A 70,600-nucleotide genomic window follows, 5' to 3' on the forward strand; every position below is an offset into this window, starting at 1 on the left:
TACACTAAGTGCCAGCATATATCATCATGCCCTTTAGCAATTGAGTGAACAAAAAAGTGAACAAAGGAGGGAAAACCTCAGGGTGCTAGGCAAGCACCGTGAGGTTTCCCTCACTTGTTCACGTTGTGATTATCAAGAATTATCTGATCAACCTCTCTGTACCATGGACTCCTTTAGCAGATAGTTACCCTTTCTGTTTTCTTTGCCCCCCTTTTCTTTTTCAGTCGAAGCCACGAACGAAACGGAGACTGTGCATGGGCTCACCGTCGAAATATCGGAGAAGATGGCCTCCTCAAGGAAACACCGCCGAAGCATTTGACAGACATTTTGGAAGGCGGCATATCGTCTTCCGAATTTTTTATAAGAGCAAAACTATATGTTTGGTCGCATGATATGTGCATTCATTCCTATAGTAACGTCCAATCAGGGGGCTGTGCAAATGTTAGTAAAAGGACAGTATCGTCCCAGGCGTCGCTCATGGATGTTCGACGACGGGAAGCTCGCAGCGAACACTGCAGCTCATCGCAGGTGCTTCCAATCAGTGTACGAGTGAATCGGCCGGTCGGTTGGTCGGTCGGTAAAAGTTATAAAATTGAAAGGGAAGGCACAAGGCAGTTGGGCGCGGAAGGGAGGAGGGAACCGGGGCTCTCATCTATGCCGAAAAATTATGGCAATGTGGTGTGATAATGCGAATACATCGGGATAATCTCCACTTAAGACCATGTTTGAATATACCTATAATATTTTATACTAGCAACTATACCTGCTTTCTGAATGGCGCAACATATTTTGAGGTTGCTCTTCTCACGACAGCGTCGGCAGTAGTAGATGCCTTGGTGTGTGCGATGAAACTATCGTTATTCTTTCTGCATGTAGAAAGTGGTTCCCTCACAACGCTTCCGCTTTACGCTGTCAGTGGTAGCGTGCGAAAGGCTTCGTGGTAATGGTTTCGACAGTCCTGCGTCCTCATGACTTCTCATATCTCTCTCTCTCTCTCTCTCTCTCTGGCAACAAGGCGGCTTTGCCGCATGGTTTTGTGCTGCTGCGACAAAGCCAGCTTGCTGCACTTGGGGATGAACACACTGGCCGTGTTTTATGCAGCATAAACGGTGTTTTAAAAATGCTCTGTTTCATTTGCTACTGCAGGGGAAAGGAGGAGCATTTCTCGCTCTTCATCTTCATACCCCTTCTACACTCGGTGGCAGGTGGCGCGACGCCCTTCTTCCATTGGCTACAGCCGATGCGACGCTCCTCCGAAGTTCCCCGAGCTTCCTCCCATTGGCTGCAGCTTGCGTGACGCTCTTCCGAACTAACCCGAGCCTACCCGAGATATTCAGAGGCTTCACACAAGATTCTTGGTTGGGTTTGACTTGGTTAAGCAGTGCATAACCTTTCTTTTAAGCCAACTTTTCACACATGGGACAGATTTTTTCTGGAGGATAAAGGTGGGCGAACGGGGTGGACCCTCTGGAGGGTTGACTTGTGGTGGGAAGGTGGCTGGTGTGTAAAGGCTTTACCACGTGAGGCTACAGACAGGCAGACGTTGCCCTTATCGCACTGTGACCATGGTACTGCATTCGCAGCGAAAGACGAAGTAATTAGACCACCGCTTCTTCCGAAAGTAAGATAGCCCTGGCGGTTTCTTGCGGGGGAAGGCCATAGTACTGGTGAAGCATGAAGAAAATGACTGCAAGACGACGAGAAGAGGTGTGCGAGGTATTAATTACATCGCGCTAAACATTCTCATCACCACCAAACCAGTCAGTCCAACCAGAACCACCACCACGACATCTCCGCCGGTCCTGTGAGGCGTTCCTGGCCATCCAGAACCCTGACCTTGAGCAGCTTGTGGTGGACCGGTCTTTAAGAAGCTTCACTGGGGCCCTGCAATTAGGGCTTCACCCTCAAAGACGTTAACGGACGGAGGGGGAAATGTGCTCTATGCCTGCACCTCGCACCTCTGGACGGGTGCTCCTCCGGAACTCCATGAACTCATGAACGTGTAGTGCAGTAGGGTTGTGCGGGGACCAAGGAACTTGCGTGCCCCAAATACCTCAGTAAAATATTGATTTCTCTGTCTCTCTCTCTTCGGCGTCTTTTCTTTTGACCAATACAGTTGTAACAAGAACTATTGATTTGTTGTTGTTTCTTTTCTTCTTCTTTTCTTACATGACACATACCACGGGAGGGAAGTGGTCTGTGCTTGGCGATCAGTGCTAAACAAACGATAGTGGAGATTTGGATGTACGGGAGGATTTTACGCATATGAGCTTGAGGACAAAGTAGAACTGAAAAAAAAAAATGAGCACGAAAGAGAAGCGAGCCGTTACTTTGGAACGACTACTTTTGTGCTTTTTTTTCTGTTCGGTACTTCGCCATTGGTCAACTACGCCTTTGATACGGCGTTCGACCTTGCCTGCAATTTATCAGCTTTGCCGGCACCAGCACATAAAACTAATAATGAGGGGAAAAGAATTAATCCCAGGAAAAACCTATAAGATTGACGTATGAAAGCTTTTAATGGAACCGTCGTTGCTTTGGTAGACGATTAAACAAATCCGCCACTATCAGCATCATCATCATCATTAGTGATTCGCCGCACGAGCCGGCGTTCGAACCGCGTGAAATCCATTGCACGCGCAGAGGCGTCCGCGCTCTTGCCTTTGGGCTGCGTCTCAGTTGTCCTCCGTCAACCCGTCTCCACAAACTGCCATGAGTTGCGTCCCGCCCGGCTTGCTTTCAGGTGCCCGACCCAGCCTCCGGGAAGACCCCGACTGCCGAGCTCAGCGGGCTCAGCATGGCGATGCGAGACTACACCAGATAAAGGAGCCCGGGGCCGGCGTTCAGGGGCGGCTCTTCGCCACCCGCACACACACCCGACAGAATCCAGGGGCCGGCGACTCCGCACCAGGTTCGTGAACAGAGCTGTGCCACTTGTTCGTTCGGTACACTAGAATAAGAAGCGCTTTTCTTCGCCTTTACAGCATATGAGCTATGTGTTTTCACTGCGACGACTTGAGTTACATATTCACGTTTCAATCAAACTGCTGTCGTGTACAGTCATGTAGTTCTTGCAGTTTCCTGGAAACTGAAAAAAGGCAGTGGTTCACCTCTGCTGAACCGAGTTCTCAAGCAGCGATAGCACAGCGCTCAGCTCCGATTCATTCACCCCGATATCGTGACTGTGAATTGAATCACGTCACACCACGTGATTACCACGTGGTTTCTTACCGCCCTCTACCGACAACTTGAAAGGTCAAAGGTTAAGTGGTGCAGCACCAAGGTGGCCCACACATGTTAAGGCAGATGTGCAACCATTACTTATCTCAATGTCATTTCAAGGTCATTCGGAGGCTCACGGCGTAATGTGTGTTAGCGATCCTAGTGTAGCTTTCGCTACAGAAAAAAAACTGTCACTGCAGGCTGCCCGCCCGGCATGATCGGAAGCTCAGGGAACCGTGTGCCGGTTCCCGACTGAGCAGAAAATCCAAAGCTGCAGTACATTTTTCCTACAAGGCTCTTTCACGCGCTCAGAGAGGAACGAACCCTTCAGAAACTGCGAGAATCGGGAATTAATGCTAGGGGGATGCGTGTGCGCCGCCGTCCGCAGAATTGACACGCATGCTCGAGGGCATGGCTTTGACTTTTCGTGCCGCTTAGCGCTGGCAACTGGTCCGAATGAACGTCCTCAGCATGTCTGAAACGTCTCTAGTACGCCCAAGCACTTTCTATGTCCATTGGGAGGCCATGCTCGGTGTGTTTGTGGGGGCTGGTCATCCACCCTGAAATGGTCTCACTCCTAGCGACCAAAGCTCAATGGCACCAAAGTCAGTCCAAGCCACACGCTCGTGCATTCGTGTTAAGTCTGCTCGCGGCGGTACGTCTATACGTCATTCTCCTTCGACCTTGTCAGGCGATTTCTTTTCCCTCCAGATCGCATCTGGCGTTCACGGGTGGAAAGCCTCGACGTTTGTTGCCCGATAGCTTACTGCGATTTCCACCTCATCTCTCGCGGCTAAGTGCGTTGACTAAGCATCCTGAATCTGCTCGGGGTGTTTTTCTGCATGTAATTAAGAGGCGCCAATAGCCTTGTCCTGTCTTGATCGATCAACTGTTTCCACGTGCTATATTTGGACTAGTTTCGACAGTTACACATTGAGTTTTTTTTTTGTTCTTATGCCCTGAGTCAAAGCTTTGTTGATTTAAATTCCGACCAGATCTGCCAGTTTCAGCAAATCATACCGTCTTCTGCCCTTTCTTCCGCTCTTCCATTCGCTGTCCTCCTGACCTCCTCCATCTTTGTAGGAAGGGAGGGAGAGCGCCCCCGTAACTAGCGACATACCACGGGAAATGAGCGAACAATTTGATTTTTATCTTCGCAAGGCGGTGCAACGTTTGGTGCATAGCGCGTTCCCCAGACATGACAGCAGCTCCCATGAGCTCCTGCTCCCGCTGCGACGTAAGTTACAGTTCCCCGTAAGTGGCGCCATCCCGGGACGAGTATACGAAGCGAGAGCTCCCCCACAGTGGGGCGAGCGACGTCACAGGCTATGAAATAAAGGAGGTTTTGCCTGAACAGAGCTCATGACCCGGGGATCTTTATAGACTGCGGCGAGCCCGCTTAGGTAGAACACCATCTGAACACGGACCTCGATATCGAGCTCTGCTAGAAATAAGGAAATGAACCGGTACTTATGTGTCATTTGTTTATACCAAACGGTGGATTTGCGCAACAAAAAAAATTATTAGACCGACGGTTAAGGTATATCCAGAATATCGATAGCGATAAGCGCATAAACGCCGAGGTGAAATTTATGTCCAAAGAGCATCAAGAACTTTCCAAAATGTAGTGGACACGAAGAGGATGGGCTCCCTCATGTGCCACAATGTGTGAAACTGAAAAACCTAGGCATTTACATCCGTTTATTAAAACTGATTCACCGCACCGGAATATTAGCGGCAATTCTGAATGATCTTCGCATGGAACAGCTTTTTTCAGCTGACAGTTCACCTTGATGCTGAATTGCAGTGCACGCGTGTGGTCACGTGGCTGCTTGACTGTCATGTACCTCATGGACTTCAACGACCTTCATAACTACATCATGCGATAGTTCTTTCCTTTCTTGTTTTAGCTTGTAACCCTGATTATCGAAAGCTTCACGCGCCTACAGGCTCGTGTATTCTTAGGGTGAACACGCGAGCGCGCAGCAGCGCCATATAGTATGTTTCTCTTTGGCAGCGCTCCGTAGAGCGCCAGTGCAACCGGTGCGGCCACACAACGAAGCAAACTGACGCATGCGTAGTGGGGCATGGATGTGACCCTTGCTGTCGTCTGCGTTGTTCGCTCACGCGCTGAGGCTAGTGCCGTCGAGTTCTAAAGCAGACAGTCACTGGATAAGTTTCCACAGTAACGCGTTCCTTTACCCCGCCCCGCCAGGTTTAGAAGAAATACGGCGGCCAATAACATCAAACACTATGCTTTGCAAGAAAATCCCGTAGAGCGGCGGGCTTCCAAAGCCTGTGGGCTTTCCTCTGAGGCCCGCGTACATGCGCGAGATGATGCTGCAACGAGTTACAAAAATAGTTGTTTCCGTTTGTTCTGAGTGTCCGTTCACGTTACTTCCGAAGTTAGCGGGGCCAACTACTCAAAAGTTTGTTTTGTCACTTATAATAACGTTGTGGCGGATATGCAGGCCACACGGATGCGATTTCAGTGCTGAGAACGTCAGTCAGGGCCAGCCATGAAGCTTCCAAATCTGATGGCAGGGAGAGGAGGTTAGCGGTGCTCTGGAAACTTATCGATAGCAGACGATGCGAGACACCAACTGGAGGTTGCTCTGCGCATGCGCTGCTTTGCTTCAATGGGCGGATTTACTGGCAGTCTGCGGAGCGCTGCCACGCGCTCGCGTGTTCACATTAAGAATGTACGAGCCTGTCCGTGCACATTTCGATACAAAACGACGTATATTAGAAAGGGCGAGAAAAATAAATAAGTGCGGGGGGACCAACATTGGTCAAACTGGCCGTTGCCTTAATGTACGTTTGCAAGAGCAATTTTTGTCCTTGAAAAGGCCGCCTTTTTCCAGTCTTGCTAAACACTGTTCCAAATGTAGTGGTTGCAAGCCTTTGCTTGATAAAACCACACTCTTGTTCCGGCACCCAAATCAACCGACTAGATGTCTCCGAGGCCTATCATGTCCGTAAGAACGAGCACAGAGGTGTTGCTGACCCAATGGTGGTCGTGCATGAAAAGTAGTTTTCTTATCTTGACTCGCCTGCATTACTCTCATCCTGTGCACCTGCGCGGTGGCCTTTGTTTCTGTTTGTGGTTTTTTCTTTTCGGCGCTTTTGGAACAAACGCCCAGTAAGCGCCTGTGTTGTTCAGTGTTCCTTGTCTGTTATCTTGAGTGCGCTATGTTTTTTTTCCGTGAATAATATTGTCCAACCCGCACCACTTAATATACGAAACGACAGCCAGAAGCGGTTCACGCCCCCCTTGTATTGCTCCTATGTCGTCTGTTAGGCGCATCGCGGTTCGTAAAGGTGTTGACGGCTGCAGCACCGCGGCGCTGCCTGCGCCTTATGTGGGGCATATCAACCTTGCAGGTACCCTTCGTCGACTGCAGAAGATGGGTACGAGCTCAAGCAAGCTCCCTTACTTGCCGCCGTGCCGTCACTCACGGCCGTTTCCTCCACTGGAGGAATACGCTGCCTTCAAGAAGCGGCACGAACGTTACTATAAGCGCCTTCGCCGCACAGTGAGTATTCACGACGTGTGACGTGTGCTTTCGAGAAGAATTTCGGCATAGCTTTGCATATTTTCCCCACCTACTCGCTTACTTTACTCTTACTCTCAAGTAAGGAAATATTCGTTACTTTGTGAGTTATGACCGTGGAATCTAAGAGAAAAGCGTAGAGATACTAGAGCTCTGTGGTGTCTCAACTACCGCGCTTCAAAACGGTCATTAATTATCGGCGATATCTTTTGTCATCCATCCATTCATGCGCTGTCATCAGTGAGGCGCCTACTGCCTAACTTTCAATTTGACGAAATTGTATTTCTCGCACTCGACATCCGAATTGCGATTTGTTCCCCGCTGCTTTTTTAATCCAATATGTACTCATTGTGTCGGAAATGTGTAACTTGTGCTGAAGCACGACATTAATTAGAAAGTATCTCTGTTCATAAAAAAGATAAATGGGACATGCTTCCGCTACTCACCCATTGGGCAGAATTGCGGTGGCTGACGAAATGGGTTCATCTTCAATTGAGGACAACGCAGCGAGCTATGGAAAGGAGAATGATTGGTGAAACGTTAAGGAACACGAAGAGAGTAGAGTGGATGAAGCAACAAAAGCGAGTTAATGACATCCTAGCCGAAGTCGAGAAGAAATTGGCTTGGGCAGGGTATTTAGTGCGAAGGCAAGATGATCGATGGTCGTTGAAGGTAACGGTCTAGGTTCCAAGAGAAGGCAAGCGTAACAGGGGGCGGCAGAAAGTTAGGTGTGCGGATTATAGGAAGTTTGCGGGCATAGTGTGGCCGCTGATGGCACAGGACAGGGTTAATCGAAAAGAAAAGAGGCGTTTTTCCTGCAGTGGGCGTAGGCTGATGATGACGTCAACACAACAGTCTGTATGATACGCTGACTGCAAGCATGTTTGGAATAACGACGTTCTTGGAAGGGCTGAAAAAGTGAGCCGCTTAGCAGCGTTGAACTAGTGGGTATACATGCCGGAGCCGTTGCGTATTCGCGGCCAAGAAGCCCCAAAAAGAAAAATTCACCGAGATGACACAAGCGCTTTTTTTGGCCAGGTCCGGTATTAGGGCAATTTATTTATTGGGTTTTCTGAATTGCCTACAAGTGAAGCATTACACGAGTAGTGAAGTACATTCATAAAAAATAAAAAAAAAATGCATAGAACATAGCGAGCACCTTCTATAAAAGGACGATTGGTAATTACAGAATATTTTTGACCCTTCGTGAGGGTCATTGGTAGAATTTAGCACTTGTATCAGGTGAAGTGACGCAAGAAATGTAATGGCACAAAAGCTAACGGGACAGAAATCACGAGGACTTTCACGATACTATCCTCCTAGAGCGGCGCAGCTAGTTAGTGTGTGGTAGACCTTTTCTGGTAAAACAATGGGCGAAATATGTTACAGCTATCGGCACACGGACGTCCCATGGGGAGGTAATGGTGACATCTCGTTAACTCAAGACAACCACGGCTCGGACGAAGCTGGCAATGGTGACGAAGTAATGAGTGTGTGTTGTGCGGGGGAATGAAGCTTGAAATAGCAGTTTTACCACATGTTACTCCTGTTATTTGGGCGAAGTGTGGCGTTTCTTCTTTTTTTCGGCCGTAAAATGAGTACTTATCACGGCCCCTTTGCGTAATGATAGCACGGTGTCTTTCGGTGCTACTGAAATATTTGTCGTGAAAACAGCAGTCAAAACAGTGCGACAGAAATTATTGCGTGTTTGGCCAGAACATGTCGTCATAACTACAATTCTACAGCACCACGCATAATATCGACAGTGTCAACACGATCAACGCAGCGCGGGACGCAGGACGATAGAGCGCTGTAAAAGGACGCTGAAATATCTTTCTGATCATGGCTACGAGACATCTGTACAATATAAACGAGCGCAGGCTCGGAAATGTTTCAGCCACGGAAAGAATTTCATGCATCGAAAAACTCCTTTATCAGAGACACATCTGATACCTGCAGTGGCATTTAGCAAGGATGCTCGAAGTCAAATCGTTTCAAGGTCTGATAAGGTGAAGGTCAGAGTGAACACGTTTCACAGAGGTGGTAAAAAAAAAGGCGAGCTTTTTTACGCGAATTTTAAGCGGCAGTAAACAGCCCTGTATCGGTGACACGATTACGCATAAACGCACACTTCTGCGTAGAGCGGGATCTCGTTTTCCTATGCGCTTCTAAAATTTCATACTTATCTTCATATTGGTCTCTCCGAGGCCACAGTAAAAATTAGAAATGAAGCAAGACATCTTTCCATCCAAGAAGTATCATTTGCTAAGCGCTTAAAAAAAAATCAGCGACACAATTAGCATTCCTGCTGTGAGGAGGACATATGGTCAGCTGTTGGGTATTTTTGTGCAGTTTAACACCGGCATACCAACGACTGGGGCCGCTCATGGATCAGGTAACAGAAAGAGATCTGTTACGCAGCGCCGTTCCACAATGCCGATCTGCTCCGCAACCTCCCCATCGCGATCGGTGCTTCATGGGCGGGTGCGCTCAATCAAGAGCCGCGTGGCTACGTCGCCGATCGGCAGGTAAGTGAGCACTGAGTAATTTGTACACGAACTCTGCATAGAACTCGCGTAAAGTCGCTGCAAGCGTTCGTTAGTCCCCTGAGCGCAAGTGCGTATGAAGGCTGCAGAGTACCGAGGCAAGTTGCGGATTATAAACCATGGTTATACGTACGTGAGCAGAGCTGTGGCAACTCGGGAGTGCGAGTAAATAGTGACGTCAGCCATGACGTCACCTTCGTGAAGCCTTTATCTCTCCAGCCTATGGCAGCGCTGAGGACTACCCTACCCAAAACGACGCATAGGAAAAAGTTCGCTGCATGAAAGCAGACGAAAGCCATAACGTCACCTTCGTGTAGCCTTTATCTCTCCAGCCTACGCCAGCGCTTAGGACTACCCTATGCAAAACGACGCTTAGGGAAAAATTGGCGGCACGAAAGCCATGACGTCACCTTCGTGTAGCCTTTATCTCTCCAGCCTACGCCAGCGCTTAGGACTACCCTATGCAAAACGACGCTTAGGAAAAAATTGGCGGCACGAAAGCAGACGAAAGCCATGATGTCACCTTCGTGTAGCCTTTACCTCTCCAGCTTACGCGAGCGCTTAGGACTACCCTATGCAAAACGACGCATAGGAAACGATTGGCAGCACGATAGCAGACGGCACTTGAGTTGCGCGTATTGGGTGTTGTTGGGAAAATCTTAACAAAGGTTGGAGAAATCGCAACTTATCAGCGAGAGTTAAGCCAAAAGCGTATTCGCACCGACGTGCTGGTAAGGAAATGGCTTGCGCATAAAGCGTAAGGTCAAAATAAAGGAAAAACATGGTGCAGAATCCAAAACAAAACAGTTTGTGCAAGAAACTGATCATGTCGAAAAAAAGTTACGTTGAAAGTGAAATACATAAAAGCTCGTCATAACGTAAAAATGCATAGTTATCGGCGCTTCTATTGCTTTTTTTCAAGCAGGACTCTCAAAGCCTAGGCAACATTTTTGCATGGAGCACTAACTTGCGTGAGCGTTTACATACCCAAGAATTCTGGACAAAAGCATTTTTAAGCGGGAAACCTGTGATAAATGCGATTTTTTCATATAATGGTTGGTTATCAATATGTCCGCAGATCACGCGATGGAGGTCTTTCATTTTTTTTCCTATTTTTTGCTGCCTTAAAAAGCGTTCCCTATTGCTTTTCTATGGCAGTCTTAACTGTTCGATGCGATCGATTCAAACACTTAACAGAAAGATTTTGCTGCACGTCAGAAGAATGGACCACTACCTTCAATATTTCCATAACAGTACCTTACAATTTTTCAATTTTAAAATTCTTGTGCTAGAATATTAGGCATGTAACTCTTAGAATATTTGAAGGAGCAGCGTAGGAATCAAGCGATTTACAAGCTGGCCATTTGTGGGTGTGTGCCAAGCAGCCATCGCTCTGCTGAGTGACTGCGTTTGTATTGCGCCCCACTTTTTTTTTTCTGCACATTTACTTCTTCAGATGCTGTAGTGTAGCTTATCGCACGCTGAAAGTTTTACGCCCTATTTGTGCGCATATTTCTCTTTTTATTTTAATCTAATGCCAGTTGCGAATTCAACCCAAGCGGCATGCATTTGGTGTAAGATCGTCGTTCTCTCTGCGTTCATTATCCATGCAGCAGCATTAGAGCTGACGTTCGGCAGAAAAGCCGCGCTCGTAGTCACACTAATCCAGGATTGTTCGAGAGGTTTGTGACGTCAGATGTTGAAGTGTGCAATGAAAACGATTAAAACGAGTTAAATTTTGACTGTAAGGTGGTAGCACGACCTAAATGTCACGGTTACATGAGGCTGTAGAGTAAATTGTGAAATTAATTATGCTGAAAAGAGTAACAGGTCAGGAGCGGAGCAGCAAGCTAAGGTCACCTTACCGCCAGGTGACCTCTCCACCCTTCCTTTCAAGCAGCCGCGGTGGCTCACTGGTTACGGCGTTCGGCTGCTGAACCGTAAGACGCGGGTTCGATCCCGGCCGCGGCGGTCGAATTTCGATGGAGGCGAAATTCTAGAGGCCCGTGTGCTGTGCGATGTCAGCGCAGGTTAAAGAACTCCAGGTGGTCGAAATTTCAGAGCCCTTCACTACAGCGGCTCTCACAGCCTGAGTCGCTTTGGGACGTTAAACGCCACAAACCAAACCAAATCAAACCATCTTTTTTTTCCCTTAAATTACTTTCTCTCATTATCAGTGCGAGATCTCGTGGCATATCACGCGGCCTAGTATACCCTACTGACGTATGCTAATGAGTGTGCATAATTAGAAAGAGGCACTCATTAAGAAAGAATGTAGTTAATGAACGTTAACGCTGTGTTACTTAAAGCTAAGTGTTGTCCTCTTTCTCCCAACGCCAAGCAGCCTATAACCATTCGTTTAACTCCAGGAAACAAAGCGCACAAAATACCGTCTTTGTGAATTCCTTTGGCTCTCAGAAAGAGAATCAGAGAGACAGAAGCGTTCTTTCAGTGGAAAAAATAAAGTGGAATGTAAAAAAAAAAATGGGTTAAGAATTCTGTGGCCTGTACGACGCATCAAAAAGTTCAGGTTAGGTATATATTTAGAGCTTTTAATGCATGGAATGCGTTTAAAGTCCACATTCTATGATTTCCGTGTCTATTGTCTCCCATGCATTAATAGCACCAAGATTGATATTGTACAATTATAGAAAAAAATGTGATGGGAAGTACCCAGAGTGAATGTGTGTGTAGTGTACTTTGTTAGCGGACACTGTGTGTGTTGTTGCCTTTGCCGCCCGTGATCTTCATACTGTTCATAATATATATATATATTAGCATAGGCCGATGTTAGTGGGACCCCGGCTTCAAGTTTCTATAGTTTCTTCGGTCTCTTGCAGTTTCTCCCGGGGCACGGCGGCCAAGAGGCGAGAGACGTCCGAGGCAGCTTTCGGTATGTTGCCTCTTGTTGTGCTTGACACCACAAACATTGTGGTCCTGATCGCCGCCTGTAATCGGGCCATTTTATGCAACGGGTAATGAAGTGAGCATATCCCAACTCCACTGACTTAGCCCTTCGTTATTGTGAACTCTGTAGTCAACCAAAGCTGATGAAGCTACAACCGTTCAAGCAAGAACACATTTAATGTATGTAATGCCTTGGGGCCTTTAAGGGATCAATAAATGAAATGAAATGAAATGAAAGCTCACAGAACACAACTGAAACCACGTGATAATCATTAAAATCGAGCAGAACTTCCAATAGCTTATTACAGTAGCCTATTATTTGTACCCTCAGAGCCCTTCCTGTCACAGTCCCTGATGGGACTCACACTATCACACAATAATAAAGATTTTTAAAAATTTCTTTCGCGCTTTTTCTCGCCAGTGATGGCGATACATTTTAAGGTCAAGGGCACTTTGAACACACTGCGCTATGGCACAGTTTTCTTGGCCTGTTCAATGTGGGAACAAACGCATTTTTAAAGCAGTTCACCGCAGAGAAGAGAAGCACAAGGACAGATAAAAGCTTGTACCTATCGGAGACACACCGGACCAGACAAATTAAGTGTACGAGATTCACTTTTTGGGGTTCCCCAAGGGGAACTATGGAGCGCCGCTATACGTTGGCGTCTCCGTCTCCCGCGGCAGCCTACCCTTCTACTGCAACTGGGGTTATGGGCTCATGGCTCATGACTTAAGTGCCTATATCGAACGAACTAGAGCAATGATACATGTATTTGTTCTTTTCTGTAGAGGAAGGACCCCAGCCGCTCTCCAGCGAAGAGCCGAGGCAGGTTCAAGGCGACTGGTCACTTCAGTCACGAGTCGAAAGCGCCCTGTCCGCCGGACTAAACATGCTGTCTCGTCTCAACCTTCTTATCGGAAGAGCTTTCCAGGCAATCCGGGGCAAATTCTTTCATTGAACGGATGTCTGAGAGCTTTCTTCAATATTATCATGTTATGTACATAGAATTTTCAGCCTTATTTTATTCCTGCTTTGATTTTATTTTATTTTATCCTGATGTGACAAGCAAATGACCTTTGATTGTTTTGGTTTGGTTTTTAACGTCCCAAAGCAACTCGGGCAATGAGGGACGCCGTAGTGAAATTTCCGGAGCCCTCCACTACGGCGTCCCTCATAGCCTGAGTTGCTTTGGGACGTTAAACCCCAATGAACCAAACCAATCAAAGGTCATTTGCGCGCTGACTGCACTCGCCTCCAGCCTTATCGCGTTTGCCAGGTCTCTGCGATGCGCTGTGACAGAATAACCGTATTGAGTTGAGATTTTACTATAAATTTGACTTTGTTTCCAAATAAAGCTTCGAATTTTTATGACGAAAATTGTCTATGTCGAACCATCCTGTTTTTCCCTTGCGACGAACAGTTTCCCATGCGCGCCTTCTTCCGTGGGTACATGGACGTCACTGCCGCCGAGGAGCCGGGGACTGAGGAAAAAAAGGCAAAAAGAAAATTCACAGGAACATGCCCAACATTTTTAGACAAGCATTTTGAATATTGGAAAACTGGTTGGTTTATGGAGTTTAACGTCCCAAAGCGACTAAGGCTATGAGAGACGCCGTAGTGGAGGGCTCCGGAAATTTTCTACCACCAGGGGTTCTTTAACGTGCACTGACATCGCACAGTACACGAGCCTCTGGAATTTCTCCTCCAAAGAAATTCAACTGCCGCGACCGGGATCGAACCCGCGTCATTCGGGTCAGCAGCCGAGCACCATAACCACTGAGCCACCACGGCGGCGATAAAATATTGGAAAACTAGGTACCGGTGCACAAATACTGAATGTAATGGTCCATTCTTCCGATATATGTAGCAAAATCTTAGCAATTACAGTATTTCCAACGCTCGCATCGAGCACTGCGTGCCATAGAAAAGCAATGGGGAACAATTTTGACGGTAGCAAGAACGTTAATAGCAAACAAAATTCAAGCATGCCGACGGGAGGTCTGCGGATATATCGATTGTTATAGTGAAATCTTACAGAAATTGAATATATTTCAGAACTTTCAAAAATTTTCAAAAGCAGGATTTTTGAGGTAAAAATTGGTAAATTGGTTTTTGAGGAAAGGAAATGGGGCAGTACCTGTCTCACATATCTCGGCGGACACCTGGGGTGGTATTCTGCCGGTGTCGCCTTTTGCAACATGTCGCATATGGGCGGGGCCATAGAGTTTCTATTACCTAGAGGGAAAGCTGGCGGCGCTGCACTTCAGCCACCATGGACGCTCAAAGCATCATGGGGCGGTGAGCTACTTGTTGCGGAACAGTCGTAGTTTTTCAGGAACACGGAGTGTCATTACTGAGATGTCTCATTCCAAAAACGCTGTCCGTGTGTGCGCAGACAACTTTCGCGCGAACGCAGTGTGCAAAAGCCATAGTAGTGAAAACGCTACTACACACGACGCCAATAAAAGGTTTTACTCTTCCGAAATGTTTTTAAAAAACTTCTTATAGTATTTAAGCAACATCTTTTTTGAAAACATATTTACTTTTAAAAGTGCGCCCGTTAATTACGAAATATTAGTTTTTATTTTGTTCATTACTTGGCCAATAGGAGAGCGAGTCGTCTCTTATTTTGGGCAAACTTCGCACTTAAAGGCTTTTCTGCTCGTTTGTTGCAATCATTAGACAAAATATTTAATGTTAGGACGTTTGTAGTTATCAAACAGCTTTATTTTTTTATTATTTTTTGACCAAAAGTTGCAGTTCCGCAACAAGTAGCTCACCGCCCCATGATGCTTTGAGCGCCCATGGTGGCTGAAGTGGCCTCGAGGGGTCGCCATGCAAACTCCCATAGACGGGCTGCCAGCTTTCCCTCTAGGTAATAGTAAGAAACTCTATGGGCGGGGCCTAGAAAAGTGCTTACAGATGCTCGAAGAAACGGAAAAAGCCGCCGGCACTTTCGTCTGCGGTGCATTCATTCACTCCGAGAAGCGACAATTCACCACTGCTGATTCACTAGCAGCAGTAGTTTCGTATCTTTTATAGCAAGAATATTTGCCATCACATGACGTCTAATGTTCAAAAAAACATTTGCAAATCTAATATAAACTCGCTTTACTTCATTTAAGTCTATAAAACACCGCGAAAAATCTCCAAATCTATTTTTCTTTCGTTCCGGACGGTTGTGCTAGGTTTCGGCTGCGTTTCGGGCAGTTGCAGACGGTAGCAGTGTAGCTGGAGGTCCCATTAGGCTTGCGCGCTCCAGAATCGAGAGCGTACCTAAAAAACTAGGCTGAATTGCAGCTTAAACTTTATCGTCGAAGCAAGGTAAGTCATACCGAAAAGTAACAACACCAGTAGTTGCCGGTAAACATGCCGACCGGAATCGCAAGGACTGCTGAATTGGCTGAAGCGGGCGGTTCTCGCTTGAAAGGACGTCGCCATGTTTTCACGCCAAGGGCACAAAAGCCGCAACTGCCGATTGCGTTCGTACGCTAACGGTAGCCCGTCGCCCGCGCGAATCGCTTCAGCGCATTTCGTTGTTCGACTAAGCGTAGTAAATTTGGGCGACGTCACGATGACGTAGCAGGAAGGCGGGTCCGTGTCGTCACGTCGCCGTCACCGCGGCTCGAGCCAATCAGCGAAGAGCGAATGCGACATGTCTCAAAAGGCGACACCGGCAGAATACCACCCCGGGAGAATACCACCCCTGAGCCGCGCCGCAAGGGAAGAGAGGAAGGTGGGAGTGAAAGAAGAGAGAAAGAGGTGCCGTAGTGGTGGTTTTCGGAATGATTTCGACCACCTGGGAATCTTTAACGTGCACCGACATCGCACAGCACACGGACGCCTCTTGCGTCCCACCTCCGTCGAAACGCGGCCGCCGCGGTCGGTAGACGAGTGCCTTAAAGGGCCCGTGCCCACCCCAGCGCAGCGGACACTCTCTACCTCTCTTTGAGCGAGCCTCCTCTCCTTCCATTCCCTCCTCGAAATTCTTCTCTCCCGCTCCTCGTCGAGTAGGCTCGGCAAGGCAAAATCACCCCTTCGTTCTCCGGTGTAAGCCGGAGGCGTGGTGTCTGTGGAGTGCGTCACAGGGCGACGTCATGGCCCCGCCTTCAATAGAATTCTTTTCTTGGTTTTTGCATTTTCTCCGCACACTGAACGATCGAGAGGCGCGATCGGCTCGACCACCTAGACTTGTTAGCGAGCGCATCCTTTCATACATCTGTTTGTCATTCCCAGTTAACGAGCCACCTTTTCATTTTCTTTTAGGCCTCCCCACCGTTTCACAAGCGGAGGGGCGGAAGTCGGTTGTGTTCGAAACACACGGCGAAGCGCGGACCCGGCAACCGCCCGTTTGCTTTTCTCCATGCGTGTTTGTGTTTCTTTTCTCCGCTCCAAAGCATATGTCATTCATTGGAGTCAAGGCGTACGCAAGATGCACGAAAGATAAGCGGTGTGTGTGCGGAGCGGTCAAGTGGGCGAGCGAGGGAAAGGCTCTGCTGCACTAGTAATTAAAACCTTGTTTTGGGGGGCTTGCATAGAAGAAAAAAACCTGAGAAGGGAGCGCGTACGCAGAGCGTCTCGTGAGGTGATCACGGCGGGGGGAGGGGGGGGGGGGCGAACCAACTCCCTCAGTTTTACTATTTTTTACTTTTTATGGCAAGGGTTCAAGGCTGTCGCCGCACGCTCCCTCCGCAGTTTTTTTTTTGTTCCTTCATGCGGGTTTGTAGGCATGAGCCAGAACAGAAGGCGCTGCGGAAAGCCTTGTGCAGACGACGCGACGCCAAGGCTACGCCCAACCTTCTCCCGTCAGTCAGAACGATGCACCAATGGAGTGCCTTTAGCGAAAGTAGCCCCCCTTGACGTCAGCGGGGTGCAGAGTAGTGGGCCGGGCCCGTTTTTGAAGGAAGGAAAGAACGAACGGGCTTTGATTTGAATTTTCGCAGCTTTTCGGGGCGCGCATGGCTCTAGTATTTTGCAGAGGTTATCTTCGATGCCTCATCTATGCAGTGGGCTTGTTTTTCAAAAATGTCCGGACCCTGGGCAGTGGCCCTTTAACCACTGAGCCACAGCGGCGGGTATTTTTTTAGGTAAAATTGTGGCTTTTGCGGCATAGTATTACCAGTGTTGGCGGACAGCAGAAAACGGGTTAATCGTTAACCGTTAAACAGGTTAATCGCAAGCTGGTTAAATAATTTTTAATAATTAGCTTTTAACTATTAGAGCTAGGAGCCTAGTTGCAATTGGTGGTTTGTAGCCGGTCGTTATAATAGCCATATAAGTTTTTAGAATTGCTAAAATGCGATTACTCTTGGAGCTGCGGCTCAACAAAATTTGGCTTTTTCGGCCAGTTACGTGCACTGGAGGGGTTGCTTTGCCTACATGCTTTCGAAAGCGCATGCATTTTCCCGCGATGCAGCCATATATTTTGTCTAGCCACAGCACAGCGGCGAGGGTAATAGCGTTTTCGAAATTCTAAAAACTTATATGGCTATTACTAACTACAGGCTTCAAATCTCTAATTGCAGCTAGCCGCCTAAATCTACTATTTAAAAAGTTAATTATTCAAAATTAGTTAACCAGCTTACTGTTCAAAGACGATTCATATTCGAACGACGATATTCGACGATATTCGAAGACGATTCAATGGTTTTCTGGTGTCCGCCAACACTAGTAATACTATCCCGCAGAAGATAAAATATTATCCCAAAAAGCCTATTTTTGTAAATTATTATTGAAAATTATTTTTGAAAAACGCTTAATTTGTAACCCTACAGGAATGTAGAAAAGTACTATTAAGAGCATTAATAAAGTTTAAACAAAATAAAAAAATAACATTGTTGTAATGTTTCCGTGCTGGTAGACAGAGAGAGAAAGAGACCTGTCGATTCTTCGGATTTTTAATTTCCCGACGCCAGTTCAAATTTTTCTTTTGTTCATTCATTTGCAGCAATAAATGCGAAGGCATACAGGCTTCGAGTGACAAATGTCGGTGACACAAAACGAGTCACTTCTGGAGTAACTCTACGCTATCCTCGAGTAAACTTATCCACGGGAGGCAGTTACTGCCTTTGAATGGTTGCTGCTCTTTTCCTTTCCTTACAATTTAAAATTTCGATGCAATTTCCCCAGAGCAGCTGCATGTTTGGCCGCTGTAAGAACACTGGAGCGAGCCGACAACTCAGTGTCAATAACGGAGTGATTACATCGTCAAGAATTTATACAACGTCACCTCGCCTCACTTTCCCACGACTTCGGAACTCGCCGAGTGAGTCAAGCGCTGTGTGGAGCATGTCTAGACTCCAAGCACGTCCCCTTGCGCCACTCTGCTGCTTTTAATAAGATGGCCTGGCCGACGGCCAAACGTCGTGCCCCAGACGCCGCCTCGACCTTCGCTAGAGGCAGCCTATTTCACTAATAATTAACCACGGGCTTTGTCACGAGCGTGGCACGCTACCATTCAAATGCCTTGAGTCAAAAACATGGCAAAAGCCAGTGCAAAAGCAGACAGCGTGTGGGGCTTCAGTCTTGTATAGCAGTTTAGTGCGACAAACACGTCTACTGAACGCACAAGCGCCGAACTGAAGTTTACTTTCCGCAGAGCGGCGCTGCAAGCAGCAGTGGGGCTAAGTTTGAGATTTTCCTATGCGAACAGCCATATCCTTAACAAATACAGCGAACTTACTCATAAAAAAAGAGAGAAAATGATAGCTGGCAACGTCAAGCCCTCTCCTCGCCATATGTTTGAGGTTACATTAAAAGTTTTCTTCGCGTCCGCAATGATAAAACGTTCCTTGGTCGCTCACTTAACGGAGCCAGAGTACTGCCACAAGTAGCAAAAACTGCGGTGCCTGAAGCGCGAATTCCCTTCATCGTCTTTTATGAGCTTTAAACTTTTTTTATTCCTCCTCTCGTGTGTTGTAAAGCGATATCGTTTTCGATTTGATGTTGCAGATGGTGTGCAGGACTAGTACCATTGCGGGACTCTGCTAGTACCATCAGGACTAATATCGCCAGCGAACGGGTGTTGTTTCCCGCGATTTGCACACGCAACAGTAGAGTACAATGCAAACTGGGTGCTAAAAATTCACGGATACCCGAATACCGAAAAACCTACCTGCGTCGCCTGCCGTTTGGTACATGCGATCCGCGGAAAACATCACCCGATGGGAGCGCCATTGTTTCTTCTTGCACATGTCAATGCGGAAGTTAAAAACGGCGCGAAGGCGTAGGACGACTATATATTTTGCAACCCGCGGCTTAAGCTTCAAAGCGCATGCGCGATGGCACCGCCCATTGTTTTGCGTGATGTCATCGCTTCTTGACTTTCTACGTCACCGATCTCGTTGGTGTTGTCGTGTGTGCGTCTGTCGGTACCCACGGCGGCGCGCGAAAGAAGGTGTGTATGTGAGTGTTGCCCGCGTTTCGCTGGCAACGATTCTGTGTCTGGGGGGGACGACGCCGACCGTTCGCAAGTTGTCGTCGGCGCCGTGTGTGTGTCTGTGCGTGTGCTGTGTGGAACGCTGAGGAGAGCGCCCGCGAGCTCTCTGGGACCGGGCACTCCCAGGTTCAAGCTAGGTCCGATCCCTTTTCTCGTTTGCTCGCTTTCGCCGTGGCATCCGTTGAAGCCGCACGATCGGGACCCGGACTTGTCGCGCGACCGGTGCCAAAACGAGTCTGGTTCGCTTAGGCCTAGCCTTGCAGGCGCCTATCCGGGCGTTCGTTGGTGTCTGCGGCAGGCGGGGGCACCGTGTTGCCGGCGCTTGAACCGTGCCACGGAGCTAGCAACCGCGCGCTTGACGAGGCGTCGGCGACCCCGCCGGTGCGTTGTCCGGGCGAGCGGTGAGCGGAGTGCTCGGGGCGTGGCCCTCGGCACGACGGGACTGCCTCCGCTTACAGCTATCTGACCCCGTGTCACACTGGTTGCCGTTGCCGATTCGTCGATCGCGGGCAATATATGCTGTCTCCTGTCGCGTGCAGTCACGACATGCATGCCGTCGCTGACAGCAGCGTGGTTTCGAGAGAAGCGCTCATGTAAGTACGCGGTTGCTGGGGCTAACCGGCGAAATCTGTAAAGTCCGACCGAGCCCACCACAGTCGCTAGCCCCTTCTTTTCCGTCCTGCCGCGCGGTTCGCGGAAGGAGCCTAGGCCAGGGTCAGTGCCGCGGACACCAGGGGCGCGATTACGAGTTGCTCAAAATCGTCTCAATCGGAAAGTGTCTCAAAAAGTGTCTCATTTGCCCCGTTCCTATTGGTCGGTCGTGACCAGCGGCCATATTGGTTTTTTGCGTCACCGGCCGACGTCAGAAGTGCGCCAGAAGTGGTGACGTTGCTTGCCTAATTATGCGAGCCGATTGAGACGATTTTTTGAGACTAGAACGGGCGATCTCAAACCGCTCGAGACAGAAAATGGCGGTTGTTTACATGGCCGGTGGCCGCGCGAGCAACGGTGTAAGAGGGTGCATGAAGACGGTTTTGACGTGCCGGACGAGTTGTTTCGACGTTTTGACATAGGAAGGAGCATAATGGCTGTGCGACAACTCGCCGTTGAACTTGGAGGTATGCGGGTGAGTGCGCGGTCAGTGGAGCGGCAAGTGCCTGTGCGCGCCTTCGCCGCCGGTGGGTTTCAAGACACCGTAGGAAATGAAGTAAACGTCGGCGTAGCCCAACCGACTGTGCAAGTGTTTGCGGTGAGTTGCGGAGACCACTGTCAAAGTTAAGTCGCAGAAGGTGCGCGCTTTCCGACGAGACCCCCCAAGACAAGGCGGCGGCGAAGGAGGACTTCCTTCGCATAAACTTTCGCCACCGCAGTATCCCCGGCGGCGTCATCCGAATGAACGGAACGGCAACAACACCAACACGAATGTCAAGTGCTTAACCCGAAGCGGGCGGCATGTGTTGGTTACGAGGCGTCGTGAGTGATTGTTGGCGCAGTGACCGGGCGCGTGCCGGCCTTAATTCCCGCAGTGAGATTGCAAGCTCCCAGCAGCTGCACCGGTCTGCTCCCGTGTGTCGGCAGTTGCTGCAGTGTGATTATTCATGGTCGCCGGGTATTTTCTGAACAAAAATAAATATAATCACGCATCGCCCTTGGAGCACATTTGCCATCGATAGCAGCAAGGTGAGTTCACACTGGCGAGTCGCGGAGGTCGCGCGACAGGCTTAAATCGATTTATTACGCTCCCTCCCCGCTTTACATGTGCTTCGCAAACCGTAACTAATTGACCGAAATCGGTCGCCTAGAATACTAGCGCGACGATTGCAACTCGCCAGTGTGAACTTGCCTTGAAGCTGCCTTCGCCGGTTTTCGAGCCAAGCGCTCCTTCCAAATTGTTCTCGGCAGACTCGTAGCAATCACTGCCTTTAAACAGATTTTTCCGCGCACTTAAGACGTCTGCGCAGTACTTTGATTCTGCGTAATGTGTAAAAAAAAGAGGACAGCCGTCGAATCAGCTGATTTTTTTTCTGGCTGCCATGTTTACGATGGCTGAATATGTGCGTGGAGGGATAAGGCTGAATCGGTTGAATCAGGCGGCAGCTCACGCCGCCTAGCCGCCGCTACCGACGCTTTTCCAGCGTCAGCGCACCCTCGCGGCAGCAAAAGTGACTGAAGAGCAAACTTAATTGCAAAATTGAGGACGCTTCTTCTTTTGCTTCATGTCGTTGAGTTTGAAACATAGTTTGTTAGCGAAATAAAACATTCTTCAAATTATTAACGGCGTGTTTACAGCAAAACTTTAGTATACGGTCCCTTATTGCGCAACTAAATGCTTCCTGGGTGGAACCCTACTATTAGACACCACAACCTCGCTGCTAATTGGTTGATTCCGCGGTCAACAACTCGCGGTGTCGTCATTTTGACGTCAGAGTCTCAAAATTGAGACGATTTCTCGTAATCGCGCCCCAGACTGCTAAGCTCGGGCCGTTTATATGCAATGCCAGCGCTCCCATGCGCGTCGCTAGCGCGGCTCTTTTAAGCCGTCTCGTGCCTCGATTCTTGTCCGGGAGCTGCGAAATCGTGCAGGAAGTCCGGATCGTTGGCGAGCTCCGATCGGCGTCGTTGGTAGCATCATACCTGAAAGAAAGATCGTGTTGTGTGTCGCAACGTCGATCCGCGTCGGCGGTTGCTACGGGCGCGTTTTGACATATGTAGTTGCGTGGCCATCTGAATTTAGCTCAGTCGTGATGGTCGCCGTTATTGGTGTGCCCCGGTTTCCACTCTTTGTCGCGTTTGCAACCGCGCTTCGAAATGCGTGTGAAACTTTTCTATGGTACGTAGGTGGGCTGCGTGGATGTTGCGGTGCTCTTTTCGTCGTTTCCACCACAGTGCTGTGGTGTGCGAAGCACGATCCTTTGAATTTGGTTCCCATGTGGTGGTGTGCTGAATCTCAACCTTCAGTGTTGTAGCCTTTCATTGCATGCACAGTGGCCATGTGTTTTCCGTCTGCTATTATCAAAAGTTCATGCTTAAGGTTGTGAATTAACTGAACTGATACTGAACTGGAGACTTATAGGCTATTCCATTATACTGTTCCATAGTTGCATTTCTCTTAGTATCCAATCCGATCTTATGGGTGGCACAAAAGTGAGATGTTGCTTGACTAGGTCGGTTAGTGCATGCTGTATGAGAGAACTGATTCTGCATATTGTGCTTGCTAGTTTTTCATGCTACTGTTAAGTACTCCTAAACTATGACCAGTAGCATTATAGCCAGTATGCTGGAGTTCTGCCAGCCCACATCGCCTTTGGATTACTTCGGCAAACCATGCCCGTTCTTTTTTATAGTTTTAATTTAATTTCATGAGAACTGTGCTACAGCACTGTTAACCCCAAAACAGTGAATGCAGCTAACTCTCAAGTATGTACATGTAACCAAAAACGTACCTGTGAGCTCATCATGCCACATATTTAGAACAGAGAGCTATATACGTCATGAAATTCAATACCCGATTCTTGTGGTCACATATTACAGTTTGCACGATTATAAAATGTTGTGAAATAGAATGTGGCTTCCATTGTGCAAATCCTCACGGTCATTTGCAAACAGTTAACTTTATTTGAGTGAAGAGGGCAGGACTGGTACTGTTAATACACCTGGGTCTGTATAATAGTTCTTTCTGTATTTGATTCAGTTTTTGAATTTCCCATCTTTCGCCACTGGCTGTTGCAAAGCCATGCCCAGAGCTTCAGCCAATAACGAAGAGCGAACGTGAGGCATGGCCTTGCTTCAGTCTATGGTGAAGGGTGGGAAATTAAAAAAAAAACAGAATGGAATTAGTTCCAGGACTGTCATGTTTTATTGATCAAGGCTTGTGTTCTGTACTGACAACTGACGTCATTACCTGTGGGAGTACAGCACTTTAAATAGTTTGAAAACTTAACAAACACAAAAGCTTCAATTTGAGCTATTTAAAGTTATGATGATTCTGTTGATACTGGTGTAGGTGCAGAACCCCTGCTGGCACATTCTGCTGGTCACTGGTACGTTCGTGTACGTCTTAGGGTTTAGCAAAATTGCATTATGTGGCAGTGAATCTTGTCAGCCTAAAAAGAGCACATATGCATATTAGTGGGTATTGGTCACCTTTCCAGAAGGTAGTTGTAAGATGTTGTCTCAAGGTAGGCACCTAGGAAACGCAATGAGCACTACGGCATTAGTTGTGATAAATTTTGGTGGGCATCTTGTAAGGCATCACTCTAGAGTTAGTCAGGGAGATATTCTATGCACATGGTCCTGTTTGCCTTTTGAAAACAAATTGTTAGCCACACAACTGCAGAAAGTAAAAGGCTTTGAGATGAAATGAAAAAGATGTGTGCCTGGATTTGGTCTGAGTGTAAGAGAGTTGTCAGGGCATGCTCGGGATAAGTTAAATACCATTTTCTGTATTATTTCCTAGTTCCAAGCAGGGCCACTGATAAGTGTTGCTTTCTTTTCCTGTGGCTTGCCTTTTGCTTTTAATAAAAGCATGTGAAGGTAGCCATGTCACCCTGTTTTTATTTAACCGATTTGTTGATGCACGCTTTCACATCACATTTGCAGATTGCACTTTTCCGAAAGAATGAGTTTGCATGAACAAAGCTGGTGTCGCTATTGGCTGGAAAAATAGTTCGCTGAAGGGTTATTCATGTAATTTGGACTACGAAAATCTGGAGGGGCATTTGTCGTGGATTCGACATCTCCTCTTTGCGTAGGCCATCATGCCATGATTTTGACTTGCAGGAGGGATGGCGCTCGGACCAGCACTGCTGCTGCTGCTAGGTGCAGTGGTGGCGGGTGCGACGGTACCCTCTCCACCCACCATGGTGAAACAACCCAAGCACGAACAACTGTACCAGGTGTCCCAATCTCAGGATGAGTTGGACAAGCCCTTCCTGCTTGAGTGCGAGGCCCAGGGCAACCCTGAGCCCACCTACGAATGGACCAAGAACAACAAGGAGTTCGACTACGTGTCCTACGACAAGCGTATCTCCCAGCAGCCCCGGCGTGGCACACTCGTCTTCACCAAGCCGGATGACGTGGACGAAGGACTGTATCAGTGCCGTGCGACCAACTTGCACGGCACGTCCGTGTCTAACTCAGTCTTTCTGCGCAAGGCCGAGCTCAACAACTTTGCCGAGGAAACCACCAAGGAGGTGTACGTGGTGGAGGGTGATCCACTGTCGCTCGACTGCAACCCTCCCACGGGTTACCCGCGCCCAAACATCTTCTGGCTCATTCAGTATTCGAGCGGAGCCCTTCGCAATGTCAACTCATCGCGGATCACGGCTGATCCCGAGGGCGACCTCCACTTCTCACGCGTCGAGTTGGGTGACGCACTTTCGGATGCCGTGTACACGTGCAGCGCCACATCAGTGTTCCGGCGCGAGTATAAGATCGGCAACAAGATCCAGCTGAGGGTTGAGCCGACGTCGAGCGCGGGGAAGGCAGAGCACGCACCCGAGAAGCAGTATCTGTCGCCCCCAAATCTGGTCGCGCTCCGGGGCCACGAACTGAAACTGTACTGTATCTACGGCGGGACACCGCTGCCCCAGATTTCGTGGACAAAGCGGGGCGCGAGCCCCATGTCACGGCGCTTCACGTACACCAACTACGGCAAGACGCTGGAAATCCGGTCGGTGAGCTTTGAGGACGAGGGCACTTACGAGTGCCAGGCAAACAACGGCGTGGGCGTGGCCCAGACACACGCTATGAACGTCAAAGTGGAGGCAGCTCCATACTGGCTGCATGTGCCGGACAACACCAATGCGGCCGAGGAAGAGAATGTGAGCTTCGAATGTGTGGCCACGGGCATCCCGGAGCCCAAGCTGCAGTGGTTTGTGAATGGTGTGCCTATTGAGAAGGCCGAGCCCAACCAGCGTCGCAAGGTCGAGGGGCCCGTTCTCACGATTGAGTCCCTCACCAAGCACGACACGGCTGTCTACCAGTGCAACGCTTCCAACCCTCACGGATACGCTTTCCGCGACTTCTACCTTAACGTGCTTGGTAAGTGCAAGGCTCCTTCTTCCTTTGTACTTGCTACCTTGTTGACAGTGTCCTTTTGAGTTACAAGGAAGGCACCTAAGTGAGATGGTTCCTGATAGAACCACAAGTACAGAAAAATGAAAGAAGAAACAAATGTATCAACAGAATCACTCTCTGCTTGTTGTACAAAAATGAGTGATTGTGGTGTTTGTGCTCGTTTAATTTGGTACATATCATGCAATACAAGACACTTTAACTCAGCACTGCTATCCGTTGTTTCCTTGCACCTTTCATATTGTTTTTCGCGGTGTTTCGCCACGTGTAGCCCTCGCTGCTATTCATTTTCACTTAAATCTCAGGCTTTTGCGGCTACATTTTAGCAAGGGCCATGCACTTAACCCTGTGACGCCCAGTGTATCAAATATGATGCACTGCCAAGGGCGTCCGCAGAATTTTTTGCAGGGGGGTGCCCCATTGGTTGTTGCCGGAGTTGGGGGGGGGGTGTATGTTCATAGCAGAAAGGCACTATTTGCGGATTAAATTGATTTATTTATATATAACTAAAAAATAAGTGAAATACACACATGAAAAAAAATTACAAACAGCAAATTAAAGCCCGTACGTAGAAAACCAGCGAAAAGGACGCATTCACAAGGAGGAGAAGTACACAGGTCAACGCTGGAAACGCAACTGAAAATTCTTTACTTGGTGGATCGCCAACATTAAAGCGTGGCTAGTAGAGATAGATTGGAGTTTATCAACGAAAAAAATATTTAAAGTTAATAAAAAATGCAAAAAGATACTGTTACTTGTGGAGAAGAGTGCTCAGTCTTGCTGCATACGGGTTCTCGACTCACCCGGATTGATGACCAGAACACACCACAATATGTTCACAAACACGCAACTACAATCACTCAGTCAGTCTTCCTTGAACAGCAGCTGTAGGCGCCTCGGATTTTTCTGGGCGAATTGCGTGATTACACGGGTGATAAATTCATTTCTGTGCTTCATTACACGCTCTCGGTGAACACTCATCATACACATTGATTGGAAAAACGGTTGAACGCGTACGTTGAAAACAAAAGATGACTATATATACAACGAAAAGTTATTTACAAGATAAATGCACGCTCGCAGCTTCATACACCTCGCTCCATCTTGCTCGCGCATCCGCACAGTCGAGCAACCGCACACACACTGCTCGCCGCTCGTCGTTTTCTCGTCCGCTGTCTTGGTTGTTCTCAGCTTCGTTGACAACCGGCCACTAAAAACACCGAAGCACAAACACAGAGGCGCGCACACGTGCAAGGGCTTACTTGCCGCAATATCCCCGCATGCACATTTTGGGGGTGAAAAGAACGCCGAGCGACTTCCGAGCGGGAGGGACACTCGCCACTCCGGTCGGAAAATTTGTTTTTGTGTTTTTATGGGGTTCAGAGCCCCAAAACGACTCAGGCTATTCGGGACGGAGTAGTACTGAGTTCCGGATAATGTCGACCACCTGGGTCTCTTTACCATGCACTGACATCGCACAGTACATGGGCGCTGTTGTGATTTGAGGCCCAGCCAGAGGTGACAGGCGAGCCAGGCAGGCGCCATCGGGCTGCGTTGACCAAAGGCGCTGGTTTTCGGAGAAGACTCATGGAACGCTGGTGTGGGGGCGCCTCTGGAGACTGCGTCACCGTGAACAAAAGCAGATAATCCCCTTTGCCGAAGATTCTGAAAGCGGCGCTTCTACCGAACTGCGCTCTCCCGTGGATGGGAGGAGACGGCGAGCGGCGGCGGCGCCAACTCATCGCCCGCTTGCCCCTGAGCAGCCCGACAAAGCGGGGGTGGACACGGCTGATTTGTCCTTCCCTCCTGAAGAATTAATCGGTGGCCGGCGTACGAACATATCCTGATTATAGCGAGCGACGAAGGCGAAAACAAGATGCCCTGTGCACTGTCTGCCTCCCTGTCGCTATCTCTCTAGAGATCAAAGAAACAGACACCCATCTCAAGACTGCTCGAAACACATGCTCGCCGGTGCCGCTGTATTTCTGCAACAGGTCGCCCTTTAGTAGAGCTAACGATGGCGTGGTTTGAAAACGGCGGAACGCCGCGCGCCCGTACGCGGCGTTTCGCAGATGTGACCCAAAGTGTGGAAGAGGGGCTGCTTTCACCCTTTTGGCTGAGCGCACCACCGCCCCTGGCGTGGGCCATCACTCACGGTTCGAGAGAGTGATTTTCCAGGGGGGTGCAGCCGCCCCCCCTTGCCCCCCCCTCCGGACGCCCATGTGCACTGCGTAAAAATGTGAATCATTTTAATTGCTGCTCACATCAGTATGTGAATTGCTAGCATATTTGAAGTAACGGTCTCCTCCAACATATTTACCAATGCAAGGCCGATTTGTAAGCTGCGAGAGATACAGGAGATCTGCTGCAAGATAAATTGGTGCAAAAGCTGATCCCAAGGGCAGAACAGCCTGATATTTATGGCTGTAATACTGCATAAGTAGGAAATGAAGATGCTTTGGATTTTGCTCCCGATTTACTGTACACACCTGGACATTTGTGCGCAGTTTTATTGGCCTTTGGCATTCGGAAATTATCAAATTTACCTAAAGTTAGTTATTCTGTAACCACCTTTCCCTTAATAAATCTTCCGGTTTTTTCCACCTCTGCAGTTAAGAGACGTTATAGGTATGACGTCCTGGAAATTCATATCTTTCATCCGACGTTTTGAATGGGCTATATTTTTTGTGCTCAAATTTGGGTACCGTCTGGCTACTAGTGCACATTTAGGGTATAGTTAGGGGGGTAGCGTGTTAGTCTGGCTTCTCGCTTTCAAAACATACTGTTCAAGCTTGGCCTGTTTAAAATTAAGCACTGTCACAAATAAATGGCCTAAAAGTGGTTTAAAATGATAAGCTGACAGAAAACATCCCTCTAGAAAAAAGCACAAGATGTCGGCTACTTTTTGTGTGGTGTCTTCAGCCTTGTGCGCAGGAAAACTAAGTTTTCTGGAAGGTTTATTTTTGGGTTCAAGGTGAGTTTAATCCACTGTTTAAGAAATCTGTTCATGGTACATGATTTGGGTAATATTGGGTTTTATCCGAAACGAAGGGGTCTGAAGCTATAACGTCTGCATAAGCATATACGAGCACTGGTGTGTATGAGGTTCAATGTGCTTGGCTCATTGGTTGTCAGGTTAGAGTAGCGCATATTTCACCGAAAAAAAACTTGTACTTACTTTGAATATTTAAAAAAGAGTCAATGTTGTTGATCTGTTGTGCTGGCTACTGTATGCTCAGATTCGAGTGCTACGTTGCGTTGCACTGTTTTTCATCATTTTAGGCTATTGCGGAAATGAGCGATATCACTTGCCACTTTTGGCATGTATCTATCGGGTCTGCGGCTCAGTCGTACATGTCTAGTACGGTTGGGCCACAGACATCTGGGGACACTCTGCAATGTACTCCTATTGATTCACACTTAATTCGAGCCCTCGGTTTATCCGAACTCGCATTTTTTATCCGTAGGCATTAGGCATATGAAAAGGGCCCCCTTAGTTCAATGTCCTTATAACGTAAGCAGATTTGCGGTCCCTTCAAACACGAAGGGGACTATAGACAACTAGAAGGACTATTGACCACTCATTTTAGTTGCATATTTTCTTGTCTGTAATGATTCATAAACCATTAGAATACAGGTACAATACAAGTAACGCACAGGGACAAGGAATACAAGTAACCTGATATTAGCCTGCGACTGCTTATTAACTTAGCATTCAATTTCATCTTGCATGCTATTTCGGTTTCACCAGCTGAAGGCTGGCTTTGACGTATAGGAAGTGTTTAAGTTATAAGAAGCATGAAAAAAAGCATTATAACTGGTGATACATCATGCATTGTGATTCCAGCTGTTGAATCTGCTGGCTTAGTTGTTGTAGTGAATTAAAACTATGTCTTAGTGATTACATTCCAGTTTTTTTTTTATGCCTCACGTGACCTAAACACTTCTTGGACTTCACAGCCATTGTTCTGTTGATGAACCCGAAACTAAAACAGCATCAAAAAAAACTTCAGTTATAAATTACTTAGTACTCGTTGAAGAATACCCGGAAAGGTGATCGACATATACTGTTGTCTAATGCACCATTTGAAAGAAAAAAACGCCCAAGCAAAAATTTGGCCTCGATTCACCTTTAAGACTCACCCATATTGGCAGCAAGTCAGTGACGTCATATTTAGTATAGTATTTAGTTTAGTGTTTAGTATAGTTTAGTATAGTGTCAGCTTTTTAGTTACTAAACACTAAACTAAATACTATACTAAATATGATGTCACTGACTTGCTGCCAATACGGGTGACTTAACGGTGAATAGACATCGAATTTTTTGCTTGCGCGTTTTCTTCTTTCAAATGGTGCATTAGAGCAGGGGTTCTCAAACTGGGTTCCGCGGAACACAGGGGTTCGGCGGGCTGTCTTCTTGTGTTCCGCGAGAACCCTCACTGGCCCTGACCCGGCAGCTGATATAAGACTGGCTCTGAGTGCTGCTGAGCCACGCTTTGACTTGCTCTCAAAAGGGAAGCAGTACCACCCATCACATTAGTATTTGTATTAATCGGTGCAATAAACATTTAACTTTTGCAACTCTCTCTTTGCAAAAATGCACTCGACAACATTGCTGGTAAGTGAAAGCGGAGTGGGAGGGGGGTTCCCTGGAACTTATTGAAGGCTTTTGGGGTTCCTCCAAGCAAAAAAGTTTGAGAACCCCTGCATTAGACAATAGTATGTGTCGATTCCCCCCCCCCCCCCCCCCACCTGGGTATTCTTCTACGAGTACTAAATAATTTATAACTGAAGTTTTTCTTGATGCTGTTTTAGTTTCGGGTTCATCAACAGAACAATGGCTGTGACTGTAACGTCCAAGAAGTGTTTAGGTCACGTGAGGCATAAAAAAAATGGAATGTAATCACTAAGGCATAGTTTTAATTCACTACAACAATTATGCCAGCGGATTCAAGAGCTGGAATCACAACGAATGATGTACCACCTGTCATTGGTGCCATGTGGCTTTACCAGGGTTCCTTCATGGAAGAAGTTACGAGGAAACTACTTTGCAGGATGCCAACTGCTAAGCATTCCATGATTGCAGCCGCTTTCACTGATGAGGTAGATTGGTGGTTTGTGTTTCCCTGTTTGGAAACCCTGAGCTTTTTGCCGTGCGTGTTTCTGCAGCGCTTCCACCGACCATCACGGAGGCACCCGAGCAGCTGACACTGGCCGTAGTGACGTCACAGGTGACCCTGCGCTGCCGCGTGTTTGGGGCACCGCGGCCGGAGGTCAAGTGGATGAAGGAGGCCCAAGAGCTGACGGGAGGTCGTTACCACGTCCTCGACTCGGGCGACCTGCAGATAAACGACCTGCTAGTCACTGACCAGGGCGAATACACCTGCTATGCGAGCAACAAGTTTGGTGACGCCTCGGCCTCCGGTTCGCTGGAGGTCAAGGGCAAGACGCGCATCACGAACCCGCCGGAGAACTACGAGGTGAGCGGGTTTGTTCTCTTGCTTTGCCTGCATTTACACTCGAGTGCGCTCGTGCGATAGAAGCTGTAGCTCTGCAATGTAAACCAAGATGTGTACATGCCAAGAAGCAGAGTAAAGTTTGCATTTAGAAATCTCAGTGATCTCTTCAAGCAACATGCTAGTGTTCTGTTCCGCTTGCTCCTAAAAATAAATCAGTTTTCAAGGTTCTTTTATGTGGAAAAAGACAAGTTCCTCAGCCCCAATTCTTCATGTTCAGTGTCATGCGTCGTCGGTTGGTAGGACCGTTAGTTTGGACTAACAGTCAAAAGAAATCATTTCGCTTGTTTCATTGTCTTGTTCTTAATGTTTTGGTCACCTTTTTGCAAAACACTGTTCACTTAGGTCACATTGAGCATGTTACTGACTGTAAGGATTGCGGCGTATATGCGGCAGCAACTATGGTTTAATGCGCCACGGTTGTAGTAGTGCGAAAGCACCGCGAACAGATCTGCTTCGCTGGCCACTGAGTAGGCTACCGCCGCAGCCGAACACAACTCGTGTTAAACTGCCACACACACTCGTGCTGTGCATTGCACATCGTCTTCTTCATCAACCAATACTACTATCGAACGAATATTTGCGCTTTGAGCTATGTGGCAGTAGAGACAAGAGAGATGTGCGCTGCATGCGTTGGTGTGGATAGCGTTATGGCAGAAAAATGGCACTAGAGCAATATGTGATGACAATGACAGCATTGCTGCAGAAAAACGACTTTGGAGCATAGGCTGCTGGCATGCATTGGGTAAATTGGCATTGACGATGAAAAAGTTCAGGGTCAGTGGACACCTCAGTCGTGCTTTCAGGTACGTAGCGGCGGTGTCCACCTGCTTAAACTATGCTTTCACACAATATTTCGTGCTTAGCAATTATAAACTGCCGGCCATTTTTTCTTCTTTCTTTTCTGCACTTGTATGCGCGAGTGGAGGGTCACATACCTGCATTTTGTGAGTTAGCCAGACAGCCTTCCCCCCACTCAGATAATCGCGAAGTCCTTTGCTACAATCTTTGCATGCCAGCAAGGCGCCGTTCCCATGGGCCCTTCCAATCCCCCTTTTCTCCGCAAAAGCAGTGAGCAAGGAATGCAAAATGAGAGGTGGTGACTACCCTGAATGATCAGTTATTCTGACGCCACCTTGAGGTCGTCGTGATATCGCGGAAACTTGAAAGACACGGTTTAGTGCATTGTTGAAAAAGAAAAACAAAGATGCTTCCTGGTACCATTAACTGCTTTGATGTCTAGGAGTAGGACAGTAGTGATAACCTATTGGGAGAACATCACCATCTTGGGTGAGGGAGGTACTTGGTCTTAAATCCGAGCATTTCCATTCGTTGGTTTCCTAAAGAGTACAGGCATCCCCTGTGTGGCGCTTGGCCTTGCCAGGGACAGAACACTTATTGCAGCACTGTGAGCGCACATCGGGGCTGCTCACAGATGCGTGCTGGCAAAAAAATAAAAATAAATAAAGCTGCAGATTTAGCGTGGCGACGTAAGATTAGAACAGAATGGACAGTATTGGCCGCTGTTGCACTGCACCAGGTTGCTGTACCTTTTTTTCTAGCAAAGCAGAGGAAGCCTCTGGGAGGAGAATGCAGTGACTTCAATGAGCGGCAGTTGTAGGCTCCTGTGGCTTTGTCACATTTTTCGTTCAAGCGGCCCCATGTTTACTGCAGGTGGCGGCAGACAAGAGTGCGACGTTCCGGTGCAACGCGGAGGCGGACCCGAGTCTGGAGCTGCGCATCGAGTGGCTGTTCAACGGCCAGCTTGTGGACCCCGAGGCGGATGCACGCATGGTGCAGGCCGGCGACAACTCGCTCACCATCACACGCACCATCGAGCTCGACTCGGGCATCTACACTTGCGTGGCCCGCACTGACCTCGACAGCGACCGCGCGCAAGCCACCCTCACCGTCCAGGGTGAGTGAGTCATGCTGCACGAGTGATCATTCTGAGGTTGTGTACCTCTGGGCGGTTTCTTTTGGTGATCCTTTCAGCTTTGCACTGACACTTTGGACTCCGCCACCGCAGCGTTTCTCTGCCGTCCTCTCAGACAGAGCAGAAATTTCGCTAGGAATTGATGACCTTCCTACATGAAAAGTGGATGCTGTGTGCTCACAGTTCATCCATCTGGCTTTGTTAGTGTCTGCATTCAAGATATGGGCTTTCGGAATAAATGTGCACTTACAGTTAAACCTCGCTGTAACGAGCTTTGATGTTTTGAAGTCCTCAATCTAATGAATTCTGGTTTTTATAACTTCATGTTCATAGGACACCATGTATTTTTACCTTTAGTATAACGAAGTAGAGTTTGCCGCACTGTCAACGCGACGAAATTTGATAGCTTGATCGAAACGAACCTGAGGAAAGATTGTGTTGTGGGCTCGAGTGCTAGAGTTCAGGCCTTCTGTTCCCTTTTATACTGAAGCTGCATATATGCCACAAACCATACATAATGCTGAACGGAAAGTTACAGTAAAACCCCGTTAATACGTAGTTCGCGGGAACGCGGGAATAGTACGCACTATCCGGTGGTACACCTGAACCAACTAATAAAAATTTGCCATTATTCACGCCCCAAAAGAGAAGAAATTCAGGCACAGTAAATATCCAACAAATACACGTACGTACGTGCACTTTATTCTTGTGCCGCCGACCAGAAATCGGTCATCTTCAGTTGCCGCCGTGGCGGCCGTGCGGCGACAACAGCAGTCTCAAAATTGGAGAGACTGGGGGCAAGCTTTTCCATGAGGCCCCTCTTCTCGGCGAACGCCCTCATTACCGCCAATGCTTGCGAAGCTTCCGCTACAGTGGGGCTAAAATCTTCGGTTGGCAATTCGTCGCCGCTGTCCTCATTCTCAGCGTCTTCCTCACCACCTTGGGGTGGTGCAACTGCGGCGACTATCTCGCTGTTCGACCAGCCTGGAGTGGTTGCAACGTCGCTGTCGACCTCACAGAACATTTCGAAGTTCACAGCCTCCGCACCACCCTGTCGTTCCAACACCTCCGTTTGTAGGGTGTCGCAGTCATCGGCGGGAGCGCAGACTTCGGAATCGCTTGCGCTTACTATGAATTTTGCGCGCGCAAAGCAGTTCTGTATTGTTACAGGATCAACCTGCTGCCACGAGAACACTAGGAGGTGCACCGCACCTAGCAGATCAATTAAGTACGTCTTCCCGCTTTCCATCGCCAGGAGCATTCTGCGTAGGAGGTTCTTCCTGTAGTGGTGCTTGGCCGAACGAATGATGCCTTGGTCGAGAGGCTGTGCAAGTGCCGTGGTGTTGGGTGGCAAGAAGAAGAGCTTGATTGCACCCAAGTTTGTTAACTCCGAATGGCAGGACGCGTTGTCAAGCACGAGCAGGATTTTTCTTTTTTCTGCCATGAAACACCGATCCAAAAGCCGGATGTACTCTTCAAAAAGCTTGGCAGTCATCCAGGCTTTCTGGTTGCTCCTGTAAATAACCCCCGAGGGCAATCGACCGCCTTTGAAGCACCTTGGATTGGCGTATCTTCCAATGACGAGGAGTGGCAGCTTCTGGCTCCCGGTCATGTTGACCGCAAAAGCAACTGATACTCTTTCTTTCGAAAGCTTGCCACCGGTGCAGTGTTCCCCCTTGAACGCCAGCGTCCTGTTGGGCAGAAGTCGGTAAAAAAGCGCCGACTCGTCCAAGTTGAAAACGTCTTCTGTGGCGTAGCTGGTCAGCTCTTGTTGAAGTAACCCATTCTGCCATTCTTCGGCACCCTCTTTGTCCGCGTGTGCTGCCTCTCCGCACACCACCCGCGAACTTATGCTGTAGCGTGCTTTAAAACGGGCCAACCAACCGTTACTGCACGAAAAGTCTTTGCAGTTGAGCTGGGCCGCAAACACTTCCGCTTTTTCGGCGAGGAGAGGTCCGGTGACAGGCAGGTTTTCTGACCTTGCTTTTTTCAGCCACAGCACTAAAGCTTCTTCCACTTCCGGAAAAGCTGATCCCCTCAAGCGGCACCTCTTCATATTCGATAGGGCCCCGCTTTTCAACTTCTCCCGAGCATTCCAAATGCCGCAGACCGTTGTTAACGGCAAGTCCCACGCACGCGCTTGTGCACTTTTCGTAGTTCCATTTTGAATTGAACGAATAATGTCCAACTTCTCCTTAACTGTTAGCACGCGATACTTCGGTCGCGTAGGCTTCGGCATGGTGCCCACCGTTCGCGTGCACACGGAACAAAGACGCGCTTTGCCTAACTGCAACACATCTACAACACGTCACGCGCGCTGCGAGGTTTCCTCGAGGTGTAGCGAGATCACATGACATGGGTAGAGTGGGGGGTGATGGTGATGGTTACTGCGATAGGGCTGGCGACGATGCATTCGCGCGCAAGAACGCAGAAGCGGCCGACGCTTCTCGGGCTCCCCATTGACATGGACATCGCCGCGCTCGTCGGGACATGGCCGAAATGGCCGCAGTGTTGAATCGCCAGCGGTTTGCACGTTGACAATGCTCTTCGGAAAGGCGGAAAACGTTTTGCGTAATAGCATGGCGCCAGCCAAATCGCGACGGCAAGTACGCATTAAGCGGTAGGCAGTTCATGGGCTACTATGTTTTAAGCGGTCAGCCAATACATTGGTTTCAATGGTGGCTACGCCGGGGAATTCACACAACTACATTTTAACCGCAACTACTTGGTAAGCGGGTACGTATTAATGAGGTTTTACTGTAGCTGCATAATATGAATAATGAGATTGGTGTCTTGTAAGCCGTCCACAGAATACTGCATGAAAACACAACCAGTGACTATTCATGCTGTATTGCCATTTGTCTGCATAGCATTCCTTGTTGTCACACGACTGAGGTGTTCCACCTCCCCTTGCGCTTGCAGATGTGCCCAATCCACCACAGATGGTGCGCGTCGAGTGTGACAGCCTCATGGCCCTGGTGGAGTGGAAGCCCACCGGCGACCGGAGAGCCCCCATCCTCTCCTACTCGATCCAGTACAACACCTCGTTCAGCCCCGACACTTGGGAGGACGCCTTTGTGAACATACCAGCACCGGACACCAAGTTCAAGGTGTCCATGAGTCCCTGGGCCAACTACACGTTCCGGGTTGTGGCTCGCAACAAGATCGGGCCCTCGCTGCCCTCCGGGGCATCGTCGAGGTGCTCGACTCCTGAAGACGTGCCACACAAGAACCCCGACCGCGTCATGGGCCGCGGGGACCGCTTCGACAACCTGCTCATTACCTGGACACCGATGCCTCCCATAGAGCACAACGCGCCGGGCTTCTTCTACAAGGTGCTCTGGAAGCGCGACGACATCCCCGACGCCACGTGGAGCTCGCGGATAATCGAAGACTGGAAGCAGAACAAGCATGTTGAGTATGGCCAGCCGACGTTCAAGCCATACCGTATTAAGGTGGAGGCACACAACCGGCGCGGTCAGGCGCACACGGCTGCCACCGAGGTCATTGGCTACTCGGGTGAAAACGTGCCGCTGGCATCGCCGCAGGACTTCAAGCTGGCGCAGGTGGTCGACGCCCGGTCGGCCAACTTCACGTGGAGTCCCGTGAGCCCCGAGTCGGTGCGGGGCCACTTCCGCGGCTACAAGATCCAGACGTGGACGCCCGACGAGGGCGAGGAGAAATTGAGGGAGGTGGTGGTGCCGGCCAATGTGACCACGGCCCTCGTCAGTCTGTTCCGGCCGTTTTCACGCAACCTGGTCCACGTGCTTGTGTTCAATGACATGTACAACGGGCCACCTTCGGACAGCATCGAGTTCATGACACCAGAGGGCACTCCGGGGCCGGTTGCGTCGTTCGAGGGTATTCCGATGGGGTCGACGGGTGTCTATCTCCTGTGGAAGAGGCCGCTCGAGACCAATGGGGTGCTCACCGGATACCACATCTACTACGAGGAGGTGCGAGGCACCCAGCTGGGGCCCAAGATGGAGCGCCAGCCCCCCGTGCGTGACCCACTGGAGTCACGTGCCAAGCTGGCGGGCCTCAAGCCGCGCACTAAGTACCGCATCACCATCCAGGCAGCTACGGCGCAGGGCCAGGGCGACCCCTACTTCATCGAGCTGGAGACGGCGGACCAGTCGGAACGTGTCCCGGACATGCCAGACTTCACGTGGGCTTACCTGCCAGACCAAGACGGGCATGCTGCTGTGCAGGTAAGGACCACTATTGTTGTGTGTAGGAAACATTTCGTTTTGTGATAAAATCGTTAGGCTAAGGAAGAAAAAGAAAGATTCAAATGAGCATGCCGTTGTGCAAATCACACTGTGACAAACAGTGTATGAGAATAAAAAAATAATAATATTGAAATAATAAAATGCTAGAAAAGGGCGTGCTGCTGGGCAGGTACAACCAGTGCTCAATGTGTCCATTTCTTTTTTGTTGGTTGTTAAAGCTGCTTACTTCACATTTTGGAAGAAGGCAAAATTTTCACTTGCAAGCTACAGAATTAATGACGAATTCGGCAAACTGTAGCTGTATAGTTCCTTCTCACCATTACTGATGTACCAGTCTCATGGGTTCTAGTGCAAATTCATAGTGTCATTATAGTTTTCACTTGTAAGTGTGTTTGTACTCTGTTTCATACATATTGTGCAGTGCTGCCAAATCTGTGGTTGGATACAACTCAAAAACAAAAAGGCAGATGCCTCTCAAAGGAGCCCCTCCAGTTAGTGGCGTCGACCGGTTTTCTCCCTTGACCGATTTGCCCCTCTCCCCTCGAACCGATCCCCTTTTGCCTGTGTGAAATCGAAGGGGGTGCCAAATGAATGGGGAATAACCACAGCTTAATCGGATTAACAGTGGTGTTACGAAAATCGGTGAACGCCATTGGCATCTGCCGCTTTGTTTTGGAGTTGTGTCCAACTACACATAGCGGACCTCCTCGCTCTGGCTATGTCCGCGCTCGAAAGGCAGTTCAGCAAACGTCCAAAGTGCAGACAAGCACTTTTTATTGTGACAAAGTCAGGTACCACAAGTGGCAGTGTCCTGCGCTTCGTTTTACCTCTTTTCATGTTTCTGTCTTGCCCCTTGCCGAGACCTTGAGAAGTAAGAGTGACATGCCACGCAGTTACCGTATATACTCTTGTAAGAGCTGCACTCCCAACTTGGCAGAGAAAAAAAAAAGTCAGCCAGAAGAACTGCTTCATGTGTGCATAATTTTGCCCGTGCAGTACGTTACGCTTCAAGCTGATAGACGATAACTGTCTGCACGACCACGCACGAGTCATCCCGCACGCCGAACTCCACCTGAAACCACCACGAGCATCTGGTGCTGAAGCGCTACTAACTCATCTTGTGTGCTCGGCGTTCACGCCAGAAGGGACAAAAACATTGTGCTGAGCAAAAAACGTGAATGGGATGCACTCACGCTAACGGTGCATTTCTTTGCGGCGACGTACCACCTGTCGGGCTTGGGCAGCGTAGTAGCGCGCCATTCGCCTAGTGGCTAGGCCTACCTTGCGTCACATCACAGTCATAGCGAAAGTGCTTTGAATCTAGTCACGGTTTGCTATGAAAGATCTAATCTTGTTATCAGTTTACTGTCACACAATAACCTCAAGTTAAAATGAACATATAGCCAATTTCCGGAAGGCCTTCGATAGCGAAGTGGCGTGGAAAAGCGGACCAGGCGAACGCCACCTCACATGACGGCTGTGGGTCGCATGCGTGGTGCGCCACTCTGAACTATCGGTCATTCGAGCCCGTAAAAACTGCGGGGGAAAAAAAAAGTCGGCAAAGACACTTGAGATTGCTTATGTGTGAAAAGGCGTAAGGCTGCCCGCTCACTTTGTGAATGCTGTCGCCGTGCGCTGTGGCGTGATGGGACGCGATGCCACACCTGGCAATTCAAACAGACAAGCATGCATGCACACAGAGAGAGAGAGAGAGACGGGTTTTCGCTCAATGGGGCAAGTAAAAGTAAGGCTTAGGCTTTAAAAGTGCAGTCTTTATACGAGTGTTTACGGAATCGCTTTCTATCCGTCTCCAGTGTTTTTTAGTGTATTTTGTGTGTGTATTGCGGGGACGCCGCCCCCGTCATACGGCGATGGATGTGGATCCTCCTGGGCATCCGACCAGACTGCCGGCTCCTTCCTCGAGTTCTTCGAGGAAGCGTTGCAGCCTTCCCAGTGACCCCGACAGCGAGGATACCATAGAGTACTTCAGCGAGGACAGTACCGAAGGTGAATTTGAGACATACCTGAGCCGCAGGACCAAAAGAAGACTATTAAGAGCCAGCTCCTCATCAAGCCAGTCCACGGTGAAGACAACTGGCCAAGCATCGAAGCATACTATTCTCATCCTGCCTGCGCATCGATCCCACAACATGAGGCGGCTTAACAGGCAAGCTGTCTCAATGCAACTTGAGGCCCTTGTGCCGAACGAAATTAAAGACGTTCGCGTGAACTCGCGCAAAAACGTTGTTGCTGTTGACGTCCATCATGCGCCAGCACTCGAATCACTGCGGGCCATCACTGAACTCGGAGGCATGTCGGTCCGTACAGTTATCCCGCTCGGTGAGGACGTTTCTTCTGGCGTCATCTATGACGTCGATGAGACGATCACGCAAGAAGATCTGCCCATACTTGTGAAGCCAGGAAACGAAGGCACCGTGATTCTCCGAGTCTCACGTCTTGGGAAATCTCGCTGTGTCAAGATTGTCTTCAAAGGCGACAGCCTTCCGTCACATGTGAAGGTAGGCCTTTTTCGTCACGCAGTACGGCCATTCATACCAAAGCCCCTACAATGCACCAATTGTATGAAACTGGGCCATGTTAGCGGAGTCTGCGGCAACGCGAGTGTGTGTTCCCGGTGTGCCGAGCCTCATGATTCTGAGACATGCACAGCACAAATTCTCAGGTGTTCAAACTGCAACGGTCCCCATGACGCCTCATCTAGAGACTGCCCGCGGCTAAAAGAAGAGCGTGCTGTCCTAAGACAAATGGTCCGAGACAACTCGACGCACCGCGAAGCCGCCGCGATTGTTCGCAAGAGACGTGCCCGACGCAAGAGGAAATCCAGACAGGCTACTGCCGATGACAGCTGCAACGACGCACTGTTGGTGCCTCCTGCTCACCCTCCTCCACCTCCTGTTCCTCCTCGCCCCAGTGTGCTCCGTCCACCCTCTGTGGACAAGGGTGGCCAGATGTCATCAGGTTCCGATCCTTGGCCAGCGCTTCCGCCATTATGTCCTCCCGAGGCCCCTCCACGTAAGCTCCCATCGCTGAGCACGTCGGCCGCTGCAGACGGGCTCCCGGAGCAAGACCGCCAAACCCTTGTGATTTTAAAGACCGTGGTCAACGCAATTCGACCTCTCCTACAGGCTCTGCAATCCCCAACTGCTCGAAGCGTTTTACTAGTGCTGGACTCCCTGGGTTCAGCACTTCAAGGACTTTAATCCATAATGGCTGGCCACCTCCCCATCTTTCGTGAGGAAGTCAGAGGCGCCACGATCTTCCAATGGAACGCAAGAGGTCTGAGGTCGCGAATGCCAAGTCTTCGTCCTTACGTATTCACTAACTACTTCCCGATATTGGTAATCTGCGAGCCCAAATTATCAGAAGCAATCAGGCTCTCCGGGTACGAATCTTTTTTCGCCCCTACATGCGGGGAGCGCAGCCAAGTCTTGGTATACCTCCGCACTGACATGACGTATGTTTGCTGCCCAGTTCCACCTCACAATGACAATCAATACGCGTGTTTCTTAATCAAGACAAAAACGCTAGAATTCACACTGATTGCAGCATATGTGTCACCCTCCTCTCAATTAGACTGCGAAAGGCTAAAGGCGATCATGGAAGAAACCCGTGCTTCTTGGATCATTACTGGTGATTTTAACGCCCACCATTTGCTATGGGGAAGCACCAGGATTAACGCCAAAGGAAGGCATCTGGCGTTATTTGCTTCCGACAATGATCTGTATGTTATGAATGACGGCAGTCCTACATACCTGCGCGGCTGTCACTACAGCAGCTGCCTGGACCTGACATTAGTTTCAAGGTCGTTGCACCGGAATGTTCGCTGGTTTTGTGATGTGGAGACCCATGGAAGTGACCACATTCCTACCTACCTCAAAATAAACGGCCTTGGTGCGTCCACCCCAGCCCAAATCGCGCGAATCGACTGGGCAGTATTTCGAAAACATATGGAGGAGACGAGCAAAGAAGCCCTCACTGGCAGGCTGGAGCACACTATAGCTAATGCTATGAACGCTGCGAGAAGTCACATCACGTCCTCAAGAATACGCAGTGATTTCGATATTGAACTAGAACGTCTGCGTGCTCTTCGGCGGCGAGCAGAAAAGCGATACAGACGAACCAAGTGCTTAAATGATCTACGGGAGGCGAGACGTACGCAGAAAAAAATCAAACGAAGATTGGATCAGCTGGCGAACCAGCGCTGGAGGTCCTTTTGTCAGCACTTGGATCCCCGCAAGCCCATGTCCCTCATATGGCGTACTGTGCGGGGCCTCCGTACGCTTCCGCAACAAAGACAACCATTCTATGCGTTGGCTGTCTATCAAGATCGACAGCAGTCTGAGGTAGCAACGGACTACTGCAGGAAAATTGCTGGTGTACCAACTGCTTCGAGTTCCCGGCGTGTTCCTCCTGCCTCACGGGTCTCAGCCATGGATGTCCTTTTTTCTCGCGAGGAACTCGACGCTGCTCTTGCAGGATGTCGGCGTTCGTCTTCACCAGGGCCAGATGGAATCACATATGCTGCGCTGTCCCACCTTGGCCACGACGCGCGAGAAGAGCTCCTCAAACGTTACAACGACTCTTGGCTCGACGGTGCTGTTCCTCAAGAATGGAAATCGAGTCGATTGATACCCCTACTAAAACCAGGGAAATCTCCACTCGAGCTCTCATCGTATAGGCCAATAGCTTTGGCCAGTTGCGTAGGAAAGGTCATGGAGAAAATGATTTTGTCGCGCCTTGAGTGGTACCTCGAACACTACAAAATATACCCCGACGCTACGGCTGGCTTCAGACGGGGTCGCTCTTCTATTGACAACGTCGTTGACCTCGTATCCACGGTTCAACAACAGAAGCACTTGAAACGTTTGTCAGTGGCACTCTTTCTGGATGTAAAAGGTGCCTACGACAACGTGACCCATGAGGCCATCCTTGATGCGCTGGAAACTGTGGGCATCGGTGGTCGGATGTTTGCATGGATAGAGAGCTATCTGTCCAAAAGATCATTTTTTATCCAATGTGATGATGGCTCGACGCCTGCGCATTACACCTACCGTGGCGTGCCCCAGGGCGGTGTCCTTAGCCCTACATTGTTTAATCTGACTCTCATCGCCCTCCCTGAGAACCTCCCCAACACCGTCCAGGTGTGTATGTACGCCGATGATATCTGCATTTGGGCCTCCTCTGTGACGCGTCCCCAGGTGCGGGCAAGACTTCAGCGGGCAGCATCAATCACTTCTTCCTATCTCCAGAAGAAAGGTCTCAGCCTTTCACCGGAAAAGTGCGCGCTAGTGGCATTTACACGTAAATGTATGACTCCATATCCGGTACGCATCGACGGTCAGGTCATTTCTTACAGCAAATCTCATCATTTCCTAGGAATCCTGATCGACCGCAATTTATCATGGAGCCTGCATTGCACTCTACTGAAAAAAAAGCTAACATCTATCGCTCATTTACTTCGATTTCTGGGAGGAAAATCATGGGGCTCGTCGGTCCAGTCAATGCTGGAGTTGTACAGAGCTCTATTTGTGGGATGCTTGCGGTACAGTACACATGTACTCTCAAACACGTGCAAAACTAACATGCGTGCCCTCCAGTCAGTGCAGGGTCAGGCCCTTCGCACATGCCTAGGTCTCCCTCGGAGCGCATCAACACTGGGTAGCATTGCACTCGCCAAAGACCACCCGATCTCTACTTATATTGTCCTAGACTGCTTGCGAATGCACATATGTCATATCTCAAGGATTCCACAGCATCACCTTGCTCCCTTGCCACTGCAGAGACCACATTCTGCATTTGCGAAGGTGATAACGACGCAACAGTCGTCGATCCCACAACAGTTCACCCCGGCAGCACTACCTCCCTCTCCTCTGTGGTGTACGCGGCTCCCATGTGTGCGCCTTGCTATTCCGGGGATAGCGAAGAAGTCAAATTTATCGACGCCAGCCATTAAGCAACTGACACTGTCCATGCTCCACTTCGAATACTGGGACCGTACTCACGTCTATACGGATGGATCAGTAACCTCTACTAGTTCTGCTTGCGCTGTGGTCGTTCCTGCGCGACAGACTCAAATTCACCAACAAATTTCGCATCGGACTACCTCTACTGGAGCAGAGTTGGCCGCACTTCTTGCGGCGGTACAGTATATCTCACAACAATCACCTCAAAAATGGGCTGTTTTCTGTGATTGAAAAGCTGCCCTACAATGTCTTCAATCTGCCTTGAGACGTAGCGACCATGAGCAACTTATAGCGGAGATACGATATCTGCATCACCAGGCAATCGAACAAGACCATGAAATCATCTTCCAGTGGGTACCAGGCCATAGCGGCATTGTTGGTAACGCCTTAGCTGACGATGCTGCTCGATCGGCTCACGAGACATCCAACACTGTCCGCATACCACTGACAAGAGCTGACGCAGCAAGGCACCTTCAACTGCTCGCCCGAAACCTGACTGTAACATCGTGGTCTGCCCCTGGAGGTTGGACACCCCGCTCGCGTCACTTCAACCTCTTGCTCCAACATCATATACCATTCGGCCTCCCCCGCAGTGATACTACGCTGTTGTGCCGCCTGTGGCTGGGAGTGGCGTTCACAAACGCCTATTCCCATCTCATCTCAATGGCTGACTCTCCTGCGTGTGGCCAGTGTGGTTGTGACGAGACGATCAGCCACCTCCTTTGTGACTGCCCTCGTTTTGAGCGAGAGCGCGGTTGCCTAGTTGCTTCTCTGCTCCGCTTGGACTCGCGTCCTTTAACAGAGTCTAACGTTCTGGGGCCTTGGACGCAACCTTCCAGACAACGGAAAGCGGTGAAAGCGCTCCTGAATTTCCTAAGGGACTCGGGGTTGCATTCCCGCCTATAATCTAAGTTTTCTGTGCGCGCCCTCTGTCCCTGTGACATAGTGGTCGATGGACACTTGACAGACTCATTTCTTTGCCGCTCTTTTTCCTTTTTTCCCCTTTGTTCCCCTCCCCAAGTGTAGGGTAGCCAACTGGGCATCGCCTGGTTAACCTCCCTGCCTTTCCGTCCTTTTCTCTCTCTCTCTCTCTAATCACTCCAACTCCATCAGCTTCCAAAATGTAGTTACCAAAATTAAAAATGAAGAGTAGATGGTTCACTAACTGAGTGCCTGATTGCCTTGTCCACAACTTGCTGTGCCAGGTTTAGGGTATTTGGTTTTATGCTGCTCCAAGTTTTTTTTAAAACCCTAGCTGTGGGTTTGAGAAGTTAGGATCATACACGGCAGCACGATACGCTTTTGAGGGTGCACTACTTGTGTAGCTTTCTCAACGTTGTATGCTAAGTGTGAGCATGGTTTCTCATTTACACTTTTCTGCTTTGAAGTCATAACATCATTCTAACCAATGCAACATTGATAAGCTGAGTTATTGATTGCTGAAGGAAGCAAAGCTGTGGGATAAATAGTTTAATTTTTGCAGATGCCCATGCTTGCTGTCTTGCTTCATTTACAAACTGGCTTTGTATACAGTTGAACCCTGTTTGAGGATGTGGATGTTGTAGACAATTGGGAGTAAGAAACATTTTTTGCTTATGTTTAAAGCCCTTCATTTTCGGGCTTTATTTTTTCCGGAATTTGGTGAGAGGTAAAAATTGGGCGGTAATTATTTTATATCAAAAGTCAGGTATAAATTAGGTTATTCAGCAGAAGGTTTTTATTGAGTCATATTTTTTAACAGAATGCAGTTTACTATAAACATATTTACTATGAAGACGCCACTGGTTTTGGCACCGCTGATAGTTGCACCTGCTGATAGTTGCACCTGCTGATAGTTGCACCTACTGATAGTTGCACCTGCTGATAGTTGCACCTGCTGACAGTTGCACCTGCTGACAGTTGCACCTGCTGATAGTTGCACTTACTGATAGTTGCACTTACTGATAGTTGCACCTACTGATAGTTGCACCTACTGATAGTTGCACCTACTGATAGTTGCACCTGCTGATAGCTATGTCTGTTGATAACCACTGATAGCTGCAGTGATGATAACCGCTAATAGCTGCAGTGCTGATAATTGCATCACCGATATCTGTACTGTTCAGTTGTTGTGGGCACAAGAGATTTGGCTGAGTTAGTTGCGATACATTGGATGTAGCTTTCTGTATGCAGTGACTTGAGTGTACCCACCTACCCTATCTACTGGGGTACTCGGGGATAAGGTATCTCTTTTCATGTTAATGCGACCAGAATGTTTTGTTCGAGTCCCTTTCCGCCTCGACGGAATAAAGTTCAATTTCAATTTCAAATAGACGTAACTTCGAAATGGCTGAAGCAGCGCACGTCATGGATATCTTGCGCAGGTCACGTGGCTGCCAGCGATGGCCGGCCACCCGGGCAGCCACTTCTACGTCCAGTACCGCCGCAAGGGCGACGAGACGTGGGAGACCACCATGGTGGAGAAGAATGAGGACAACATTCTGGTCAAGGGCCTGGAGACGGGCGCCCTGTACGAAATGCGTGTCATCGCCGTTGACGGCAAACACCAGCGACCCTCACGGATAGAGGAGGTTGAGACTGGAGGCCTTGGTGAGTACCAGTGGCATGCTCAGTGCATCTGTGGGAAAGCTAGTGGCCGCTGTGGGGTGTCTTACTGTACGGAAGCAAAAACAAGGAACAGAGCTGGTTCACATTTGGAAGTTGGGAATTTTGCATTTTGAGATGTTGGCTGATCTTCGGTGAAGCTTGTGTTGGCCTTTTCTTTGTTGCTTTCTGTAAGCACTCTTGTGTGCCTTGTATGCTCTAAAAAATCCCTAGGTGGACTCTGCAATGTTTTCGCTCCTCAACATTATAAAGAAAGAGACATTGCATGACCCCGTATGTCGTACTTAACAGCTTTACAGTGATTGAACTTGGCCTCGATCACTTCGATGAAAATGTAACGCAAATTCTGAGTTGTACAGTGGGGAATTTTCATGTTCAGCTTGGTACGGTGCCTTACGACAGCCGCTTGCAACCGCACTGTACCAGAAGGCTGTCTTTGTTTTGGGAAGAACCGAGCCAAGGTTGTGTGACTTTATCTAGCCGTGACGCCATACTTGTCTGACAGGCTGCAGGAAGAATTTGTGGTCACGTGATCTTCGGTATACAAAGTTGCGCATTAAGAAATGGATCATCTTATGCCTCACGGCGCAATTGTTTAGTGTCTGTGAATGTGCTATAATTTAACATTGTTGGGCAGTAGTATCTAAGAACTTTTAAGAATTGGTTTAAAACTGGCAAACTCCGAACTGTGGCCGCTGTCTTGGCTTATGTTGGCTTGGACTTTACTCACAGTTTGGGAACTGGTCAGTTTTAAGGTACGCATTAGTTCACACTAATGCTGGATCATGAGAGGAAAATAAATAAAAGAATAAGAATGGGGTGGAGTGCATATGGCAGGTTCGCTCAGAAAATGATTGGCAGTTTACCAATATCCCTCGAGAGGAAAGTATACAACAGCTGTATCTTACTGGTACTCGCCTATGGGGTAGAAACGTGGAGATTAACAAAGAGGGTTCAGCTTAAGTTAAGGACAACGCAGAGAGCTATGGAAAGGAAAATGATAGGTGTAACGTTAAGAGATCGGAAGAGGGCGGAGTGTGTGAGAGAACAAACGCGGGTTAATGGCATCCTAGTCGAAATCAAGAGGAAGAAGTGGGCTTGGGCAGGGCATGTAATGCGAAGGCAAAATAACCGCTGGTCCTTAAGGGTAACGGAGTGGATTCCAAGAGAAGGCAAGCGTAGCAGGGGGTGGCAGAAAGTTAGGTGGGCGGATGAGATTAAGAAATTTGAGGGAATACGGTGGCCGCAACTGGCAAAGGACAGGGTTAATTGGAAAGACATGGGAGAGTCTTTTGCCCTACAGTGGGCGTAGTCAGGCTGATGATGATGATGAAGGTTCACGCGAAAGCTCGTAGAGGCCAGTGCTGAGCTTGCTGCGTGTGTGTGCAGCCATCCGGGCGCCGGGCAGTCCGGACGCGGTGGCCGGTGCGGCCTGGTTCATCGGCATGATGTGCGCCCTGGCTCTGCTCCTGCTGCTGCTCATCCTCGTGTGCCTGGTGAAGCGCAACCGCGGTGGCAAGTACTCGGTCCACGACAAGGAGGTGGCCCAGGGCCGGGACCTGGACTACGACGGTGGCTTCCATGAGTACTCCAAGCCGTGAGTGACCATAGCTCGTCCCTTTTTTTTCGTGTGTGTGTGTGGTTTTGCCTCTGTCGTTGTGCAGCTTGAGGTGTGACAGTTAACTAGATCTGCGTCACCGATGGATGAGTGTTAGTTCTTTGCTGCCTGCTTATACCTTTCCTCAAATTTACCATGAGGTGGTTGACTTAGTGTTAGCTGGCCGTGAAGGACATATCTTACTGCACAGCTTGCTGTGACCAAACACTGTCGAAGCATTCACGCACCTTCAACAGAAGTTGATGTCTGTTTGCAGAAACTGCATGGGAAATACAAAGAGACACAAATGTCACACAGTATGAGCACAGTTCTTCAAAAATTGCATAGAAAATACAATATCTGTGTAGTTATGTATATGCAAGCAACCTTTTCATGCAGTCTTTGAAGATGCAATGGAACCCTGATTATGCATCCACTGTCCATGTGATGACGCACATTTCACGACAGATTAGGGCGAATTCAGCACTATGCTCCATTGAGATAGTGCATTAAAAGCCTCAATTACAAGGCGCAAAATTTTACATACCCTGCTTCGCATGACAACCAGCAGGAACCATTCAGAATTAGAGAGACGGGTGGAGCACTTTATTGCCAGACATCCTGTCACCCCAAGGCATGTCACATCATAACACAACCATGATGCCATTGGCGTGAATGCACTGAAGTCTCGCTTGTGAGCCGCAGGAGAGCATTGGGATGTTTTTTGCTTTCAGGTGCAATTGCCTAGTACAGGTACTGTGGTGTAAATGGTGGAGTGACGGCAGTCCTAGGCGGAGGCTCACCAAAACGGCACGTTGTCTGCATGCTCTGACTGTGCATCGCAAAAGATGTTTAAAGATTCTGAGTGGCTGCATTTCTGGCATGTCGTACAGAACATGAAATGCCAAAGACCCCTGTGTGCGGTGTCAGGTGGTCAGAATCAGTGTGTAGCCCTCCACTATTAACGTCTCTCATAGCCTGGATAGATGATTTTGCGTGGCCTCCTGAAAGTTGTATGATCACAGTTCTACTGCGACTAGCCTCCCGGAAAATATTCTGTAGTCTGTTTCCATTCTGCTGTAATATTTCTAGCCTCGCGAGTGAAATCGCTCTGCCCAAACTGTCTCATTGACTCACCATGACGGTGCCTCCTCCGCAGTGCTCAGCAGGGCGCGCCAGTGCGCGGCAGCCGGACCTCGCTGCACTCTAGCACAAAGGAGAGCGACAGCGACAGCATGGCCGAATACGGAGAGGGCGACCCAGGCCAGTTTGGCGAGGACGGATCGTTCATCGGCGAGTACGGCCCCAAACGCCGGCAGCAGCAGCTGCAGCAGCAGCGGCCACCCGAGGCCACTTCCCCTTCTGCGCTGGCCACATTTGTCTGAAGCTTTCTTCGGCTCGCTCTCTCTCTCTCCACTGGCTGCACCGGGGTGGCCCATGCAGCCTGCTGTCTAGGACGCAGCGTAGTGAGCCGAGGGGAGAGACGCTAGGAGCTACAGCTTCTTCGCTGAATACCGGTTATCGCAGCGCATTGCGGGGGGTGACGGTTGCAGCAGCTCTGCGGATGCGACACCTCGCGTGCTTGTGATTGTCACGTATTGGGACATGCCATCACGTTTTATGACAGTCTTGCTTTGCGGCCGTTACATTTCGTGGCTTTCACAGTATGTGGCTGTTTCACAGGCTGCTGCTAGTTGTCGTAACACGTAGCTACGAATGAGAGTGACAGTAGCCTGCAAGGTGTTGTGCCTTGTAACTGTTTGTTGACAGTAACCTAGCACTGTCACCTTGTGTGCTGCTGCCATCGTGACTTGCAGCCGTGTTTCACGGCAGCAAGCAGGAGGCCACCGAGTCGCACAGCGCGAGGCATTCGCACAGCTGCTGCTGCTGGCTTTCTTGTAGGCTTAGGTGATGAAGTCGCTCGGCTCACTGTGCTGTGTTTTAAATTAAAAACAAAAAAAAAAAGCTCCTAAGTTTCATGCTGAGGGGTTGTGAGATATCGAGGCGCGCAACGCATAAGTAGGGGTTAGGTGCAGCCAGTGGTAGAAGAGGCTGCGCTGCTGGTTGGCTTCTTCTTCTTCTTTGCTGTTGCCGGCGCACCCAGCGTGGGCCCCCCAGTGGTCAGACCGTCCTCTGTGGTCACAAGGCCCCAGGGAGAAGGCGAAGGAGCGGGGCCCAAGCACAGACCCGGGCTTCAGCCTCTGCAGTGCACATTCCAGTAGACCTCTTTCTCTAGAACAGGCCTAGTGTGTTCCTTTTTTTTTTTTTTCATCTCCTGTTTTTATTCGAGTCTCTCACGGTGTGTCTCTCCAAGAGGCTTCTTCTTCTACCTGCCGCTGTTTTTATGTTTGTACATAGTACTGCGTGTTTCATATTTTTTAGATGGCACCACACACACATACATGTGAAACAAAAGTGCAAGGCAGCTGCTCTTATGGTAGCTGATTTGTGTTCCTTTACGCCCAGAGCTTTGAAGAAGGCACTGCCTGCCCATTTGCTGTTGTCGTCCTTGTTCACTGCTCTGAAAGGAACGGTTGTTTTGAGGGGGAGGTGGGGGAGGGCGGGGACTGGGAAGGCGGCTTGGGTTCTTGCTTCAGCTGTCCATTGCAACTCCATACAAACGAGGCTACAGTGTCGAGCTGCTTCTGCGAGGCCAGGGTATTGCGTGCAGCTCTCAGGTCAGTTGGATAGTAGCCTCATTTTAGAGCAGGACAAAAGGTGCAAGGCTTCACTCCTGCAGTTTTACCTGTACTTTTTTTTCAGTGGCATAAGGACGTGCCAGAATTGAACCTCAGGTAGTTTTACCCTGGACCTGTGATCAGTGGGAGCTGGAATGAATGCCATAAGAGTGAGCATAATAAATTTTTAGCATAAGAGCACACCAGGGATTTTACGCACTGGGTGCAGTTTTATTTATGAATAGTGAAGTTCAGGTTAATCTCAACATGTGGCATTCATCTACATCTGCGACGGTGAAGGTGATTCAAGCAAAGTCTTAAGTTAGACCAGTTCAGTGATCCAAACCTTGAGGCCCAGTGAACTTGGGCACTTAGTAGTTCATTTACAATTTACCTCAGAACGATTTATTATAACGTAACTTGCATTCATTGTATTAGGGACACTCGAAGCAGTGCCCAAGCCGGCCAGTGCAGCAGACAAGGTGTGCAGCTAGGGAGTTTTTTGTCACTGCCTAAGCGAACTTAAGAGCAAGTTGTCATGCAGGCATCTGTTCATGCGAGGCGATGTTTAGCCCACAGCGTATGCTGGCATCTTTATACATTTTTTTTTTCTCACGTGACTGCTTGCCTGGCCTTAGGCCAGGTCATATGCAGGAGGCAGCAGTGATTCTAGGCTGTCCAGCTTGGTGCAGTATTTGCACTGAAGAATCTCATTTTTGTGTTCCGCGTGCAAGCAATGTCTGTAAGCCAGCTGTTTCATATTGGAGGTTCTTTTTTCTCGCCTAGTGGTTAGTGTACACAGCATCGCATTTTTTTTTTCTTCGCTGTCCCATGTCCGTGGCTAATGTCAGCTGTGTGTGGTAGGTATATCCATATTATTATGTGACGTGGTGTACATGGGTCGCAGATCTGTATTTTGAGCTTTGTGAAAGACGACGCGATTGAAACAAGTTGTGTTATTTTGCTGGAAGAAAATAAAGAACTGGCGTTCCGCTGCACTCTGTGCCGAGCCTCTTCTTGCTGTCATCGAGGACCATCTGGGGCTCGGTTTCTCCTAAGTGTGCGAGTTGTATGTAGATTGGTGGCATTTTCAGCTTCCATTTGTAGCTGTACAGCTGTGCTTCGGCGGATACCAATGAATGATCGCTGCCTTATTTCAGAGGCACATGATCAGCTAATCAGAGGCTTTCTTCAGGGTAACCCATAGCGATACAAGTTTCCACACTACAGTTGTTAGTAATACAGTTGTCTCGGACGTAGTTAACGAGTAGAACGAGAGTGACATGCAGGTGCAAACATGCTGCTACTGAGACCCGAGATCAATGCGAGTAGCGTCGGCGTTAAAGTTTGAAGGAAGTGAGATGGAAGAATACTGCCTGTGAAACGGAACTCTGGAACTTTGGCTACAATAGGAATGGCACTAATAAATTTCACTTGGCTGCTCCCATCCCTTCTGTGTTCTCAGCGTCTGCACCTTCAGCATCTGCAAACAGCTAAAGCTGCAGAGAATTGCACAGCAAGGTTTGTAGACTACATTCTTGACGAGCTACAGCACTGTTTGATTAGTATTTTGGCATCGCTGCCATCACGGCATCCTAGCGCCCAGTAAATTGTGAATGTCTTGCAAAAGCTTCAGTGCTACATTTTGGCTTCAGTGGTGTGTCGATGAGGGAAGTAGTTTGCGTTTCAAACTGTGGCTGCTTGGGACATCCATGGTAGACCCAACCCAAATTGTTTGTGGTATGATATTACTTTGCACATCCTGTTGTAAGCGTCCGTTCAAAATTAGCAGGACATTTATTGCTGTGAAACACGAGTCTCTGTGACAGCTGTTTTGTGGGGGTGAACGTATATATAATTGTTTATTATTTGTGTTCTCTGGTACACTTTAATGCTCATCATTTTGCAGGAGGCATGCATGTGCTTTGGAAGACACCAGTGTTCTTGTGTGCCCTCATTTATGATGTCCCCTGAAGTGCAAACCCATCTTGAAGATGTCTACAAGCCAGCTTGAGTCACCTGATAGCTGACTATAGACTCCTTGTAGCGGCTTGAAGCTTGACTAACATTCCCTCCGATCTTTGTTGATGACATCTTGGCAACCCGTACCAGAGTCGTGCTGTAGACAATCTTTACTTTCCTCTCTCCATTGCCTTTTCAGGGGCCCTTAGGCGACAGGGTCGATTGCTCAGGCTCATGAAAAGCCTCAGGGAAATTTACCGGTATTTTACCAATAACCAATATGTCCTTGTTAAGGCCTATGAAAATCCCCACGGACTTTCTGCGGGCCCTCCTTGGATATAATAGAAAGTGCGGCCGGAAGGATACTATAAGAAACATCCACGCAAGTTTCTTTGCACACCATGGGGATATCCGCTCGTCCTTTCAAGATTTCGCAGGGACATCCCCTGGATGTCAGTGTTGTCACCGGGGTATAAGTTTCATATACAACGCTGTGCTTTTTGCACTCGGAGTGTGTAGTCTGGTTGTCTAGTCTGTTGCGCACCCACTTCCTAGACCAAAGGTCGTGTTTGAAATTGGGCAAGTACGTATTTCCTTCCTTTTTTATGATTTGCTTGAGTCGCTCTATTGGAAACTATGGTAGAGAGAGGGTAGGCAGATGGTTTCTTCATACACACAAAGTGAACTAAGGAGGCGGAAGCCTGGGGGGTGCTTGCCAACGTTTCGACAAGACGACTTCTCGTCGCCTGGGCAAAGCATTCATCATGGCGGCGTTTAAATAGGGCCTTCACTCCGAGGAAGAGGGTGTTAGGACGGGGAGCTTGAACCTTGTCCAAGCATGATGGTGGCTGCTAAAGAGGATTAACCGGTTGACGTGCAAAACTGTGAAAAGAAATAGGCCAGTTCAGCAGAAAGGAATCTCGGGTGTGGAGCATGGAAAGATATAGCGAACACAGGCTTGAAAGGCTGTGTCCAAATGTGACAGGTGGCTAGGTATGACTGGCTACGTTGAATGCGTTTCCCAGACGAAGTCCTCTTGTTGAAACGTTTCCAAGCAACCTGAGGCTTTCCCTTCCCTTGCTCACACCGTGTGTATCAGAAACTATGTTGTGTAACGGTGGGATATCGCAGTCTACAGGCTTTTTTTTTCTTTCAAGGCTGCAGCATTTCAAACTTTGGCCATATTAAGGCAGCATTTTGGGTTATATTGTTAACGTCGGCTAACCCATCTTAGCCCTAGATTGAGGCGGCGACGTTGGGCTGTGTAAGGCCCATGTCCATCTCCGAGCTCAGCCGCACATTTTTTCGCTTTGTACAAGCTATTTAGTGAAAACTATTTAGTGGGTACAATGGCAGACACCGCCGCCATATACATTAAGACGTGATTGAGACGTTTGCTGACCCAGGGAGTCTGTTATGAGACTTTCCTCAAAACCAGTGGAAAGTTTAGACTGTGAATAAGACAACACTGTGAACTAGACCATTTGCTTCGTGCAAGCGGACGGACCGTGGAGTCCATGAAGTGCGTCACGAACGGGATCGAACCGAGGAACGCATGCGGAAGAAGGCCTAGTATGCACGTGAGCGTACAGATGCCAAAACCGGCCCGTGAGACGCCCAACCAGAATATTTTTGCTTTGGGGTAGCGACAAAGGTGCGAAAGCTGCGCCAAGTGCACCATTTTGATACAAATGCAATTTTTTGGGCTGTGCTGAGCCAAACGCATTCAGTGGGTCGAAATTGCGCCTAGCTATAGTTGTGCCAGAGATCATGTGAGTGCGAGACGATTTTTTGCTCTGTATATTACTACTATGGTTTTCATAGCATTGAGTGAATATAGGATTTTTTTAATAGTTTTTTAAAAAGCACTTGTTATACGCGATAGTGCATACAGCTTGTTCTGTCGAAAAGCCGTCGGCGTAGTAGTAGTCGGCACCGCGTGTGTCGGAAATATTGGGGGCTGTGTAAAAAAAATCGTATCATGGTAATTTGCGGTTCTAGTGATTGATGATTGATTGGTGTGTGATAGGTGATGGCGAGTTAATTAAATCATGGTAAATGATTAATCAAAGAAATGAAAAAAATTGGAAAAAAAGGGGGTTCAACTGTGTCAAAATCATCAGAATAAAAAGCCAATGCTTGATGCGAATTAAGAAAATTTATTACAGTGTGTCATCAATTAATCAATCGAAACAATTGAAAAAAAAATGAAATTGCGTTTAAAGGCGTCAAACTATCAGAACGGAATTAAAAGCCTAACCCTCTACGCTTTTCTGTCATACCCTTAGGGTGGAGTTTAAGTGTCCTCTCCAATTTTTTCAGTTCTGTTTGGTCTGCACTGCACTAGTTATATGAAGTATTCGAAGTACACTTCTGCATATCCCATTACACTGTCACGTCATACCCTCAAGGCGGAGCTTGGGAGTCCCTTCCAATTTTTTGCTCTCGCTCTCGGTAACGAAAAGCCTTTCAATACTAATGAGGTAACGTGGGTACAGTGGGGTCTTGCGGGGACCCTAGGCCCTACGTGCTCCGAATTTCTTCGTTATAATGAAGTTTTGCTCTAGCTCTCGGTAACGAAAAAGCCTTTCAATACTAATGAGGTAACTTAAGTACAGTGGGGTCTTGCGGGGACCCTAGGCCCTACGTGCTCCGAATTTCTTCGTTATAATGAAGTTTTGCTCTAGCTCTCGGTAACAAAAAAGCCTTTCAATACTAATGAGGTAACTTGAGTACAGTGGGGTCTTGCGGGGACCGTAGGTCCTACGTGCTCTGAATTCATTCGTTACAATAAAGTTTTGCTCTCGCTGTCGGTAACGAAAAAGCCTTTCAATACTAATGAGGTAACTTGAGTACAGTGGGGTCTTGCGGGGACCGTAGGCCCTACGTGCTCCGAATTTCTTCGTTATAATGAAGTTTTGGTCTAGGTCTCGGTAACGAAAAAGCCTTTCAATAATTACTCCTTCGTTATGAGGAAGTTTTGCTCTCGCTCTCGGTAACGATCGATTACGTTCCTTCCTAATGGGAAATCCGAGCGCAGCTCATCAGCTGTTTCAGCTTTCCGATAGATTGAGGCAAGGAATTCTAGCAAGGCATGTATGTACATTACAGACAACTTTGTATTTTTCACACATATTCCTTCTCCTATAAACACTCCACTAACAGTTCTTGATCGTCATCAAGGAAGCTTTGCGGTTGGAGAAATAGATGAATATATGCTCGACTTGCTGCACCAATGCCTGGTCCATTGACCCAGGGTCAAGCCAGTTAGGGGCACTTCCTTTCCTTAAAATGATCGGAGAGTAAAATGTTGTCAGCGCCAACGCCAATGAAAACAATGAACGCCGACGGCCTATGGCTTCAGCGCCGCGTTTCTGGCACAACGTTGTTAATATGCCAACGGCGCACATCTGTCACTACCGCCACCAAGCATAAAGCACGATTGAGGGCCGCCGCGGTGGCTCAGTGGTTATGGTGCTCTGCTGCTGACTCGAAAGACGCGGGTTCGATCCCGGCTGCGGCGGTTGAATATCTTTGGAGGAGAAATTCTAGAGGCCCGTGTACTCTGCGATGCCAGTGCACGGTAAAGAACCCCAGGTGGTCGAAATTTCCGGAGCCCTTCACTACGGCGTCCCAAAGCAACTCAGCTGAGTTGCTTTGGGACGTTAAAGGGGCCCAGAAACACAATCTTAGTTGACTGCTTTGCCTGTTGATCGCATACAGTGAGTTATAATGGTGCTATTAGCGTCGGTAATACCGCGTATATTCCTGTTCTTTAATATTTTAATGTCCTCCCAAAAACAAATTCATGGCTCTGATGGTGTCCCCACACAGTGGCGCGCTTTAGCAGCGGATATGACATCACCTGGCGCGAGCTTGATGATTAGACAAACGGTAAATATACTGCAAATTGTGTTAATAAATAGATGACACATTTTGTCACCTGTCTGCGTTTTATATTAGATCAACAAAAACAGCTTGTTTGTCTTAGATAAAAGCCCTGCAAAGCAAGTTAAATAAAAATACACCACCAGGGGCTTTGGCACGGAAACGACGCCGCCAGTCTCAGCCAGAACGAGTTACAGAGAGCAGGCAACCATGGAGTGCAAACTTCCGCTATAGCAACGTTCCATTAACGTTGCGCTATAGTGCCTAGAATATACTTCCGCGACGTTATGGCGACGTGCTCTGGCAGGCTGTTTTGATTGGTTGCGGCGGGTGCCGTCATTGGGAGAGCGAAATAGGAGTGGGAAGCCCCGCAAAATCGAGTTGAGGGCAGCGTTTTGTTTGCTTGTATTTTGAAATTTCTTCATTGAATAACTCTCGTTCCTGTGCATCGATTCTTGTAATTCTTTTTAAGTCAGCATCTGTGTCACATAAAGAATCACCTGAAGTGTAGCCGGTATCCCCCCAAGGAGTGCTTCGCAGCCCCTTTAAACCCCATAAAACCAAAAGCGCGATTGAGGTGCCCACTGTTGAGGGCGATTATGCGCCATCTCTCTGCTTTCCAAGCTCCCGCTCCATTGGCTTAGCAGCTCAGAGCGCGACTAAGTTGTCCACAGCTGGTTACAACGGCGACGGTGACGCCGCGAAACGCAGAAACGGGCGCCAAAGAGCTGCGCTTTAAAATTAGCTGCGGTTTAACTACTTCTGAACCTGGTAGGGAGCGAAAGCTATGGAACATAAGGCAACTGTACGCGGCTTGGCGTCTGTAATGTTGAGTGCGTTCCGGGCACTGGTTAGGTTGTTGTTGTTGTTGTGACTGAGAGAAGGATGAAGAGGAAATTGCACGGGCCTGCTACTGGCTCGAGCCAAGCCACCACCGCTGCCACGTGCAGATAGAGGAGAGTAAAAGATCAGAGGAAAGACAAAAAGGAAAGAAAAGACGCGCGTCGCAGCAACAACCGCGTCCGCCGGAGCGGACGCTGCTCAAAAAAGAAGCGACCAAAGCCGCGCTCGCCGAAGCGAGAACAGATCCACTGGTTAGGCAGCGCGCCCGCCCTTTTATTGTAAACTCTCAAGAAATGAAATAAAATAAACAAAAGTTGGAGAGGAAGCCCGCACCCAACCAGAGTTCTGCAGTGCGCCGCATGTCTGCCACAACGTTGTCAGCGCTATCGCAAGCAGGCCACATCTCTCTCTCTCACCATCCCACGTAACTTGGTTGGTTAATTTGTGGAAAAGAAATGGCGCAGTATCTGTCTCACATATCTTGGCGGACACCTGAACCGCGCCGTAAGGGACGGGAGGAAGGTGGGAGTGAAAGAAAAAAGTGAGAAAGAGGTGCCGTACCGGCGTCCATTGATACGGGGAGACTGTTATGCGCACTTCCTTTTCCTTAAAATCATCGGTGTCTAAAACGCATACGCCAATGAAAAAAATTCGCTGTGGCTTAGCTTGGTTAAGCCCGGTAATAGCGAAAGCAATATCCGTACCTACGCCGTGGTACATGTAGCTGGTGGGGGTGCTTGTGGTCAGACTTGTGGCGATGCATCGGTTATACAATGCAATCCAATCCAATCCAATTTAATGCAATCCAATCCAATTTAATCTAATCCAATCTAATCCAATCCAGTTCAGTCCAATCCAGTCCAGTCAGGCCGCCGTTCATGTGCACCGCTATAGTGCCTAGAATATTCTAGGCACTATAGCACCGCCGTCGCACACGGACGGCGCGAGATGGTCGCCCAGCTCTTCGGCGTGACGTCACACAGAGGTCATGCGAAAGGTCATTTCATGTGCACCGCCGTCGCACCGCAAAGGCTTGAAAGTAGTACTGCTTTCGCAATAAAACACAATGAACGCCGACGGCCTACGGCTTCGGTGCCGCATTTCTGTCACGACGTTGAAGGCATGCAACGCACATCTGTCACCACCGCCACGTAAAACGCCAACGCCAATGAAAGAACACAATGAACGCCGACGGCCTATGGCTTCAGTTGTTGTTGTTGTTGCGACTGAGAGAAGGATGAAAAGGAAATTGCACGGGCCTGCCTACTGGCTCCAGCCGAGCCACCACCGCTGCCACGTGCAGATAGAGGAGAGTTAAAAGATCAGAGGAAAGAGAAAAAGGAGAGAAAAGACGCGCGTCGCAGCAACAACCGCGTCCGCCGAAGCGGACGCTGGCTGAAAAAGATAAGCGGCAGTAGCCGCGATTCGTCACCACCTCCTATGGCTTCAGTGCCGCATTGCCGCATTTCTGTCACAACGTTGCCAATGCGAACGCATGCAGCGCACATCTGTCACCACCGCCACATAGCTTAAAGCACGACTGAGGGAAATGTTATTAGCAATATGGATAAGATAGGTAAAGTAGCCGAAGAGTTTTACACAAATCTATACAGTAGTGATTGCAATCAGAATGTTACTGAGAGAGGCAGTAGAACACAGCAATAGGACATCCCGCCAGTAACGAAGGAGGAAGTAAAGAAAGCCTTAGGAGCAATGCAAAAGGGGAAGGTAGCTGGTGAGGATCAGATAATAGCAGATTTGTTGAAGGATGGAGGAGAGATTTTGCTCGAAAAACTAGCCACCCTGTAACGCAATGTCTTATGACCTGGAGCGTACCTAGAGCTTGGAAAAACGCTAACATTATCTCAAGTCGTAAGAACGGAGACGTCAAGGACTTGAAGAATTACAGACCGATCAGCTCATTATCTGTTGCCTACAAGGCATTTACTAACTGGAAGTACTAAGAGAATATGTCTAGGGCAGGTAGTTACAGCTTATCCGGATCATGAGAGGGAAATAACTAGAAGAATAAGAATGGGGTGGAGCGCATATGGCAGGTTCTCTCAGCGGGTTCGATCCCGGCCGCGGCGGCTGAATTTCTTTGGAGGAGAAATTCGAGGACCGTGTACTGTGCGATGTCAGTGCACGTTAAAGAACCCCAGGTGGTCGAAATTTCTGGAGCCCTCCACTACGGCGTCTCTCATAGCCTTAGTCGCTTTGGGACGTTAAGCCCCATAAACCAACCAACCATCTCAGATAATTAATGGCAGTTTACCATTATCCCTCAAGAGAAAAGTATACAGCAGCTGTATCTTACCGGTACTCACCTATGGGGCAGAAATGTGGAGGCTCACAAAGCGGGTTCAGCTTAAGTTAAGGACAACGCAGCGAGCTATGGAAACAAAAATGATAGGTGTAACGTTAAGAGATAGGAAGTGGGCGGAGTGGGTGCGAGAACAAACGCGGGTTAATGACATCCTTGTTGAAATCGAGGAAGAAGTGGGCTTGAGCAGAGCCTGTAATGCGAAGGCAAGACAACCGCGGATCCTTAAGGGTAACGGAGTGGATTCCAAGAGAAGGCAAGCGTAGCAGGGGACGGCAGGAAGTTAGGTGAGCGGATGAGATCAAGAAATTTGCAGGAATACGGTGGCCGCAACTGGCGAAGGACGATGTTAATTGGAGGTACATGGGAGAGGCCTTTGCCCTGCAGTGGGCGTAGCCAGGTTGATGAGGATGATGAGGTGTCCACTGCCCCAAAGGGACATTTATTCGCCTTTCCTCTGCTTTCGAAGCTGCTGCTCTTTTCGGTTTCTTAGCTTAAAGCGCGACTGTGTCCACTGTGCCAGTTATGCACTTTGCTTTCCTTTGCTTTATCTGAAGGTCAAATGAAGGTGAAAACCGCAAGCGCCGCGAAGAAATGGTTGATCGTGAGTTTTAAGGCGAAAGCTTTTAATGGCTCATACTCCCATCCGTCCGTCGGCGTTACATCCAGCCCCTGGGATGACTCATCCATGATGAGGGGTGTCCACCGAGATATGTGAGACAAGTACTGCTTAATCTCCTTTCCTCAAATACAATTTCCATTTTTTTTTTATTACGGCCCTTCTTTCTTCTTTCATTCCCCTTGCTCCCTTCCTTTACGGTGCGATTCGGGTGTCCACCAAGATGACAAAGAATTACTGCGCCATTTCCTTTCCTGAAAAAGCGTTACGTTCAAAGGGCATGACATCGCGCCGAACGGGTGGTGGCGTTCCGTGGACTCCCTGGCAGCGCTACAGCACGCTGTCGAGTTCCACTCATAAATGGAAGCTTAAGCGTCATTAATTAGCAGTTAATTAGTATTTAGTCATTAATCAGTAATTAACCATTAATTATTATTTTTGCAGTACTAAGTAATAAGTAATTATTTAGGTGTGACGTCATCAAGTGGCTACGTCACCAGTGCCAAAGAGGCAGTCAAAGTGGGGCGGAAAACGCTTTCGCCCCCTGAAGGGAAAAGGGAAAACTTTATTTACACTAATGGTTTTTCCTGCGGTTTGAGGGCATCTTCAGAGAGAATTTTTTTGCTCACCCAATGAACGCTGCGGCCTATTCCTGCAGTTCCGCGTGTCTGCCACAACGTTGTCAGTGCTAACGCAAGCAGGCCACATAACTCTCTCACCTTTCCACTATCTATAGCGCGATCCAGGTGTCCAGAGAGAGAGAAAAAATTACCGACGATTACGTTACTTCCTAATGCGAAATTTGATCGCAGCAAATAAGCTGTTTCACCTTTTCGATAGATTGAGGCAAAGAAATCGAGCAACACATGTATGCGCTATCACAGATTTTTTTTTTATTTTTCACACGTATTCCTTTAACAAAGACTCCACTAACAGTTCTTGACAGTCATGAAGGAAGCTTTGTGGTCGGAGAAATAGACTGATATATGTTCGACTTGGTACACCAATGCTTGATTCTCAAAGACGAGATCTATACAAGTGCCTCGCGAGGTTGTCACAGCCGTGGGACGCGTTACGAGCGAGAGGAACGGGATGTTCTCCCGCATAAGTGTTAGGAAATTGCTGTTTGTCTTTATGTCAACATTAAAGTCCCCCACTACTAACATCGGTGTGGATCGATGGACGGTTAATGCGAGTTGCAGGAAGTGCACGACGTCTTTCGTGAGTGCGGTAGGGGCGAAGTAGGCAGCTACTACCAGCAAGCCGTTGGGCAACTTTGCGGCGCACAGTTCGGCAACTTCATGTGACGTGCCAAACATTTCGACTGGTATTGCAGAGAGACCTGTGCGCAAGTAGATAGCGACTCCCGCCGCTCTGTTGTGGTCTCTGCGAGCACCACAGCAGTATAGGAAATCTATGATTTCGAGAGGCTCTTCGGGATCCATCCAGGTTTCAGCAAAGCAAAGTACAGAGGAATGGCGCAGAATGTGATCGTGGTGTACGTCCTTGGCATGTGCGGCAAGGGAGCGTACGTTAAGAATGTGGTTGTGAATGATGAATCAAGTGCTGCCAGCGAATGACGCGTCCATTGGCTGTCTGCGTGTGTTACTGATGTGTGGTTAACATGTTAAGCTTCGCCTGTAAGAGTGGAACGCGACAGCGTCTTGCAACGCTGCCAGGGAGTCCACAGAACGCCATCGCCAATTCGGCTGTACGCCTTGCTGGACGGTAAATTTATTTTTTGAGGAAAGGAAATGTATCTATCGCGCATATCTGGGTGGACACCTGCACCTCGCCGTAAGGGAAAGGGGGAAGGTGGGAGTGAACGAAGACGCCGTATTAGCTAGACGCGCCTTTGTTCATTCCAAACCATTCAGCTGGCATTACGGAGTGGCTAGCGTGCTCGTATCGCACTCCGGAGACCCTGGTTCGATTCCCCAACTCGACCAATTTCGTTCTCGGTTTTATTGATTTATGCGGTCTAACTAGAAAGGTTAATTAGGCTATTTCATATTTATATTCTTGTATTTCTATCCATCGTGTTCTGTCATTAACCTGTCAATTGTTGGAACTGTCTAGGATGTTCGACACAACGTATATGAAACGAGCAACGTCTTACTGAGTGGGGAAGTGCGTGGTGGTGGAGGGAACGCGGCTTCGTACTTATCTGTTTTTTTCAGCAGCGTCTCCTTCCGCGGACGCTGTTGTCGCTGCGGCGCGCGTCTTTTTCTTTTCTTCTGACCTCTTCATTCTCCTCTATATTAATTAGGCTAATTAATAATTAAGCAATTAACTAAACTCAGTCCAACTTAGTTGCAGCATCACTATACGATCCCTTTGATTGGTTGCATGGTTACTAGCCAAAGTACAATTGGCCCCATTTGAAATTCGCGCACTGTGACGTCACGAGCATTTCGACCAATTGAAAAGCGTTACATTGGGGGCGGAGCTGGTTACGAGGCCGACGCCGACGACGACGCGAAACCCAGGAACGGACGCCAAAGAGCTGCGCTCTAAAAACTTTATTGCACAAGGAATTCGGGGCACGTCCCAGGGTCCCCCGCACGGCCACTGATACATCATCCAGGGAGCCATTTATGTGCACTTCCTTTCCTTAAAACCATCGGAGTCTAAAACGTTGTCAACGCCAATGAACACAATGAACGCCGACGCGCTATGGCTTTAGTGCTGCGTTTCTGCCACAACGTTGTCAATGCTAACGCACAGAGGTCCCGTGCATGGGAGACTGCCCTCCTCAACTGCTCCTCGCTTGAGTCCCAAAGGGCTCTGGTGAAACGGGCTAGAGACGGGGCATTGTCATGCGGTGTCCCGGACTAGGGACGCCGACCATGTAGCGGGGCCACTCTGGGGCTCCCAAACTCTATTTCAGTAATTAAAAGTTTTCACCACCACCACCACCGTAGTGAAGCCATTCAATACTAATCAAGTAAACACTTGAGTGCAGTAGGGGTCTAGCTGGGACCGGCCCTACGTGCCCCGAATTCCCTCCTTATAATGAAGTTTTGGTCGCGTTGGCCGTAACGAAAAGAGCCTTTCATACATGAGGCAACGTTTCAGAACAAAGCAGGAGGAACATTTCCAAACCTGTACACTTTTGATTTTGGCAGTGGAACCCCGACATCCTTAAAGCATGTTCTTCGAAATAGCGCCCCAAATAATGACAGATGTCGCGTGGACAAAATTACTGAAAAGAAAAGAAAGGAAAGGTCAACGTATTATGCTTTTAATGACAATGCTGTACTTGACAGTTGGCCTAAGACTGTTAGTACGAAGTTTAAAAATTACAAAAAAAACATGAATTTAGGATAAAAATAAATAATTCTGCTGTAAATGTGCGGTAAATTGGTTTTTGAGGAAAGGAAATGGCGCAGTATCTGTCTCACATACCTCGGCGGACACCTGAACCGCGCCGTAAGGGAAGGGAGGAAGGTAGGAGTGAAGGAAGAAAGAGAGAAAGGGGTGCCGTAGACCACCTGGGTATCTTTAACGTGCTACTGACATCGCACAGCAAACGGGCGCCTCTTGCGTTTCACCTCCATAGAAACGCGGCCGGTAAATGTGCGGTGACTCGCCCACTGGCAATGTGTCGCGTGTTGTGGTGAACGTCATGCCTGAGTGATTGCACCCATGCGTCGATGTCCGCGATGGGAGTGTCGAGGGCGGTGCGTACAGAGCGAAAGGCATCCCAGTTAATGAGTTTGTGTGTTGTATTTGCGTGACGGGGTGGTTTGTACGGGACAGTGATTTGTATAATGTAATGATCACTGCCCAGTGTATGTTGTGTTCTGTTCCAGGTAACGCCGCGGATACAGCGGCTCAGCGTCAGGTCCGGACTGGTGTCCATGCTGACACTGTTGCCGATCCTCGTAGGCGTCTTAAACGTGTTGTGCACAGTGAGTTGGAGGTTCTGCAGGAGCAGCCAGAGCCTGCAACCTCGATGTGTCGTGGTTGTGTATCCCCAGTCAGTATGCTGACTGTTGAAGTCCCCGCCGATGAGTAGGGGATGTTTCCCTGCTAGATGATGTAGCTCTCGCAGAAGTGATTCTAGCGAAGACAGAGAGTCGAAGACAGAGTCGAAGACAGACAATGCGGTTCTTTCGGCTGATATTTAGAATTGCTGTGAAGGCTCGGAGATTCGAGGTAACGAGGGAAAGCCACAACAGTTGCGTGCGTGCAGCCGTCATGCTTGGTGCAGTGGTTAGAGCGGGTGGCATTTCAATCCGTTAATTTTACCAGACAGCTGTAAAATTCGCGTCGTAGTAGCAGTACAGAGATAGAGAGCAAACCTTTATAAAAATTCAGGGGTACACTTTGTTCACCTAAAGTGCGGTGAGGCGGAAGCCTTAAGCGCGGTGTTACTGTTTGTGTCACTGATGTGTGGTTAAGATGTTACGCTTTGTTCTCGCTTCGGCGAGCGCGGCTTCGGCCGCTTCTCTCTTTTTGAGCAGCGTCCGCTCCGGCGGACGCAGTTGTTGCTGCGACGCGCGTCTTTCCTTTCCTCTCTCTCCTTCCTCTGATCTTTTAACTCTCCTCTATCTGCACGTGGCAGCGGTGGTGGCTTGGCTCGAGCCAGTAGCAGGCCCGTGCAATTTCCTTTTCATCCTTCTCTCAGTCACAACAACAACAACAGCTTCTGAGTGTGGAACGCGACATCGTCTTGCAACGCTGCCAGGGAGTCCGCAGAACGCCATCGCCCGTTCGGCTCTACGCTTTGCTCGTCGGTAAATTGCTTTTTGAGGTAAGGAAATGCATCTGCCTCGCATATCTCGGTGGACACCTGAACCTCGCCGTAACGGGAAGGGAGGAAGATGGGAGTGAACGAAGACACCGTATTCACTAGACGCGCCTTTGTTCCATCGTGCTGGCATTGCGGAGTGGTTAGCGTGCTCGTCTCGCACTCCGGAGACCCTGGTTCGATTCCCCGACTCGACCAGTTTCCTACTCAGTTTTATTTGTTTTTCTGGTCTGACTAGAAAGGTTAATCAACCTAATTGGTTAACTAATTAAGTAAACTCAGTCCCACTCACTTGGAGCATCACTATACCATCCCTTTAGTTGGTTGCATGGTTACTAGCCGAAGTACAATTGGCCCCGTTTGAAATGCGCGCTCTGACGTCACGACCAATTGAAAAGCGCGACATTTTTGTCGACAACTGCTTACAACGATGAGGCATTAAAGACTTCCGCCTTAATAAAGGCTTGCTCTCTGTCTCTCTCTCTCTATTGTGTTGACTGGCCCCCACCATACGCGATAGAGAACGGAGCCGTAGTGAAGGGCTCCGCATAATTTCGAATACCTGGGGTTCTTCCACGTGCACTGACATCACACAGTACACGGGCCTCTAGGATTTCGCTTTCATCGAAATGCGACCGCTGCGGCAGGGATTGAACCCGCGTCTTTCGGGTCAGCAGCCGAGCGCCATGACCACCTCCCCCCTTCCCTTACCCCTTCCCGAGAGGCACGGGAGCCTGCTCTGCTCGACTGCTCCTCGCTTGAGTCCCAAAGGGCTCTGGTGAAACGGGCGAGAGACGGGGCCTCGTCATGCGGTGTCCCGGACTAGGGACGCCAACCATGCAGCGGGACCACTCTGTGGCTCCCAAACTCTATTTCAATAAATAAAAGTTTTCACCACCACCACCGTTGCGGCGCGAAACCATATAGTGAACGTTGCATTGAAACACTTAAACGGAAATAAAACGTCGAAAAAGAGATCAGTACAATATTCGGCACATAAAATAACAGCTCTTCAGGCAGCAGCTGCATAGGTGCGCCTTAAGGTGAGTAGCTACAGGGTGTCGGAGCGAATGATGATGTTCTTCTATGCCATGTTCGCTGGCGGGAAGACTACTGGGCAGCAGCCAACGCTAACCCTCTTTGCCGAGCCGCTCCCATTCTTCGTTCACCTCTTGGCAAAGGACGACGGAATACATGAGGTAAGGTGGGTGCCGCACCGACTACTTCATTCGCCCTCTAAGTTGTTCAGTATTTAGGTTAGGACTCTTTGTAGGTCGCTGAAAGCACCTTACCTAATCATCTTCTAGCGGAGTCTGTGTGCAGAAAGAGGAGTCTAGTGGGTAGATGCACTGATGGAAGATGATGTTGCCACTGGTGAAAGGACCTTGACGAGCGCAAGGCATCCTTGCGTGTCTCAGCAGCTGAAAGTTGCTTTCACCCTCCAGATCATGATGGGAGATTGCGCCCTCAGTCTTGCATGTTCTGTGGTCGCTAGTGGACAAGGTTAAATTCGTGTGGACGGTGGAGAACGTGCATACATGGGAGACAAAAATATAAGCACAGTGAGAGCGGTGGTGGAGGTGGTCATCTCTTTAATTACTCCCAAAAACGGGGACCAGTCCAAGGACCAGTTGCGCTGGCTTAGAGGAGATCGGCGGGGATCCCTTGGGATGTCGCGGCCTGCACCGCGCGCTGGATAAGCCGGCGTTGGTCTGCCGGCAACTGCTCGAATCAAACTGAAAAATCTAACTAATTTACGTATGCGCGGAGTACTGTAAATGATATCCAAAATTCACGATTTATCTGCAAATCTGCGCAGTCACAAATTTTTGAACATTTGCTGTATCGGTGCCATTGGCACAGATGTGACTGATACACAAGTAAGCTAAACTGGGCTAGTCGGAGCAATTGCATCTTCGAAAAGCGCTCGTGTCCTGTCTTCACCTTACCTGTGTCTTGTTTTTTCGAGCTACGTTTTTCGAAGATGAGACTGATACACAACACAGCCTGAGCGGCTACCTCGGCTGGCTCTACATTTATCTCGAAACGAAAGACGAGTTTGACAGCAGCAAAACAAAAAAAAAAAGTTCTGGTGGTGAGGCATGCTCAGGACGCAAAGTTTTAGAGCGTGTGGTTTTTTTATTTTTACCGGCTATTGCCACGTGTTTTTGGTAACCAGCGCAGCAGACCACACGTGCGATGACGGAAGGAAAAAGACGACGAGATGGCGGCCGTCCCATTTAATTATACTCCATTCCCTGTACATGAGTGCGTTTGTATCCGCTATGCACCCTGGCCAATCCCCCGCCGTGGGTATGTGCCATTCAGCCCGAGGACATCATCATCATCATCATCATTCAGCTGCACATCAGTGGGCAGAATATCCCCGGCCGCCTGTTTTCAGCACAACGAATTGTCTACGATCCACAGGTAAGTACCACTGCAAATTATGCCGCTTTTATTAAAAAAAAACCTGATCATATTCGGCTATATATAGCGTTTCATGCTGCGTTGCCTTTCTGTTCAAGATTACGCCAGATGCTCATTTTCAGACACCAGACCAGCACCCGATTCATGCTACGGTTACAAACCAGCTACGGTTACATACCAGCTACAGTTTGTAAAGGTGTGGAATAACAGATCTACAGCAGTGCATTAATGACTTCTGGGCAGATTTAAAGCTTGCAAAGCACTGCCGCATCAGTGAAGCCGTTTGCAGTGCCTAATTACTTGAAATCACGAAATGAAAATCTCACTATTAGCGGAGCACGGACTTATATGCCCAGCAGCCTGGTGAAATACGAACTACAGGAGCGAAGGCACGTTTTGCCATGCATGGCATCGCTCCGAAGAGTGAACGGCGCTTCGCAGGCAGCCGGAATAAAGCTTGAACAATAAAAAGAACAAGCGTTACATTTTCTGCGAAGATGTTTATTTGCGGGTTACAGGTGAGGTTAATGTTATGAAACGCATGCATTGGCGAATAGCCTCCTCAATTAAGGAAAGAAATCTTTAAGTCAAGAAAATAAAATCTGCACCGGCCCTGTCGGCGCGATTAAAATACGGAATTAAAAACGAGAAGTTTGAACGCTGTAACATTCGCTGCATGCACTGGCCATTGGTGTCAATCTAATGGTAAAAAATAGAGACTGGAGACTTGCATTTCGCGTGTCAAGCCCAGACAACCCACAGTATACAAATGGCGGTGCATGCAGTGATGTTACATTACAACACTGTGCGCACATGCTGAGAACAGGCAGCTACAGCGAATCTTGACTATTTCTTGAGTGTTCTTCATAAGTCGCGATGACTGGGGTCAAGTCCTCGAGGAGAGTGCTGCTGTGTTGGGTAGTCATGGTTGATACAGCGGAATGAAAACTCTCCTGGAAGCTGGAACGGCAGGAATCGGGGTTCAGGCTGTACCAGGGGATCCCGCTGAAGACTGGTGGTGCCAGGTTGACACCGGTTTTTGCAGTGTTGGAACAAGGCGACAACCCGGGTCCGTTGCCACCAAATGGAACACCGTCACTTGCGTGCTCTGGGGTGACATTCGCTATACCATCTGCGGAGAAAAACATTGTTCTTCACAAGTTCAGGGATCTGCAAGAAACGCGTGGCTACATATGTTTGGGAAGCTAACTCACCGGTAGGCTTTTGTGCGTCGTCAGCGCTGCGATCTAGGGAGAGATTCATGAACTGCGCACCTGCCTCGGGGCTGTCGTGCCTTGGAACTCTGGAGGGGTGTGGTGTGGACGTAGCTACTGGGCAGAATAAGGAACTGACTGCAGAGTGTTTCAGGCAGTTCTTTGCGGGTGTCGCAGCAGTCGACGAGGGAACGCTAGGACACTTCGTGCGATAACGTCGAACGAAGTTCAGGCCAGATGCCTTCAACTTTTCTTCGTTGATTGCGATGCTGTCGTCTTCGTCGATGTAATAGCTGTAATGCGTTTCGTCCAGCTCCGAGTCCATTGCATTATTTTAAGGATGGCCAGCGAGCTTGTTGGTGCTGGACAGACGAATGGCGACAACTATCAATGAAAGAGAAAACATACTTAATGGAATCTTTATCGCTAGGCATGAACTCAGATCCTACAGACTTAATTTCGAGCTGTTTGCGAAATGCATTCCGCTTGCAAAACTCAAGTCCCGGGAAGAACTGGGGCAAAATGCCCAATTATTTGCCAATAAATGCGCTTCTCAAATTAGCATATTGTTTCCTAGCTGAAACTAGATGCGTATAGTGTGGTGGCAGCTATCAGTTAGCGAAGTATCTTCTAGGAAGGAATGCGCCGACGATCTGCGACTAGTTCTCAGAACTGGGCACGGGAATAGAAACGGTAAAAGTAATCTTAAATTCGCAGCCCCATTTGCCATCCAATCAGTTTCTTAGCCTCTGTGCAAAACAAGTGTACACGAAATGTCTGCAGGCCAAAAAACGGGAACAAAACCCAGAAAGCCTTTCAACGGCTTGTATACACGCGAGTTCCTGATAATGTCGGGTGCGCCGCGTGCTCGATGTGAGGTGATGAATTAAAGTGCTGTTTAGGTATTTGGCAAGGCTGCGAAAATGCGCCGGGGTTTGCGTTACTTCCGAAGATCTCTGGATGGAGCAGCACCAGATGGGATTTTTTAAAAAAATTGTGTAGTTCTTTTTGTCTAAGGCTGGTTTCAAGAGAGGTAGGCAGCTTGTAGAGTGGGTCACGTTATCCGCGCTTGACGCGTCGCACTGCAGCTAAAAGAACAGGACTAGGGGGCGTCCGCAGTCCGCTACAGTAAATTTTGTCCTCGTAAAAAATATTCTTGGCACACGATTTGAGCAGAACTCTCGAAATACGGAGCTCGCGAAAAGCAAGTCGCTTACAGCAGCTGACGCGTACGGTACTTCACAAGAAATTAAACCTTTTCTGAACACTTGGAGCCGTAGTCTGCTCGGGACCGAGATTTCCCAACGAAACATTTCGCACTGAACATAAAACCACGGGCACAAATTTCGTACTCACAGGACGGGAGTGGTAACCGCAAAAAAAACGTCCGTCGCGGCGTCTGTTCGGTCTTCCGCCTTTCACTGACACCGACGCTCTGACGCTCCTTTGAGATTCCGAGGATAAGATAGCACAGCATGCCTGTGTGGGTGAACGCGTCTTTTATACAGTCGGTCAGCTGCGAGGGTGTGGCCGAGGACATCGAGCGTGTTCCCTATTGCGCATGCTCGTCAAGTTCACCGGTAGCTCGGCCAGCGTTTGTGTGATCGCGGTGGAGGATAGATTACGGCAGCGCAAGCTGAGTGCGGACGGCGCACCGGGGAATTCGTGCGGTGCGCAGCTCGTCCGCATGGCGATTTCGGCAGCTCGGCCTAGCCGCCTAGAAGTTCCTGGAGCCGCCAGCAGTGTGGGAGCGCTTTGCGGCGTGAGTGGCTGTGACGCCTGCACCCTCATCATTTGTGTCACGTTTAGCTTGGAGTATTCCCGCGTTGATTGCTTCGGCGTACTAACGTTGATCTGTGTTTTGCTGCCAGAATGGCCACAAGCCTCGTCAGTTGTAGTGTGCCTGCATTACTGCGACGTACGTGTGGTGCCCAGTAATTTGCTTCGCCAGTTTAAGCTATCGCACTAATGTTTTTCGCTGATCGTAGCCTTAATCCCCGCTTTGGTGGCCTTCTTGCTTGAGGCTCTTGGCCACACTCACCACTTTGTTTTCGATTACCTTGTCCCGATGCGGTGTACACGCAGAAAAGGGGCCACACAAGTGTTCCCGCATCATTGGCAAACGGTGGAAGTCGACCAACGGGGAGTGTTGGTCGGTAGATTAATTTAGAGCCTTTTTGAGATTGCAAACACCACCGTGACCTTCGAGATCCATTTATTATTGCTCTCCATCTGAGTGATGTTCAGGTTGCTAAACGAGACTACTATAGTGGCT

The 70,600-nt window shown here is 48.9% G+C and overlaps 3 protein-coding genes across 4 annotated transcripts; 2 read left to right on the forward strand and 1 right to left on the reverse strand.

Moving 5' to 3' along the window:
• Nucleotides 1-6,649: 6,649 nt before the first annotated feature.
• On the forward strand, nt 6,650-13,266 carry LOC149335476 (uncharacterized). Its single transcript, XM_089553815.1, has 4 exons — nt 6,650-6,758; nt 9,129-9,304; nt 12,163-12,215; nt 13,019-13,266. Exons 2-4 carry the CDS (start codon nt 9,210-9,212, stop codon nt 13,186-13,188), a joined length of 318 nt encoding a protein of 105 aa, XP_089409941.1. The 5' UTR covers nt 6,650-6,758; nt 9,129-9,209; the 3' UTR covers nt 13,189-13,266.
• Nucleotides 13,267-19,548: 6,282 nt separating this feature from the next.
• On the forward strand, nt 19,549-51,288 carry Nrg (Neuroglian). 2 transcript variants are annotated; one of them, XM_089552153.1, is made up of 8 exons: nt 19,549-19,626; nt 24,448-25,710; nt 30,913-31,223; nt 32,934-33,177; nt 36,118-37,406; nt 45,775-46,000; nt 47,405-47,612; nt 48,772-51,288. In XM_089552153.1, exons 2-8 carry the CDS (start codon nt 24,453-24,455, stop codon nt 48,995-48,997), a joined length of 3,762 nt encoding a protein of 1,253 aa, XP_089408279.1. In that variant the 5' UTR covers nt 19,549-19,626; nt 24,448-24,452; the 3' UTR covers nt 48,998-51,288. The 2 variants fall into 2 exon arrangements, with proteins under 2 accessions (XP_089408279.1, XP_089408278.1); XM_089552152.1 differs by lacking the exon at nt 19,549-19,626 and adding an exon at nt 19,648-19,805.
• A 16,325-nt stretch (nt 51,289-67,613) lies between these two features.
• On the reverse strand, nt 67,614-69,776 carry LOC149335478 (uncharacterized). Its single transcript, XM_089553816.1, has 3 exons — nt 69,682-69,776; nt 68,326-68,709; nt 67,614-68,243 (listed from the first exon to the last, which is right to left on the reverse strand). The coding sequence occupies exons 2-3, from the start codon at nt 68,648-68,650 to the stop codon at nt 67,942-67,944; spliced, it is 627 nt and encodes a 208-aa protein (XP_089409942.1). The 5' UTR covers nt 68,651-68,709; nt 69,682-69,776; the 3' UTR covers nt 67,614-67,941.
• Nucleotides 69,777-70,600: the final 824 nt, after the last annotated feature.

Source organism: Amblyomma mixtum, chromosome 7 (assembly GCF_055824585.1).
Source record: "Amblyomma mixtum isolate Tamu chromosome 7, ASM5582458v1, whole genome shotgun sequence".
NCBI lineage: Eukaryota > Metazoa > Arthropoda > Arachnida > Ixodida > Ixodidae > Amblyomma > Amblyomma mixtum.

Excerpts from the sequence above, each read along its gene's own strand:
- LOC149335476 (XM_089553815.1), top strand. The coding sequence starts at position 9,210 with ATGCCGATCTGCTCCGCAACCTCCCCATCGCGATCGGTGCTTCATGGG. Across the intron at positions 9,305-12,162 it reads GCTACGTCGCCGATCGGCAG|TTTCTCCCGGGGCACGGCGG; the intron begins GTAAGTGAGCAC and ends GGTCTCTTGCAG. Across the intron at positions 12,216-13,018 it reads GACGTCCGAGGCAGCTTTCG|AGGAAGGACCCCAGCCGCTC; the intron begins GTATGTTGCCTC and ends TCTTTTCTGTAG.
- Nrg (XM_089552153.1), top strand. The coding sequence starts at position 24,453 with ATGGCGCTCGGACCAGCACTGCTGCTGCTGCTAGGTGCAGTGGTGGCG. Across the intron at positions 25,711-30,912 it reads CTTCTACCTTAACGTGCTTG|CGCTTCCACCGACCATCACG; the intron begins GTAAGTGCAAGG and ends GTGTTTCTGCAG. Across the intron at positions 37,407-45,774 it reads ACGGGCATGCTGCTGTGCAG|GTCACGTGGCTGCCAGCGAT; the intron begins GTAAGGACCACT and ends TATCTTGCGCAG.
- LOC149335478 (XM_089553816.1), bottom strand. The coding sequence starts at position 68,650 with ATGGACTCGGAGCTGGACGAAACGCATTACAGCTATTACATCGACGAA. Across the intron at positions 68,244-68,325 it reads CGACGCACAAAAGCCTACCG|ATGGTATAGCGAATGTCACC; the intron begins GTGAGTTAGCTT and ends TTTTCTCCGCAG.